The 72089-nt window shown below is 44.7% G+C and overlaps 2 protein-coding genes across 7 annotated transcripts in view; both read right to left on the bottom strand.

Moving 5' to 3' along the window:
• tnfsf11 (TNF superfamily member 11) overlaps positions 1-7900 on the bottom strand; it is a 50560-nt gene extending 42660 nt beyond the window's left edge. For 2 of the 3 annotated variants that reach the window (XR_014569967.1, XM_083776669.1), the window contains exons 1-3: positions 7483-7900; positions 4796-4831; positions 522-648 (exon numbers count right to left, since the gene is read on the bottom strand). Coding sequence is in view for 2 of the 3 variants with exons in the window: in XM_083776669.1 (XP_083632795.1) it covers positions 522-648; positions 4796-4831; positions 7483-7683 (364 nt within the window). In the remaining variant the exon portion in view is untranslated. The remainder of the gene's footprint in view (positions 1-521; positions 649-4795; positions 4832-7482) is intronic. The other variant, XM_083776670.1, reaches the window with a different exon arrangement.
• Positions 7901-20938: 13038 nt separating this feature from the next.
• akap11 (A kinase (PRKA) anchor protein 11) lies at positions 20939-46090 on the bottom strand. 4 transcript variants are annotated; one of them, XM_083777139.1, is made up of 12 exons: positions 45668-46090; positions 42452-42560; positions 40736-40846; positions 40596-40649; positions 40007-40138; positions 37825-38080; positions 31698-36126; positions 30016-30156; positions 26697-26780; positions 25674-25720; positions 24899-25101; positions 20939-24210 (listed from the first exon to the last, which is right to left on the bottom strand). In XM_083777139.1, the coding sequence occupies exons 2-12, from the start codon at positions 42512-42514 to the stop codon at positions 24037-24039; spliced, it is 5694 nt and encodes a 1897-aa protein (XP_083633265.1). In that variant the 5' UTR covers positions 42515-42560; positions 45668-46090; the 3' UTR covers positions 20939-24036. The 4 variants fall into 4 exon arrangements, with proteins under 4 accessions (XP_083633265.1, XP_083633263.1, XP_083633264.1 ...); XM_083777137.1 differs by having other exon boundaries at positions 26697-26783; XM_083777138.1 differs by having other exon boundaries at positions 26697-26783; positions 45601-45695.
• Between the last annotated feature and the right edge of the window lie 25999 nt (positions 46091-72089).

Raw genomic sequence — 72089 nt, forward strand, 5'->3', positions numbered from 1 at the left:
TGGTCTCGATACGATAGAGAACGTTCGGTTACTCGGTAACCTTTGTTCTCTGAGTGAAGAGACCATCTCTCCAGCTCGATGTCGCTCAGAAGCGGTGTCGATCAAGTAAACCAGTGTAATCACGCACACCTGGGCCTTGTATACCCGTGCGTGCCAGTACAACTGCTGGTGTGTCTTAAAGAGATATCCACGTCACGAGTGAGGTGGGGACATCCCCCCATACATATGAAATATGTCGGGTGGAGAGATAGTCTCTTCACTCAGAGAACAAAGGTTACAAAGTAACCAAACGTTCTGTAATATAGCATTTTCATTTTGTACTTACAACAGGCTACATGAATTCATAACCGCTTACTTACTGCTTATTGTTTACCAAAACTACTTTATTGGTACTATTATGGCTACTATTACTATTACATACTATTGTGGCCACATCAGAGACTTCTAAATTCATTTTGAAGGACATGTTGCATTATGCAGTCCAACAATCGGGGTCCATCGTGTTCCAACTCTGGACTTACTCTTGGCGTACTCCTGTTGCGATTTGATGGGTAGATGAGCGGAGGGCAGGACGTCTTTGGAAGTCTTACATCGTCGGTTTTTCCTCGTGTCCTTCAGGGCATCGAGCACTGGCTCTGTCTGCACCTCCTGCAAGAAAACAGGAAATGGTCATAATCGGTAAAAGGGTAAACGGTGCATTTATATAGCGCCTTTACATAGATGGTGCATTTACAATCAGCAAAGTGGCAGCTGACAAATGGAAATTCACATCATTGTGGAGAGAACACTATATAATGAGTGTGTCAGTCAGACCACACTCTGTGGACAGTTGCTCAATGTCAGACTTTGTATAGTGACATCTGAAATGCACTCCAAGCCACAAATAGCTTAGCTCAGAAACAATGCCATTTTGACATGCTACACCACAGCTTTATCTTGCTGTCTCCCTGAATAATTTGTGCATTTGCATGAGCGAGTGAAATGTATATTTGTGTTTAATGGTATTTAATGTGTGTGTGTGTGTGTGCGTGCGTGTGTGCGTGCACTGTACGTGCCCAAGCATTTGTATGGTTGTGCATGCATGTATAGCTGATAATAACTGTGATTTTTGTGGGTACGTTGGCCTCTATTGTGTGCAAATGCTGTATTGTGGTTCATGAAATCTCTTTCTCTTGGTCCAACGTGACCTTGCCTGTTACAGTAAAAATATCTTATCCCTTTACAACGGTAGTTGAACTTGGTGCCGGAGGCTCTGTCAGCGAGACTGTCAGCGAGTGTAACCTTTCAGATGGATTGCGCTTTTCACATACTTGGCGCCGCTTATCTGATTGAATTCAGCCCCCCGAGTGATGACTCTATATAAGTCTAAGCTACGGTGCTTCTTCCTCAGGCAGGACGGAGCGCATACACGGTAGAAGAAAAACATGGTTTTCAAGCAGGTAAATAGTTACTTCGGCAAAGGTTGCCAAGTCTCGTCAGCCTTTTGAGACGAGGAGAGCCTGGCATATGAGACTCATATTTTCCTGCTACATCTCTCCATAAAAATAAATGAATTCAGGTCAAAGTTCAAAGAAAGACAAGATACACTTGTCATTTGAATAGTTGCTTGCTGAGTTATAAATGAGTGAACATATTTCACTACCTTTAAATGTTTTAGCTAAAGTATATATTTGTCTGTGTATGTCAGCGTGCACAGCAAATTGCACAAATTAGTTTGTGCGACTGCATTAATGTTTTATGCACACACACAATCATACATGCATTAGATTACGTGAACGTTTTTCTCACAAATGTTGGTCCTAATGCTCAAGAGTATAAAGCATTGTCACGTTGAAAATGTTTCAACTTGTTTCAGAATTTATGGGTAATTTCCTCCGATTCAATAATCTCAGGTACGCCAATGTCATCCCGCCGTCGCCTTATGCCAGGAAATAAAATACCACAGTGAAAATGAAAAGTGTTGAAACGGGCAAGCCCCTTAAACAGGCCACCCTAACAAGAACAGCACACACAGACAGTGAGACACACACATTGCCCCTTAAATACAAACAACACTAAACAAGCCAAAGAAACCTAAATTACACGGTGACAATCACACCGAGACCACAAAACGCGGTTCCGTGCTTGTCAACATCGCACTGTGCTAATATTACAATGTAATATTTACTCAAAACCCGAACTTGGACAGATTTACACAGCTCTCAATCTAAGATTAGCACCAGTCTGTCCTCCAAAAACAATTTGCTGCACAAACATGTTTATAGAATGGTGGTACGGAATGAGACAAGGGGGTAAACAAGGACTTGCCAAGGCCACTAAGAAATCATCAACGTCTGTGCTCACCAACTGGCCTTACATTGTGTGGATGCTGTCCTTGATTTGTGGTTGCGCACTTGACCGCTTCATACCTTTTTCACCATGCAGGATGACACTGTATAAACAAGGGAGCAACAGCTTTGGCTGTTTCTGGGTGTACAAAGTGATGCTCAACGTCAACGTGACCTACGGTTGAGGCCGTAGCGTGGCGTGGGGAAAAAGCCACACACTTGTAGCAGAGGGTTTTTGAAGGTGCTTTCCACAGAACAGATCCTAGATAATGTTGTCTCCGGGTGAATAATGGCACACGCTGTCATCTCACTGTATGCCTCTGGGCTAGAGAATGCACAGCGCTGCAGGCTTTGGTTTTTTAGTCCTATGACTTTATACTAGATATCTCAACTTCTGTATTATCTTGTTGAGTGGTTTGAGAGATGCTGCCCTCAGAAACAAAAGTCTGTTCACTCACAACTTGGCCCACGAGAGCGGGGCAATCCTTGTATGTTTAAAAGTGCATCAATCAGGCAAATCTCTGAAAACTGTTAAAGTGTTCACATCGTGAGTCAGTGGTCCCAATTCACTGGCTTTTAACCAATCCTCACCACTCCCAATAGTTCAGACCACAGCCCCAGATCCAAGCGTAGGCCAGGCCTAACATCCTGTCTCTTCCATCAAAGGGCATGGAGCGTGTAGCTAAACAAGAGAGCTGACAGCTGTCCAGTGGGGCCCGCGCTCTCTAACAAAACCCTCTGGTCTGTCACGAGGAGAGTAGCGGTGGTCCAAGGGCAGACCCTAACACAACACAACGTGGGCCAAGTGGACCTGTCACCCTGACACCTCATAAAGCTCCCAGCGTGCCTCACTCTGCGCCATGGGAAATGGCGGATAAGTTGATGACACAATGAGCTCCTCAGTTCCAAAGACAGGCTGGGTGGTTTTTTGTCTTGAGGACTCCACCGGGGTTACCCGGGGCAAACACAAACACATCATTTCAAAAGGAGTTACTGCATAATGGGGGAAACCAAAACACAAGTGAAGCAAAGCAGCCCTTTTCTTTTCTGTGTTGTTTTACTTCCTGGAAGGTTTTTTGCTTGTGCACGGCAAAAACCCGTGCCAAGAAAATGGCGGCGCCTTCCAAAAAGGAATTAGAGAAAAACCCCTATCAGACCTCAACAATGGAGCATTCCAACCTGACCACTCCGTTATGCCACCCTTACTGATGATTGAAGGTTACCGAGGACACTTGGCAACCACAGATGGCAAACAATGACATCATGCAGAAGCACAAAAGAGTTGATTGGTTCTCTCGCTTGTCTTGGCTGTCAAATCCAAAACGTTTGGCAAAGTCACTAGCTGAAGTGTCAGCGGCACTCCCATTTAACAACAACACTTTCTACTGAGCCACATCACAGGCTAATATTGGTGGTGTCCTACGAGAAAAAAAAGAAAACACTTAAAATACAGCTTCATTCATAGGCTATGGGACACTGCTCTATATCAAACAAGGTGTATTTTCCGCCCTGTGGTCTACCATCACCAGCCTTCCTGACCGCCACTGGTGGAAGGCAGTATGCACCACGGCACTAAGCTAAATTACTAAGCACAGCATTTAAAGTGGTTAACTATGCTTTTGTTTGCCTTTAACTATTCTTTAATTATGTAATACAAATTCGAAGGCAAGACACATTATACCTCCAGTTTGGAACAAACATAAGAAAATAATGTAAACATTCTTAATAACATGTTAATAGCCTACAAGGCTTTTTATGTGGCATAAAAGCTTTCGTCTTGTTTAGACCATATAACTGTGGTAAGTGGTCGTTTTCAAATTCATTTTGTTTCTTGTGACAATCAAAACAAAACCAAATCTGATAAAAATGTTTCTTCCTAACCTTCATGAATAATTCATATTTATTATTCCCTTGGAGGACCAACATGTTCTGATGGAAATTTAAATTGTTGGTGTTCTCCTTTTCTCATTTGAACCAAAAAGTTTACACAGTAATTTCTGCGGTGAGTGAGGTTCATGAACCCTTGGGCACTTGGGAAGAAATAAAACCACACAGTGTAGTAATATAAAATGAGTGTATGTCCAAGGGAAAACACGCACTCTTCATCCGCCAACTTAGAACTGCAGATATTTTGTTGCTCTCTGACAACAGCAATAGAGGGTGTGCGCGTGCTTAAAGTGAATGGCACATTGAGTGGCAAAGCAACATGCAAGTGAGTTTGATATTGTTTAACGTTGTTTAATGCAATCAGATATGACTTTTCTGTTTGGATGTATGGGCTGTCAAAGCCAGGAAAGTAGTTTTTTGACACTCAGTAGGCGTTCCTGCATGCATAACTTCCTGGTTTGATGATGATGGTGCATCTACTCTGTCATATAACAGGAAGTAAAATGGTTATAATGGTGGAGGAAGAAAGTCCCTGATGTTGTTGTGTTGTTTTGCACGGGGTCATGCAGGAGACAACTCACCTCTATGGGTCGATGTGGAGCTGACGACAGGTCTACCTGGAGACAGATGTTAGAGGTCAGAGGTTAGAGGTCAACGTTTCAAAACAACAACAGCAACAACACCACAATGATAGCCGCCCGCGGCCCCCTAATGAGGACACAGACCTAGCAGGAAACATTTCCACAGCTCCATGACAGGTGTGAGTGGGAGGGATATTTCACAAAACTTTACAGGAAGACGAAAATAAGTGTGGGGGCTGGTTTGGATTGGAGCTCTTTTAACCGCATGTCACTTCCCTGGCAGATTTGCCGCCAGACTGCCTGGCTGTCACAGCATGGCCAAATTAAAAGTGGCTTTGAGAGTGAGTCACTCTGTGGCTCAATTGTCAGGGGTCAGCTTAACTCACTGTCAACTATGAACACAAACTAAACTGTAAACAAATACTCTGTCCTTTGCCTTTTTGTGTGTACTACACCACGTGCATACGCACGCACACACACACGCACGCACGCACGCACACACACACACACACACACACACACACACACACACACACACACACACACACACACACACACACACACACAGAATCTAAAGCAGCGTGTCAAAATGCCCTTACAACAGCACATTCCTGCGCAGGCACCAGGCACGGCACTGTGCAGATTCCTGCTCCCATGTCTCTGTCTCCAGTAAGTCGCACAGGTGTTTGGAGACCAGCGATGGTGCAGGCAGTGCCAAACAAACTGTGGTCCGTGCTAGGCTATGACTCAGCTTCAAAATGCTACCACATGGTGCCATCGGGGTCAGGGTTCAAGGACAGGCATTAGGCATAGAGTATTAATTCACAACCCAGCATGCCGTCTTCAGTGTAAATCGAACTCTGGCCAATCAGACTTGAGTCTCGTAGCAGAACTTGCGATTAACAAGGACGCTGATTACTCCCCACAGCTGCATACAGTACATCACAGAATCATATTTCCCCAATAGACAGAATTACAACTAACACAAAAGTATTGGCTTTCGCCCCTTAATTTCTTGGATTCTTCAATTCCACTCTGGGGGGCTTTCACTCGTCGACTTCACTCTCACTGACTCCCCGCCACCAACAACCCCCCCCCCCCCTCACTCTCACGCACGCACGCACGCACACACACAGTCTCACTGTCTGTACTTTTCTGTCTGTCTGTCTGTCTGTCTGTTTGTGATTATTTCCGTCTGGCTTGTGTCCAGGATAAGTTACCACCACGCACTGATGTGTTTATCCCAAAAACAAGCCAAACAGATCTGACACATAAACATACAGTGGAGTGGAGCGAGAGATAGAGAGAGAGAAGAGAGCAAGGGGGGCTGCGAGGGGGAGGGGGGGGTGGTCAGAGAGAGAGAGAGAGAGAACTTTTCAAGTAAAGCATCTTGACAGAAAGGAGATGCGGTCTCTTCTATTGGCTTGTCGAAACATTAATTCCAAAACCGCCATAAAGTATAACAAAAACAACCGGGGCCTATAATGTAAATGTTGCTTTTACAAGATCACAGATATGTACAACGGAGATAAGACTATCAAGATGAGTTAGCTACCACCTGACAAGCCGTGCACTAACTGTGCGTGGATGCATGTTTTTACCAGTTGTAATATATTCTGAGAATTTGCAGTGTCTACTTTATGTAAAGGATAACATGACGGCATAAATGTATACCCAGAGACTTTTGTCTTGATATTTTCCAGAGAGTTCAAATGCATTTCCAAAAGTGTTATTTTCAGTCCATGGCCTTGAAGAAACCTCTGTTTATTCTCAAAGGTCTTCACTTTTGACAGATAAATTACAAATATAGCCCAAAACAAATGGCATGTAAACATGTGCACGGAAAAACTGCAGGCAGAGGCATAAGTGAAAACATCTGCAGTTTGCAAACAAGACATCTTGCAGAATGACATTTGTATTTACAGTAGAGCCTGAATTAGCCCTACCAAGATTTATCACCCAAACGGAGCGATGCTTCAGATAAGGTTTTGCAGCCGCAGGAAAATATGATCTCGCTGAAATAGCTGTTCAAATGCAACGCCCTAATCTCCGTGGAAAATCTCAGCAGCAATGCGAGGTGATGCGTGTGAAAGAACAGCACGGCGCGCTGACAGCGGAGTAGGCCTATACAGTAACATACCTACGCAGTAGGCTACGCGGGCAATGTTCAAACTAAACACACTGAGGCGCAGCGCCTTAAAACAGAAACCAATTATGTTTCCTTGTAACAGGAGTAGAGGCTAGTCTCAAATCCTTATCTCAAAATTCTCGAAAAGCAATAAGCTTCAAATGTTCATTATCTTTCGCCTACTCTTGTAGATTATAGATCCGCTTTGTAAACGAACCCTGCGAGCATGTAACATACTTTAGTCTACCTTTAATGGTAGGACATTAAAAGATTGCGCTATGTTGACACAATTTAATTCTCATGCAGTGTCTGCCAGATAATTATATTGCGGGCCCACCTCCACAATATACACGTACACATTTCGAAGAAAGTTTGTTTTCAAAGACATTGAAAGTAGACCAGTTTAAGCAGCCAAATATTATGCTGTCAGACATGCACTGTAAAAAAAGAAAAGGAAAAAGGAAAGAAAAAAAGCGAGAAGTGAGAGGCAAAGTGTCGCATGCGTTGTTGCATTGAAGTGAAGTGTGTTTGAGCGTGCAATAGAAAAGCGTCGCCTTACCTCTTGGAGGTAACCTGTCAAGTGTAATAGGATCGCCACGCTCGACGCCACCTGAAGCAATCCCATAACGGCGAGCGTGCCGAAGAGCAGCGGCCGGTACGTGGGTTCCGAGCTCTGCGCGGGGTGGAAGCGGTGCTGCCCCGACTCAATGTCGACCGTGTTCCGAAGGTAGCCCCGGTAATCGTTATGGTTAGCTGCCATGGCTGAGCGCTGTGTGTCGGGTCCTCTCTCCTTTAGTGCAAGAAAGGCAATTGTGACCGAGGAGTTCTATAAGCGGTGGGTGGGCTGGGGGAGAGTTCGGCTCCTTTGTAAAGCAGGCAGCCAATCAGACAGATGGACGGCACGGAGAGGGCTCTCTGGTGCGCTGATCGCTCTCCAGCTGCAACGACGCAGTTTTACGTTACGGGACTGTCTCACACCGAGAGACAGACAGACTGACTGACAAGACAGAGAGACAGACGCGATCGCACTACAGGTAAAACGAGACGTGCGCCTTTATTTGCTCTGTGTGCTGCGGCGGCAGCGGCGCTACAAAAGGCCCTTCAGCAAAACGAGCTGACGTCACGTGAGCTTTTTTACCCCCTGTGTCACAATTCTTCATTTAGGCAACAGCAGTAGCGCCGCTTTGGGGCTTTGATTGCCACAAACTAAAAAACAATAGCCTATACCTGTATCAAAACAAGATGCAACTTAACTGTTATTATGTTATAACTAATACTTGTTTATTCATATTTATTATTAATAATTGAATAATGTCATTTGATTATGACACATGATCACACGTATTTTAGCAGCATGGTCATTAAATTAATATGGCACACACAATGTAACTAATGGAAGTTATGAATTGCCTATAGCCTACAGCCTATTACTGTAGCCACAGGTCTGAACCTGGCCTAGGGCATGGCCAGACCCTATGGGCCAGAGTCCAGACTAATATGATATTAGTCCGGACTCTGGCCCATATGGGGTCTGGCAATGCCATCACGCACATATAGTAAGGCTATATCGACAGTCGATCGATCTACAGCCATAAAGAGAGAATGAATAAATATAAATCCAGAATACATTTTTGTCCAAAGAAGCAAAATATGTATAGATAAATGCCAAATATGCACAGCTAAACATATTGTCTAATATTGAATTGGTTGTATAGATATAGTCACACTCACTGAATATTTTAAATGTATCATTATTCTTAAGCCACCACTTCACTTTTCAACCTATCTTCATATAGGTCCTCATTAATAATCATGATACAATGGCACGATTTATTTCTACTCAGTCTGTGTCTCATAGGACGGCTGTGGGCAGTTTAGAAACCGTTTTCCAGTGACATCATCATTAGGCAGATTATTTTTTTTACAAAAATGTTTAGATTTTCATTATCGTGAGAACGATGGCTTCCATTTTCACTTTGCAACTTTTCAGGACTAGAAAGCCTGCAATTTTTATTAGCTTGTATTCCCCATCGATGATGTCACTGGAAGACGGTTTCTGAACTGCCCACAGCCCTCCTATGAGACACAGACCGAGTAGAAAAAAATTGCGCCATTTTTTCATGATTATTAGTGAGGATCTATTATATGAAGATAAGTTGAAAAGTGGTGAAGTGGTCCTTTAACCCTGGATAAAACATACAATGATTAATCTAAAACTCAACTGCAATAAAGAAAATATATTTCAATAAATTGCACAATATTGTAGGCCTACTGTACATGACAAGGCATTGCTGTTTATTCTCAACAGCAATGAATCAATGATAGATTTGGTAGATTTGTGAAAAGGCCTCTTCTGATGAAGTATAATAGTTAAATTTTGTGGTTGCACTCTCTGCCTCTCTCTCTCACACGCACGCACGCACGCACGCACGCACACAAGAGAGAGAGAGAGAGAGAGAGAGAGGTATCCTTCTCGGATCTGGCCGGAGAGACTCATTCCTTGAGTAACTCTATGGCATTGTTTTGGTGTACCAGAAAATCCCGTCCATCCGACTTTATGAATAAATTCATGAGCAACTAGCACTTATTGGATTTACTGACACCCCCCACATCCCCCCCACACGCACATACACTTGTCTCAGACAGACACACACACATATATAGGCTATACTCGACTGTTCTTTCGGCCTGCACCTCATTAGCTGGCTGACAGAACCGGCGGTCACACAGAATCTAAATTAACCCGGCGGTTGTCTCCTGTCAGCCCAGCAGAGTGACCAACCTCGCCTGTTTTCATGGTGCCAGTGCATGCAAGCAAAAAAGAAACAACAGTGTAGTATTTGAAAAGCCAGCAGAAAATATAGCCTCCTTTTTTGGGACAAAGGTTATTTTAGGCAGAAGCAGTGACAATGGAAAGGGGGTGGGGGGGTGGGGGGTGGGGGTAGTAGTAGGTTTGGGTGAGTTTGCGAAACCCAAGCGAAAATCTCTGGGTGCCAGAGGAGTTCATGGGAGAAAGCAGGCTTTTTTAACGTCTCTCCACCCCCCTCCCCAAACCATCTAACCTCATGGCGCTAGAATCATTTAATACTCCATCATTATGGGCTCTCTGACTTCATAAAACCACACACATGATTTCGGTTATGTTGTAGTAGGACTCTATATTTCCCTTGCAATTGCTCCGGGTTATATTCTTTTTGTTTTTCACTGCACTTATGTTGATTCATTTTGCTTCTGAAATGTACAGCACGAGCATGGGGACATTAGCCCCTCGCACAGACAAAAACCATCTCTTTCACTTTGCTCTGTCAGGCGAGGCCCATATAATACCACCTCCTGCCATCCCCGCCGGTGACCTTTTGACCTCGTGGCAAGATTCCAAGTGACCTCTTGCACTTGGCCGGCCGGCCGTGACCGCATGCCTGTTTTTTGGGCAGATGGCCATGGACGTGGTACCATTAAGACCTATTCTCTTGGTCAGGGGGGCTGTTTAATACACCGTGAGAACCCATGTTTAGCTGTGGTTTTCCTGTGTCCTCAGCTATTTCCCCCTAAGCGCTCAGGAGCGGCAGCCTGCGGTCAAGAGGAGCGGAGGCAACGGTTTGGGTGGTATTCAGGTTAATGTGTGCATACACGCGTGCGCGCATGTATGTGCGTGTACAGATGTGTGTGTGTGTGTGCGTGTACGGATGTGTGCGTGTGTGTGTGTGTGTGTGTGTGTGTGTGTGTGTGTGTGTGTGACAGACTGTGAGCGAGTGACGTTTTGGATGGTATTAATGCCCAGTGTTTTGCCATGTGAGCCAATGCCGAAAAATGAAACTCAATGCTCCTTCAGACGATGACAGACAGCCAAAAGCCCTGCAGCTGATGAAAGGGAGATGAAGAGAGAAAGTTTAAGACACACACACACGCGCATACACACACACACACGCACACGCGCACACACACACACACACACACACACACACACACACACACGCACATACAGTACACACACGCGCACACACACACACAGACACACACACATTACCATACACCCATATATACATTCAGAGAGACAGACAGAGAACACGAGGAAGTGTGTTTACTTGGCTGCGACCCACACATGCCTTGTTATGTGCAACTGACTCTCTTTGGTTTTTAAGAGCATTCCTATTTGACCATGCCCTTGTCCTCACCCTAACCTTAAACTCAACAACCTTGCACTTGCCCATGAACTCTATAGCTATATACTATATAGCATCGATGAGCAGTCCTTCTTTCAGACAGAACTGGGTCAGTAGGGGTGAGGGTTCATGGGTCAGGTGGAGCCCACAGGCCATGGCCCCTGCGCACTACAGCCCCCAGACATGTGGAGTCACCGTGAGCAGGGTCCGGCCATTCTGGTCTGCTCCGGGCTATTTCCGTTTCAAAGCAACCAGCAAGATTCCACTGGATTCAGCCCGTTTGGAAAGCGGAGTGGGCCAGACATGCATGAATTAGAGAAGCCAATTATGAGGGAATGGTTGAGCTGCATGTTGGCATATACATTTAAACTGTTACATTTGGCATGTTTTAGTTTGTGATTAAATGTGCATCCTGGAGTGATACGGTTGCATGCCTTCTCAAAATTCCTGGGGAGCAAAAAAAGTCCATTGTGTTGTGCGCCATATTCTTCACCCCACTATTTGTTACCGGGTTCTTTTATCTGAATGAGAGAGGCACTATACTGTTGCTCCATGCAGTCTCACGGCATGCAGAGTGGTGCATTCCACTGTCACTCCCACATCCTCTGTGGTATAAGGGGCTCAAGTCTGACATGAAAGGCACACAGGCATCACACACGTGCACACTCGAATAGACGTGCATGGCTGCATGCACTGCACTGCACGCCGGCACATCTTCTCTTGTCTAATTACTTGAGAGTCCTCGCGTCAACCCATCACAGACACCCCCCCCCCCCCTTCCCTATAAGCCTGACACCCTCCTCCCTCCGCCCCATTTCCACCAAGTTATTACACGGCAACCTCTCTATAGCAACGCCAGTGTTTACACACCCCCTCTTCCTCCCATCCCCTCCCTTATCCATCACGTCTCCCGTCACTTCACACTGTCGTGCGGTTTTTTATCAAAACTACACATTTGAAAAGAACAGGGATATTCCGGGTCATTAGGCGCAATAGGCGGATACCGTTACAGTTGATTTGTGTGGGTTTGGGGGCGGCGGCGGCGGGGGGGGGGGGGGGGGGGACGGGGAGTCGGGTTGAACACTGAGCACACAATTAAGGCAAAGGCACTCCTGGTCTGTGTGGAGACGAAGTAAAAAGCAGAATGACAAGGGACACTGTTGCAGTTGGCTGCCGAATCACGCGCACCACCATGTAATTTGTATTATTAAGTCTTCATTTCGCATGCTATGCGGTATTAATGCCTTGCTCCTCGGGTTCCATATGGAGTCGTTTAAGTGGCAGCGAGCGGATGGATCCATGCATGCAACAGGAGGACTCTCATCGTCATGCCTTGCCAACTGGGGCAGGGAGATGTCCTGTGAGCAAACCCTGGCCGAGGAGAGCAGACCGCAGTGTTGATAGATGGATGCGGCCGGCTACGCATCAGGGAAATGTAGTAAGACACACACATACAATCAGATGCACACATACACACGCAACACAGAGATTCATACTGCTACTGTATAATGTTGATAGACACAAAGAGGCCCACACAGATACAAATACAGAATATAAATATAGAAATAAGAAGACACAGACACACAAATATATGACATACAAAACAAGTATGTGCATGTATGTGGGCACACACGGCTATGAAGGACGCAAACACACTCGCTGAGTGGGAACCGAGTGTTTCTTGTTTAAACAGCGTGTGAACGCACATCTCGCTCCCCCACTTTACACCCACCACACTCACCAACAAGTAAACACAAAGTCTGTCAGCACTCCCCCAGCACTCCTACTGTAGTGTACATCCTCTCACGGTCGTCACTAGATGGCCACCTTAGAAAGGACAGAAGTCTTGCATAGTGTTGGTGTTGCAAATGTAGTTAATTTTAGCCATGGGTTTGATTAATTAGTTACTTGCAATTAGGTACGTTCAATATGGGCGTAGGCATGGGTAAGTATCTGGTGGACTTCTGTTCTTTCTAGGGTGGCCATCTAGTAACATCCTCCTCACACCATCAGCTGCATCCTTTCGGCCAGGCCCTGCTTCCCTCTCCCCTCTCATCGCTGTCACTATTACGCTGATAGCATCCTGTATGCTAACAATAAGGGCAAAAAGGAAAATCACAATTTTCCTGACACTAGCAATTATGGTGAGATTTTCCACTGACGTTATTACAAAGTAGCATGGAGGCAAATCCGCGTTCTAGACATTCCAACTGGACGCTGGGTTCCATATATTGGTGAGACAGGCGCACATATGTTAGGCGTGTCACTCGCAAACACCATGAAGGCAGCTTGAGTTTGTCACTTGTTGTTCTTATATTAAACATCTGGGGAGGGAATGCTGCTCCGGGAGGCACACGCGAGCGAGTCGCGAGAACCGTGTCCCGTATAAGTTTGATGTCTTGGATGACCTCCCGGCGCATCGTTCATCACCAAACCACATCTCTCTTGTGAAACATTGAATTCCTACAATAGGATGTGCACTGCCAGGCCCTCGGCTGTCCAGCTGGGTGGGAAGGAGGAGGAGGTTCGGGGGGAGACTGAGAGGAAGAAGGGAGGGAGAAGGAAAAACACCGGGAAGGGCCCGCAGTGAATGACATCAGCACAAGATGTCTCTCCGCTTGAGTCGGTCATCTCCAAGATCCCCCGCCCCGCCCCCCACCACCTTCCTTCTCTGTGGTTTTCATCAAAGACACACACCACCCTGTCACAGGCTGGCTGGCTGGGTGGGAGGCTGTGCCTACTAAGGAAGGAAGTGACCTAAAATCTTACAGCGTGGGGATTTGTCAAGATGTTTCCTCACCCTGGCACGCTCACAGTGACACATACACCTACGTACACACACCTGATTCATTCACGTCAGGCCTGTGGGTTAGTAAGTTAGTGGGTGCAGGCAGATGAGAGATGAGACGAGACACATCTTTTAGAGGCGGATGTGCTTATCGTAATCGATCAGTTATGTGGATGAAGCGGGACTATATTTGGGCTCCGGTCTCACCGCACCGCAGTGGAAAACAACGGTGGGCCGCAGTGAATGGCGGGCCGTGGGATTGCGATGTTGTTTCTGTGACTCAGACAGAATCACTTGCCCCGTTCACAGATAATACATAATATTATTTGCAAGCGTCTCTAGGTCCCCGGCTGAGCTCCATCTGCTGTTTCCGATCACCCAGTCAAAACAGACTTTGTCGGAAATTGGGAAACACAGGCAGGAATCCTCTTGACTAAGATATTTCCCACTCCACCCAAGGTCCCCTTTCTCATCTCACCCCTGTCATTTATAGGATAAACAAACCGTTATTTAGACTGGATTCAGCTGTTCCTCCTGAACAGTGCTCTTATCTATAACCCTCTGGCCTGTCCTGTGCTTCCCTCGGTGCTTTCTGTCTCTCCCTCAACTCTGTCTCCCACGCTGATGGGTTTCGTTGTGCCAGGCTCGGGTCAGTGTGTGTCCATCAGCCGGACTGTGGGAGAGACAGAGTTATAGGCTATTATTCCATCCCCACTGTCTGAACACACACACACACACACACACACACACACACACACACACACACACACACACACACACACACACACACACACACACACACACATGCAAACACACGCACACACTCACACAATTATCACTTTGCGAGGATGTTAAAAGCCTATTTTATGCAAAAAAAAATGTATTTGTATCCTGAACCCAACCTTGAACCTAACCCCTAAATGCCTACTGTAATCCTAACCGGGACCCACTTCCGAAATCTTTTACCAATTGTAACGTTATCGCTGAATCTTATATAAATTACCCTTTCCTTCGAGTTCCCCCCCCCCCCCCCCACACACACACGTATACGCATCACATACACCCATACAACTCACCCAAAAAGCATGCACACACACGTGTAGAGTGCCCACCGCACACTGACACACACTGCATAGTGCCAACACATACAGTGCCCCGCGCGCAAGATGTTTGGAGATGAGAACTATGGTTACCACCAACCACTGTGTGGTTACAACAACAGCCTGCGGTCACTCCTGGAAACAAGAGGCTAATAGTGGTGACACGTCAAGTGTGGAGTGGAGATGAGTTCTCTCCTCGAGTTCTTGAAAGGTGTTTCCTCTAATGGGATCGCTCTGCTCCGCGTTGCCAATAAAATCAACAGGATTTAAGGATATGCTCCACGATTTGCTCTGACGACACCATGACATCAGCATAAAAAAAAAGAAAAGAAAAAGAAACATGTGTCTAATATGTATTGGAGTGAAGACATAACAGGAAAGGTGACGTGTTTATAGGTGGGGGAAACATAGATTAAGGGACTCACTGTCAACAAGGCCTCGCGTGCGGGATGTTAGGAAAACAGAAATCGTGTCCAGAAATAAGCGTGTAGGTGTTGTATTGACTGAAGAGTACAGTAGGCGTAAGCTTCTTTTTCCTTTGTTAAACCCCATGAGGGTAGAAAACACCACACTTTATTTCCGAGGTGCAAACGTATGCGTGTGATTAGATTTTCCACTTGATGAATTGTATTGTGACATTATTACATTATGTAATAGCCTGCCTTGTACAATTATATTACTTGAATTACTTGCTATTTAGGGACAACCTAACGTGTGACGCTAATTAACAGCTCTATTCTTGGTTGAAGTTTTTCGAATGAACATTTTTAATTGACTTGTTAGTTGTACTGCAAAGCAAATGCAAAACAATTTTATTTATATAGGCCTAATGTATACTATTATGTATTGTATCTTTGTACTGTCTGCAAAGCTTCAATACATGGTATCCTAGTCAAACAGGAGCAGGAAACTTCCTACAGTATATTACAGTAGATCCTATCTGAGGCATATGTTTTGGTCAAAGTTCAAGGGTCATTGAAGGTCAGAGAGAGAGGAAAAAACTAATTTGTATGTAAACAGCCTTTATTTAAATACAGGCTTCAAACTAGTTGTGCTAGAGCCATTATTGTTTAAGATAACATACATGGCATAAGATAAGATAAACCTTTATTGACCCTGTCGGGAAATTGAGCTGTTGTAACAGCAACAGCAGTAAAGTGTGAAACGCCTGTAGGCTGTAGAGATAAGAATAAAGAAAACAGTCAATTATCCAAGAACAGAACAAAACAGGGGTGTTTCTGGCAAAGGCAACCTATAGGCAGTTGGTGCATGAGGATCAGGATGGCCAGAAACGTCACTTAGTTGTGGAGTCTGATGGATACTGGCAGAAGGGACTGTTAGAGTTGCTCTGTGGTGTGCTGAAGGGATCAGTCTGTGGCTGACTGTGTGCTCCTCATCCCTGCTAGCACATCATAAAGGGAATGTGTGGGCTTCGCCCAGGACAGCATCCAGCTTCCTCCTCCACAACCACCTCCTTGTTCACGCCAACAACGGAACTTGGAGCTTGTTCCGTTTTTTTGGCATGCCTTGTGTTGGTGTTAGCTCCCCGACACACAGAGCCACGGCAAAGGAGGGGACACTGACTGCTACTGACAGCTACAACGTGTGCAACAGCCCGCTATGCGTATGTTGAAGGACCACCTGAGCCTCCTCAGGGAGAACAGATACGTCTCTGTCCCTTCCTGCAGAACAGTGCTTATGCCAAACCTTTTTCCCAAAAGAGGAATTTGACGTCTCCCCGGGACCCAAACTATAGTGAAAAAACTTGTAGATCTGCTATTTTCACTACTTCTTAAATGTATTATTTTGTGCCAACATTGGCACAGGGAAGGGCAATGGCACACTGGCATATACACTAAGTGTGAGAGGTTATTTTATTTTAAAATTAAATATAAAAAAAAAGGTTTAGTTCCGATAAATCAAGTACCCTCACATATATACAAATTACATCCTGCACATAATTCTACATTCATTCAAACTGATGAATCTGACTGGGGAGAGTCTGAGAGATAGGTGGGTTATAATATATATAAAAGTCAGAGGTTCTTTACTCTGGAATTCACACATACTTATTGCCAACTCTGCATCTTCACTCTTTAACTTTAAACATAGATTGAGGGCCAGCCTCTTGAAGTTACCCTCTCCAATTGATTCTAACGTAATGTAGCCTTATTGTGCATACTCAGACATACTCGGACTCAGACACGCGCACACGTGCGCACATACACGCGCACACACGCACGCACACACACACACACACACACACACACACACACACACACACACACACACACACACACACACACACACACACACACACACACACACACTTCACAAGTGTAAATAATGTATTTCTTGTTGTTTTTGTTATTTTCCATACCTATGTTTTATTACTTTGTCTTACTATTTGTATATTACTATTTGTTAAATTGTATATTATCTTTGGTGAGAACCACATATAAGCCCTCCCTGGGTTTCTTTTCTCACCTACTGTTTTTATTGTGCAAATAAACTAAACTAAACTAATAATGATCTTTTCATCTTGATGTGTAAGAAAATATTTCTAAAAGAAAACATAATAAGGTTATAGCTAGCTGTTGTAGCCTATACGGACAATCAAAATCAGTTGGAAATATTTCATGTTGATTTGGTGTCATATTTGATATATGGCCCAATAAAATGAAAACATGGCCGCACATACATGTCAAAACGGTTGCGTTATCAGGCCAGTGCAGTTTATTGTTTATGGTGTCCAACATATAATAATAATAATAATAATAACAACAATAATAATAATTTGGTTTGTGGAAGAGATAAATAGGCCTACTTGGGCCAAGTTGTATAGGAGAACACACCCTGTTTTAATTCAATTAAAACCAAAAGCAACTGCCATTGATAGAAACGTTGGTTGTGTAGTAGAAACTCTGTAGACTCTGTATTGTGAAGGCCTTTGTATCGCAGCGTACTACAGTGCATTGGTCATTCACTTTATCCCCAGATCTCTCTATGTTCTGAGATTAACCACCCACCCACGTAGGTCTATAAGGATAAAGCCCACGTGATTTAAACGTAACGATTAAAAAGCAAAAGGGTATTTTGATCGGGCGCGAGTAAACAAAAGCCGATGTACTGTAGAGATGATGTAGCTGGATTTCCCCTTTCTAGCACAAAGCCCTGTATGTCATGGATTCCATGGCCTTGACTCAACTCCCCCCCCCTCTGCTATCCAGTGGACTCTCCCAACAACCCAGTCGTTTGTTGCTGGGAGGGAGGGAAGTGATGTCATAGGGCTGTTGAATCACTGGTTGACCCTGGATGGGGGGTGGCGGTGGGGGGGGATTCCAAGCCAGTCAGCCAAGCTGGGTCTCAGCCTATCTGATGTCTGATGTCACACACACACAGAGAGAGAGAGAGAGAGAGAGAGAGAGAGAGAGAGAGAGAGAGAAGAGACTTCCCACTGTTGGTATTATGGTCAGCTCCTGCCTTGAAAATGCTGACCAGTGGATTTCTACACAATGATCTCTTTACATTAACTTATATAATTGAGACATGTGCGCAGTGCACATTGCACAACAACAATCATCAGAATTTGAGTAATCTGTGAGACGGTGTGACATTATAACGTGGGTTTAATTCGGTGTAATTCTACAGTACGTCAGACTCCTTGTTCTGGGGTTTCTGTGGTCATCATGTTTTAAGGTCAAAGTTGCATTTGGGATACTCACTCTGCTGCTGTGGCCATCCACCGCCAATGATGCCAGGCGGCAGGTGATTCACACTAATGTAAGGTCACTCAAATCAGTGTAACATCAGCAAGCAGTTAAGGCCCCAGTCTCTTTCACCACATGTAGGCTGGCTACCCCTGCTGGCCTGTGACCAAATCCTACCTTCAATATCTTCCTCTTGGCTTATAGTATACTAGTGTATATGTTGCAAAAAAAAAAAAAAGATCTGTTCGTCCTTTCCTCACTTTAAAAAAAACTAAAACCATATAGTGGCATGAAGCAGGGTGCTCTCAAGAAAACACAGCCGAGTGTACTTAAAAGGAAATAGTGTGAAGTGTTAAAGATCCTCTTTGAGCCTCCTGCACTTAACCAGCTAGGCACCATAATTCGCACTAATCTCTTTTCACACCCCCACATATCCTCTCATTTAATGCCTACTGGAAATGACTTCACTCCGTCGGAGTCCGGACACCCACAAGTTGAACATCTTCTCCTTGTATGGTTGGCCCGGCAACGTCTCGTTTATGTGTCTGTCAACACAGTCTTCGGCTCAGATCAGAGATCTGCTCGGGATCTGCTTCTCTGACACATTCCTCAGCTCCTGTATCACTACTACAGCCTGCAATTAGGCCTTCCTTCCCTCCTCCTCCTCCTCCCTCCATGGCTCTTTCTTCTTCTTCTTCCCCCTCCCTGCGCCGTGTCAGACAGACACCTCCATTCATTCACAACACACAGAGCCATACGCTGACAGGCACTGGCTATTGTACGGAACATATTACCTAATTATATACGTGTGTGCATGTGTGGAAAACCATCTAATCCACAGAAACAATGGAAGTGTTGTGCGGCGGCTGTAACGGGGCATAATATACGAACTGTAGCACTGTTGTTGAGACAAAGTAGGGTACCGGTATATGGCTGTGTAGTCTATTTTGTGTTTCCTTCCGCACCTGTGGGCCTGCAGAGCTAGATCTTGAGTAGGAGTATGTTTTACACTCTCAGTTAAATTAACACTGATTTTTAAGTACATGAAAGAGGAGAGTCTGTCTGTCACCATGCATGCACTGGTGGAGTGACAGCTTGTTTATGTTTTAGTAGGCTTGTGTATCTCTGCAGTAGTAAAACGCAGGCAATTAAAGTCATCCTTACAAACGTTTTTGGTGGAGAAATCCACCCTAAAACGGCACGAGAGAGCAGTTTTCCCCAAAGCAAGAAAACACAGATGAGTTTATAGAACCTTTAAGAACACTTCAGAACAATTCAACGGTTTGTGATTACAAGAATGTGACATTTCTATTTCCCTTTCGCATTTGTCATGGTTATCAACAGACATTTGGAGCTTTCATCAAGTCACAGTTTCCCAGTGAAATGTCTGGAGAAAATATAATTTCATACTCCAAAATGTAATGTTGCACAAACGTCATGCTTACCAATCTGATATTCTAGTGGAATATAATGTAATAATATACCTCTGCTGTCGGGAGGAAACCTCATAACTCCAAAATGTTCATTTTTCAGGAAATGAAAAATATATATTTTTTCAGGAAATTAAGAAAAATATCCATCACCCACAGCTATTATATATTATTATATAACAGCTATTATATATTATATAATAGCTGGGTGGGTGATGGATATTTTAAGCAGTTACATCTGGTGAATACACACCTTCTGTGCATTGTGAGAATAAACCAGCCATCGAGACAGAGCTCATTATATTCTTATTTTTTTACAGTGAAATGTTGTGTGGAAATAAGAGTAGGCCTACTTTGAACTAAGAACCATGACTGTTGTCCGTCAAGCCTGTTATACAGTAACATGACCATGCAAGTTCATAATAATCTCTTTAACCAATTACTTAGTTGACCAGGGTCCCCCCAAGGACTGTACTTGGCCCTGTCATTACTTTTCTGAAAATAACCTTATTGTAGATCGTCTATTTTCAATGAACATAAATCTGTTATGACATGCCCGGAATAGGGATACCAGGGTTTACATGGTTAACCCATTTTGGTGTTAGCATTATGTTATGCTTTAGCTATTTAAAAATAGCAGATCTACAAGCTCATAGCTACGAGCTTGTAGGTCTGCTATTTTTGAAAAATCGAAGAGCGACTGACATAGAAGACATTTTTAGAATCTGATCTCAGGTCAGAATGGAAAACTGTCAGGATGTAGAAGACATTTTTAGAATCTGATCTCAGGTCAGAATGGGTTAAAGGGAGGCGGAAACTCGAAGAACATGAAAAAGCTTTATTGTCTCACACACACACTGTAGCTTTAACATTGACAAATATAGTGCTTTCACTTCAAGCTTAGAATGTGTAAACTATTCAGCAATGCCGCTAGGGGAACAAGTAGTGTACAGTGTTATATATAACTTACATAAATTATTAAATATCTTATTTGGCAAAGGATTTTACGAGGAAGCAGGAAAAAAGAAAAGTACAGATTTGCCTGTCTAAGGTAGGAGAGAGGCTCAAAATGTAACGCTGGACCATCAGTAACATACTAGACTGATTGGTTGTTGCTAAATGGGCATTGATTCTCCGCAGGTACACGTTCATCTTTCACCAACACAAACGGAGCGCTTTAGGAATGTACGGTACACTAAAGATAAAGAAGGGTGCAGTGAAGAAAGAAAGCAGACGTGTTGGGAAAGGGGGGGCATGGAAATTCCATAACTTGGCTAAACATTCAGTACATTTGCGCCTACTTTTCTGTGCTCTCCCCATTTATCAAGTCCACTAATCCCAATATCGCATTCCTCATCTCCTTACATAAACCGAGATTGCACGCCACACATCGTGTCTCGCAGTTTACACATCTTCAGCACGCCCTCGATAATTTCCATTTCTTCCACAGTTTTTGAATACTGGTTATAACTTGGATATCTGAACAGTAAAATACAGGTTTGACTGGATGGTGATATAATTACAGTAAATTGTAAACAAGCAACAACCCCTAAGTTTCAGGACGCTTGGCAGCCTAGAGATAGAATATAGCGGACAAGGCACCAGCAGAGGCCTAGAGCAAAGTGTGGGGAGGTTGACAAAGAAGAACCCCTAATCAGTATTAGGCCTATACAATAATTATAACAGTAATCATATTCAACTGAAGAAGTCAATGAAGATTTAGCCATGCAAGTGAACAATAGTTAATCAATGACAATAAATCAAGGTATTTTACAGGGTTTCAAACTCAAGAAACACAGACTTCCTATCATTCTTGGACCAGAGAATGTTTAGTTTTCAGATGCTTCCCCCACAAAAACTGACACATATAGTTCCTGGTGATACTCATTTGGAGCTGGTGGTAACCCTCAGGGCACGGTGTGTATGGAGACTGACTGAATGCAGGCTCAGTCACCTAGACATGTCAGGTTATTGGGATGTTACTCAGTCAAGCAAGGGAGGGGAGGACTGAGGGAGCCAGAGTGGAAATGCCCGGCCTGTCCTTAGTCTGGTCAAAAAGTGGCTGATTGTGTGGTCCGTGTGGGGTGAAATTCAGGGGTTGATGAGTGTATATATGTCTACATATGTGTATGACGGGTGAGGGTGGGATGTATGGTGCAAAAAAGTGTGGTGGTCACATTCCTGCATCCCACACGGTGACGTGAGGAGCGTGGGTGACAGAATGTGTGACTCTGGGCTCGAGCTATAAGAAGGCTGCCAGTTGTGGCTTGGAGGTACAGGCTGGTGACCATGCCTTTAATTAGAGATAAGACTATATCTGCGTCACTGGATCTTCCCAGGAGTGGACAAGGAGACAGACACCACCCCGCCCACCACCCCCAAGCGCAAGCACGTTACAAACAGTGTACCTCCATGTTAGTCCCACTGAGTGTACTAGGGCTGGACTGTCTAGCCATGTTTTGGCTAAATTAAGTCTTCACCAAGGCCTCCTTCATTTCAATTTTCCGCACGTCATCTTCAAAAAATATATATACTACATATACGTTTACTCTGGCTCAAAGAGAGATCTTCCATTGTAGATACATGTATTTTTTACCGTGTTCTGTAAACAAGGAAATTGTTGCATGGTACTATAAGGACTGTTGGGGCATTGTATCCTGTTGCAAATAAATACGGCCATCTTAATACTGACAAGGCAGCTTTATTAAGTATCGTAAACCATTATCTTTTCAAATGAAGGGCCCATTTGACCATTCTGGCGCAATATATATTAGGGTATGAATTTATATAATACAGATATGAGTTTTACAACTTTAAAAGTAACAAACTGCAGGGTTCAAAGGCAAGATATATACTTAGTTGTGCTTGGTATTGCTCACCAAAAATAGATGATATACAAGCTCACAATGCGTGTAAACCTTTTGGGTTAAACATCTGTGTTGCACAACATATAGTATTAACCTTTTTCCACGTTAAATGTTTCTATTACCTCGGAATACTTGCTGGAAACAGTCTGAATAACAATAAGTGCTACAGACCAATACTTGACTGGGGCAAACAAAGAGGGTCCAAAGAATACAATGGAATTTAACATTGATCGACTCTTTTCTGTGGAATAATTGTCCTGTATTGGGCCGGGTGCGATAATGTGATTCCAATTATCTGGAATCCTTCTGGCACTGATAATGCGAGGGTGTGGTGTGGTGTGTCACTGGTCTCCTCGACATGTGGAAACATCACCACAGAGGTGAGCCGTGGGTTTGACATCATCAGATCCAGCCGCTACGGGGATCCCCTAACAGAAAACACATTCTCTTTCTCTTATTTCACTCATCGCTTCTCCTCGTCTTTCTCTGGTACAAATGGACTGGGCCTCTCTTTCCCTCTCTGTGTCTCTGTGTCTCTCTCTTGCACAAGGGCAGCGAGTGCTTCAATATAAAAAGGCATAGGTGGGTGTCGGTTCAGTAAATCAAAGCATGTGCTTATATGCTTAACGAGGAAAAAAAAGGAACTGGGGTGGAAAGAAAACGCAAAAAGGCCCTACAACATAAGTACTCGAGGCATGCAATTCCAAAAACAAAACAAAAACATGCACGCACGCACGCTCACAGCCATGAAAATAGATTACAACAGCTCATTGGTATGGTGCCCTCTAGGGGTGGCGGTGTATAAAGCCCTATAACGACACTACAGAAAAGGTTTCACTGTACAAGGCAACAGACAGGTCAGGAGTGGGGGTGGCATGTGAGCACACTGAGCAGTCACTGTGCCGCAGAGCTGCTGGCCATCTCCGTGTGGTGCAACACCGCTAGTGCTCACTAGAGGGCAGAGGTTCACAGATACACTGTAAGCAGCATGGGGTGTGGGGGGGTGGTGGAGGTGATGGGTTTAGGATGACAGATGAGGGGCAGATAGACACAGCCTAGGCGTGCTCCAGCAGCCACTGGAACAGGGGAGTCTGGTGGGCTTCTCCCCCGACGTAGGGTGGCTGGAGCTGGCCGTTGGACTGGGTCTCTTCACAGTAGCGCAGCAGGGCTTGCAGGAGTTCTCCCACCCGCCACTCCCTCTCTCGGAGCCGTCGGACCACCGTCGGGAGCTGGAAGGGGGCAGACGGAAAAATGCAGACGCGTGATGACAATGGCATAACATGATGTTATCTAAAAGGTCGCCGGAATGTAAATAGGTTATGATCTAGCACGGTGGTTCCCAAACTTTTCAGGCCGAGACCCAAAATTGAGCTTGTAGATCAGCTATTGTCAATTTGTCACTACTTCTTAATTATTATAATTTTTTATGTACGGAATTTCTTAGATTCGTTTGTTTTAAAATGTATTCAATTATTTTACATATATTTATTTAATATATATATTTTTTTCTAAATGTAGGAAAAGAAAATGGGTAAAAAAATCACACCCGTTTGAAGTGAGGGGTGCTCTTATCGTCTCTAGGGCTGGGCAGAGCCCGGGCAGAGGCCTTTTGTGGCGGTTCTGGACAACCGTGGGACCGACCGGCTCGACACCGGGCAATGCACTCCCTGTGAACGGGGTGGAACGTGCGTGTCGAATTTTACGTCAGTGGGGCGAACGGTTCTCGAGTTACGTAGATTACACACGTCCGTACAGAGACTTGGTGAATTGATAGATAGATAGATGATCTGCTCAGACACACGCATGACGTAAATTCTCCTCTCATTGTCAATGGCAAATGTGACAGGAGTTAGGACAAAGAGCTGTATATAGGATAGCTAGCGCCACCTCAAAAAAGGTAACGGGTGGAGTCGTCACCTGCTGAAGCTCCGTGCCGACGCTCAGTTGGACTTGCGGCAGGTCCACCATAGAGGCCGCCGCCCACTGCAGCATGCTCCTGAGCTGGGGGTCAAGGGTCATGGGCAGAGGGTCACGGCCGAGTTCCCTTACGTCAGAATTCACCACCACCAGCAGGGCCCTGGGAGCCTGCGCCTGGGTCCTAGTGTCCACACGCACCGTCCCTAAAGAGGGGAAGAGGGGAAACTCATAGTCATCGTTGTCACAGAAGCCTACCAACCTACTGTGGCAAACACGAACACAGCCACAAACAATCAATCACACAGACATGTGTTTCTCCCTTCCTCTGCCTCTCTGTACCTCACAGCTGCCCCTTGGGCATCAGTCTTGCACTCCTCCCTCCCCAGCCCCGTTTCATTCTGTCCTGGGTTCTCACACCCCCACACTGCACTAGAATTTACTTACGTCTAGCTTCAGCCCCACTGGGGGGCGTGCACGCACGCACTCACACGCACACACTGAGGTTGAATGTGGGGGTGGTAAAATCCCCGACTATAGCATAAGCAGGCAGACAGACGGAGGACACTTAAGTCCAACTGTTCTGAATCTACAAAGGAGGGGGAGGAACAAGACCTGCTACAATAATATCCTACATAAGTTTACTTTTTAAGTAACATAGCAGAGATCATTTTAGTGAATCTTATTCAAAATTGTGTTACGTTTGTAATTAAAATGGAATTTATTAAGGATAGCTGGAAGGTAAATAGTGTGGTGTAGATAGAAAAAACATCCTCACCACTAGACTCCTCTCTGACTTCAGTTTCCTTGTCTTCAGTACAATCACTGCAAGGCAAGAAATACCACACAGATTAGAGAAAGGGGTGGGTGGGCTACGGAGACTGGATGCAAGAGCACATAAAAGACAGGAACATAAGCACAAAAGTATTTATATACTATGCAGTCTCTTTAATGTAAACATAGTGGGGGTTATAAGCCAAAAAGCAATGCATTCAATGTAATCCTGGAGAAAAGGAATCTTAGACACTGCCTGAGGAAGTAATAGTGTTTTACAGACATCTTCCCATCCTACAGTAAATTGACATTCCTGCTTAATGCTTTTTGTCAAATACCAGCAGATCAAAAAACACAACGCCTTGCAGTGCTTGCCAACACTGGAAATACTTTCTTCAATTTCCAAACTGTACTCCACATCTTTATTTTGCAAATGTGCAAATATTTGCTGTGTGACATGCCAACAGGTAAACAGTCATTTGAAATGACTCATTTCTCCCACTTTTCAGGTTGTAAATCTGAGTCTTTGTTGACACAGCCCATGGCTACAGACTGCGCGACTCTGCTCGTTGTGATACGAGGATATCATTTTCTTTCCGGACGGAGGACGTCTAGAAGGCTTTCCGAATTCACTTTTTTTTTTTTTTTTTTTCGCAAAGCGTGACAGTGAAGACAAGTTGGCATAACTGTGAGGGGTGGGTGTGGGTGTGGGGTGGAGTGGTTTGGCTAGAAGCGCCAATGTGCTAAAGCCATGCAGAAAAGCAAGCACAGACGCCAGACACAAGAACTTTGGCACGGGGGCCTCAAGCGAACCTTAAGAGATGCCACACACACACACACACAGCATGCACACACTTCACCTGGAAATCTGTTATTTATGTCGACCAAGTGGACCCCGTTATGGGGTCCAGCTGGTTTAACATACACCGTTTTTACAGTTGTAAACTCTGAGAGTTTAAATGGAACACTGACGATTTTTACAGAGTACGGTGAAGTATATCAGGTGTTAATGTGCCGGTTGACCAACCTGTCAGAGGGGGAGAAGGACAGGTGCTCATCACACACATCCCCCTCCAGGCCCAGGCTGCTCCAGCTACTGCTGTTCCCATTGCTACTGGTGGAGAGAAGGAAGGTACACTGAAATCCCCCACGTGTTCATTTAGAGGGAAATTCAACCTAAATCCCATTGTTTCCGATTGTGAGGGCATCGATAATAATAATAGTGTGGTGGGGGAAAAACATTACCCTACGTCTGTGTATTTCTCCTCGAAATGACGACGAGCGCACGGAATGCACGCCCAATGATGTGAAATGACACGTCATCGTTTTTTACGACGTCAACATTTCACTGAGAAATACACATAGGGTAATTTTTTTCCCCACACTGGTTTGTTCCACTCACTCAATTGAGGGATTTAGGCTTAAAATCAGCTACGTTTTCCTTTAGCTCCGGGAGTATACAAATGGAAGCAAATAGACCCTCACAGGCCCATTTGTACACTCTGTTAGATTTACACTGAGCATTTCACTGTGTAACAACAAAGGACACAATCACTGTCAAAGTGTGTTCGTGTTTGTTGTGTTTCTGAGGCCATAAATCATAACCTCAAATGACACCCGTGTGATTTGTGATCCAATAATAACTTTACTGCAATGGAACAAACAGACAAGCACATTATCAAAAGTGATGAGCAGTTACACGAGAATTTCCAAATTATACTTATAAAGAGTCTATGAAAATAAAATAAAAAAAGTTAGGGGAATGACTAATGGCTTAACGTCACCTTACCAACAACAAAGGTGAGGCTGAAAACCAAAGAGGATTCTCCCTAAATGATGCACGTCTTTCCACCACTGATCCCAGTGATCCCTGTCTGATGTTGATATAGGCATGCTACTGTGGCGTTAGATCATTACATTCTTGTCTTCTCTTAATCTCGTTAATCCCGTGCATTCCAGTGGGAGGCCGAGCTGGCAACAGAAGTACACACTAATTAGTCAGTGATTAGCCCGCTGGCTGTAGCCTGCATGCCGTCATACTGTGGCGTAGAGCGCACAAGGGCAGGGTGGCGGTTATTTTTGACATCTAAAAATACCTCCCTCCGATATGCATTCCCTTGTTTCTCTCTGCGGTTTAGTGTGAGTGACACATGCTGACAGCTCGTTCATAAGTCCGTCAGCGTGCTCTGTGCCTGCATAAGGCCTCAAAAGGTGATTATTTTTATTTTTTCTCCCCTCCCCTCGGTCGTTTCATCCGCGGGGCGGAAATGGTTTGGAGGAGGCTTTTGAAGAGGAACTCAAATGAATTACACATGGTGGACTTTGTTCTCGTGGAAACTGCACCGGGGGCGACAAGAACGCTCACAAAGACACACCTTTAGAAAATATTATGATACCTTCACTTGGCCCGGGTTGTCCAAAAATAACTAGCTGCTCACGCATTCTGCTCCCAGTACCTCAGGACAGAATCTTTGCATGTTGACTAGCTTTGCTTCCATAGAGATAGCATAGCAAGGCAGCGCCAGAAAATATCAACAGCAGTTCCCACCCTATATGCCTTGAGCCTATGACCTGAGACTGGGTGAGACCGCGTTGCTGAGACAGCCGAAACTCAGATCTTCTCGTGTACTCTCGTGCCCCATGCTCACATCTCTCTCACACACACACACACACACACACACACACACACACACACACACACAGTACAATGTGCTGGTGTCCGTCCATCCCAGGGAGGGAAACCCCGACTTCCTTGAAACTTGAACTTCTAGTAAATCTGATGCGTTTACTCCAACGTTCCAATAAGAACTTGGCCGCGGAGGACCGCTAAATCAAAAATCTATAACAACATTACCATGAGAGAAAACACATCATGTGTAATGCAATATTTGCTCAAATCAGAGAAAATTGCTTCTTGGCAGCGGAGCACCGGCGAGGCTCTGCCATGACCTGGGGAGAACCTCACGTCCGGCCTCGGCCACGGGAGACTCCTTCCAGCCCGTGACTGACATGAACCGTGGAGGAACGTGTCTCGTACGGCACTCAACTCCCCAATTGCTAATAATAGGACTAATAGTAGTGGCAGTAATGACGCCAGGTTAACAGGACTGGAGAAACTTTACCCCGTGCTTTTAACGCGTGAGGATAGTTGTTAAATGGAAGCAAGCTGGGTTTTGGAAAACAACTTGCCAAACCCAGAGAACGTAATTTGAGTACCACACTTTCGTCGTGCCGCTTTGCTATAGAGCACAATCATCTCCCACTAACAAATTGTGTCAATTCAACATAATATAATAATGCATTATAATAAAATCATAATGGTATATGACACTCTCACACACACACACACACACACACACACACACACACACTTTTTGTTGTAAAGGACATGAGGAACCAGTGCGACGGCTTCAAGCCATACGTCCATCATATGGGATCTACATTAGCTACTAGTAGCATATAGCTCAATGGTAGCTGCTGTGCCATTTACAATTTAGGCTAGAAGCAGACGCTCTTACCTAGAGCGACTTACAAGCACAAGAGCGTAATACCGGTAAGCAGAGTAAGAAAGAACTCTAGTCAATAAACAAGGTAGAGAACAATGTAGTGCCTCAAAGAAACTAGGATACCAAAAACAAAGCATCTGTATCTAAACAACCTGCTATGTTACATTCTGCAATAACATGCTGTGCTGTAGTATCTTCTTCAAGAATGCAACTATATATATATATGGCATAGTAGTTGAAAATAAATGCATGTAAAACATACATGCGTGCTGCATACATTGCAACAAATCTCATTGACAAACCAAAATTGACATAGTGCTCAACATTAAACAGTTTGTCATTGGGGAGATGGCAACATCACGTTGCAGTTTGTTTAATGTTACAGTGTCAAGACAGTATTAGAGCATGCATCTATGGCAGAAAGACATATGTGCTCTGCTAAAAGGGGTGCATAGTCAAACTCACGAGGCGTCGCCAGCTTTTGCATACTTTTTGGAGGGAAAGAAATCGTACCAGCGTACTTTGATGTCAAAATGTGTGCCTGGTAACGAAAGATGCTTACAGGTTGGCAGGTCTGCACCCTGCATGTGGATGTCAATTACACAACCTCTGAAACTTGGCTTACACGTGATCATCAACAAAACCATGCCTGTAAGTCACATTCAAGGTTGTTGGTGCGTCACACACTGGCAAAGGCACACACAGAGAACTACTGGGTGTGCAGAAATTAGAAAATTAATACTCTGAAATCATCATACATACTGTACATACGTTACCTCTGTTGGAAACTGGATGTACCTGTCACTAGAGGAGGAGGAAAGTGGATTCAGAGTACGGTACCTGTCACTAAGGTGGAGGAAGCTGCTGTTATCATCTGGGGGCTCGTCCTCAAAGCTCAGGTTGGACCAGCTGCCCAGGCTGTCGTCTCCCACACTCAGCTGCTGGGACATGGTCGACTCAGTGGCCTCCCTCCCCGGAGAGCTGCCGACACAAGAGGATGGAGAGTGGGAAAGGGGACATGATTAAATTCAATTCCTTTATAAAATAAAACAATGTGCAAACTCCCGCTAAAGAAACGACTTTGAAAAGGCTAAGCAAGAAGAAATACAGATGGGGGCACGGTGGCACAGTTGGTTGTGCTGTCGCCTCACAGCTAGAAGGTCCTGGGTTCGATTCCCGCTCGGGGCGCTGTGGGTGCTGGCGGCGTGTTTCCTCCTCCGCGTCATCAGTGCCCATACCCGAAGGCGGGGTTGGCGAAAGGGCCTTTCTGTGTGGAGTTTGCATGTTCTGCATGTTCTGTCCCCTAGGGTAGGTACCCTCACAAAAACTTGCAGTAATCCTGGTCTCTAAACTGCCTCCCCCTGGGGCGCCTGATGGAGGGGAAAGGAACTGGTTGGAATAACGTGTTCCTTCCACGCGCTTAGGTGTAAAGGAGCAACTTGGACACTCAAGCATGAAGGAAGCATGAGTTAAGTCCGTTGCTCTCCGCAGGTTGGCGGAGGGTGTGTAGAGCCCAGGATCACATTAGATGATTGACACAGGGGTGAAAAATGGGTTACAAAATCGTGGGATAAAAAATATAATAAAAATAAAAAAGAAGAAATACAGACACTCAAAGAAGATAATGCACAACAGCACAACTAAGGTGAACATCGTGCAGTCAACCTATAACACTCAAAGAAGATAATGCACAACAGCACAACTAAGGTTAAATAAATAATAAAAATGGCATACAGTACATATTACTACAGTTCACAGAGCACAGGACTGTGTGCACTCACGCGAGATGGCTTTTCTCATTCAAACACCAGCTGAAAATTATGATTATGATGAAACGCGGAATGCGAAAGGCTCCTGTGGCGAGTATCCTACATTAGGCTACTCTAATCATGCTAGCCATTTATTATATTGATCCATGCACGCAGTATTTTGTCGTTATTTTTAATTCACATTTAATATGAAAGATATGATAAAGCAAACTAGTTTAAATACATATAGCCTTGTGCCCATGCCCTAAGCACCCTGCAGCGCAGTAGTTATCAGTATAATTTCTCAAATGATTTAAGCATGTACATTGTTCACATGTGTTTTTTGTGTTGAGAAAGACATTAAGCCATTTTTAGCACCATAGTGGCCGTTTTTTCTCCACACATACCAACCGACAGATTTTCCGACTTTCCGTTGGTGGAGAGCTACCTTTATGGTTTATGGTTAGCAAAACGTCAAGTCAAGCATGTCGTTTGTAGACACTCAGTATCAATGTCCATCCACATTGTACTTTCACTAGAAAAATAAATAAATAGTGAAAATAACTACAAATACCAAGAACTGTGAAAACCTTTACATTACTCAATGGAAGAGAGGTCAAAGAAAAACAAAACAACCAAAATCCCGTTACTGTCTCATTTCTCATCAACCAGACCAGAACTTTACAGCTAAGCCATAAAGAGTAGCACATGCTCAGGGCAGTAAGGGAACTGTAAAGGTGAGTGTGTGTGTGTGTGTGTGTGTGTGTAGTGTACCTGGCGTTGGCGGTCTGGCAGGCGTTGGACAGTGCCGAGGCCATTATCTCAGTGGTCAAGCTTTCGGCGTAGCTAGCCCCGTCGTGGCCGATTCCGCTGTCTGCGTTGAGGCTGGTGTTGCTCAGCTCGCGCTTGGCCGTCTCCATGGCTGTGGACACCATCTCCTCCGCGAAGGCCGCGCTGCAGTCCATGTGGATGTGGATCTTAGGGATCTCAAGCCCACAGAGTCGCTCTGGCCCAGAAGTGCACTCCGGAGCCCTCTTCCTCCACTGGCCCGCCTGGTGTTGGTGGTGTTGGCGGCTGGGTTTGCTGCAGTAGGGGCACTCCTGGGACTGACAGTAACGGCAGGTCCTGTCCCCCAGAGCGGGGCCCAGAGTTGCGCTCTCAGACAGCCTGTCGGTGTGGGAGCATCTGTCCGGGCCTTGCGCCCTCTGGTGCTCTCTGGCCGCGTGTCCAGCTGAGGTGAGGCTCATCTCCAGGGTGTCGTCCACTATCTTTCTGGCATAGTGCTCTATGACCTGCATCACCCCGCTGCTGTAGACTCCGTCGCACAGGCTGCCTGTACTGTGGTAGTGCCTGCCTTTAGCCTCCTTGGACAACAGGGGGCAAGAAAAGGAGTTCCTGATGAGATTCTCCGTCATGCCTTCCAATTTGGATTTCTTATAAAGGCATGAGTCCGTCAGAGACTTGGGCAAGCGCACAGAGGACGGGCGCAGCTTGCACGTGACGTCACAGGTGATGTTGTATGCCAAGGACTCCGCAAAGTTCAACAAGTTGCCGTACTCCCTCTGGCTCTGCTCTTCAGAGTCCCTGCAGCTACACTGGCCCTCCTGACCGGAATGAGAACTCATAGTCCCTATTCTGTCCCTGGGAATAGAACCCTCGTAGCCAGTCGCCTTCCATTCCTCCGGCAGGGACCTCGAGGAGTGAAACCGGCCAGTGGAGGGCCTCTGCTTTATCTTGCGAGCGGCGTGCGCCAAGCCAAGTTTGATGGAGCGGTAGGCCAACCGGCTGGCATACTGGTCGAGGACCAACTCCCTGCTGCCTCCCTCCTTCTTGAGAACCCTAATGAGGTAGCCGGCATATTCATCCGTCACGCTCTCGCAGCTGGGGTACTCGGAGGACAGGCCAGAGCTGGAGGCGGTGGTCGTGGTGGAAGACGAGGGGGAGGGAGGGTGGAGAACAGAGTTCAGCAGGGCACTGGACCACTGCTCGGCCAGCCTCCCCACTCTGGAGTCTCTACTGCTCTGCTCTGTACCGGGGAGGAGCTGGTGGTGGTAAGGAGGACATTCTAATCTGGAGTCCAGGCTCCTCCTCCTGGGAGCTCTGCGGTGGTGGGGACACTGTTGTCCAGAGCCCACCATCCTCTTCACGTCACTGATGACCTCTCCTGCGACCTCCCCGGCATAGACCCACAGCGTGTTCAGGGTCTGCTCCGAGAACTGGGCCGTCACGCTGTCTCTCCTCCCCCCCTCGTCTCCTCTCCCTGCCGTGTTGTTGTCCATCGCCGTCCCCAGGGTGTCCATCTCCGTCGCCATAGAGACAATGTGGTAGGCCAGCCTCTCGGCATAGTGGAGGGCTTCCTTGTTTGACATTCTACGACACGACGACAGGTTGAGCTCAGGTCGGCGAACCCCCGTCTCCCAACACCGGGCGGCGCCAACGACACCTCCATCTTCCTCCCCCTCCTCCTCCTCCTCCTCCCCTTCCTCGTTGCCCTCCGCCTCCTCAGACAGAGACCTCATGAGTTTGAGCATGAAGTCGGCCTTGTCTGCCTCGGGCGTGGAGTCCTTGGACCCCGGGTCAGGCTCGGGCTGATAGTGTGGCGTGGGAGGGGGAGTCGCGGGGGAGAACTCCTTCGCCAGCTTGCCTTTCAGCTTTTTGGAAAACTGCCTGATCTGCTTCTCCGTGGACAGCTCGTGTGGTTGCTGGGGGGTGGAAGGAGGCGTGCCGGGGGTCCCGCTAGACTTTAGACCGGAGCTGGGGGACGAGTCACCACCGGGCGGTGCCGGTGACTTCCGCCTCGCTCCCGCTTCCGAGCCCGGCACGTCCAGTGTGTCCTTAATCATCACGGGGTGCGTCTCGGCCACGGGTCTGGTCCTGGAACTAGGCTCGCAGGTGGCTCTGTCCTGACTCTGAGAGGGAGTAGTGTAAGAGTCAATGGTTAATTTCTGCACAGTCACCTCTCCCTTCCTCATAGACCCACAGTCTTTACTATCATATCTGAAGCTCTCCTGGCCAGCTCGATTTTTTGAGGGGGAATCTGGGACATCGTCGCTGACTGTATCAGTTCTGGAAGAGGAGTCTCTCCGGCTTCCGATGGTCTTCGTGAAGAACTCGGCACAGTCACCGAAACCCTTTTTCATTTTTGTGGCAGTTATTAGCTCACATGCCTCGTTCACGATCATGTCCACCATGTTGCCAGAGAAGTTCTGGAAGGGATTCTTTCCTTGGGAGCCGGGCTCTCCCTCTGCGGCCGGGTTCTCATTGTCATGGGAGGAGTCGGTCTGCGTGGCTGTGGTTGTGTCAGAGGAGGCTGCAGTCACCTCCTCAGTCACCAGGCTGCTCTTTGGGCTGGCCTGGGAGGTGTGACAGACCTCCTCAGCAGACTGGATATGGGAGAGGGCCTGTCCAGCCTGGGGGACAGGAACACAGCTGGCCATGCCCGACACGGTTAACAAGGCTTTTTTCACTGTACAGCCAGATTCTTCACCTGAGGGACCAGGGGCTGCTTCCGCCGGGCTGGCGTTGGCAGCACTGCAGGTATGAGTGGCGGTGTCCTCTGCACTGACATAGTAGAGGTTGTCTAGAGAGACGCTGATGGCTGCCTGACTCGTAAAGGCCACGTCAGCCTGGGAGAGTTCAATGAAGGCCTCCTGGAGAACCGACTCAGACAGATCCGAGGCGTAGGAGGACACCACCTCCTCTTCTTCCTCTTCGTCCAGCCCACAGCCAAAAGGCCAGTTGCTCGGGTTGAGAGGCGTGGACGGGTGGGAGAACTGACAGACCTCCATCATGCCCTCAAACACCAGCTCCTCTGCCAGGTCGGCGGCGAAGCTGGCCACGGTGCTGTGGAACATCCGCTTCTTCACGGCGAGGAATTCCTTCAGAGCGCCGGTCACAGCCTCTCCGACCAGGAAGCCGGCCAGGCCACTGACGGCCCGCTCTTTCAGCACGTAGGCGTGGCGCATGCCGATCTCATGGAACGCCATCTGGAACACCGAGGACGTGAGCCTGGCAGCCAGGTGGCAGAGGGTGGTGGTGCAGGTGGAGACGCCCTTCTGGAGGTCTCGCAGGGCACTGCCCAGGCTCATCTCCACCAGGTCCGTGGCGAACCTCTGTATGCCGTCCTTCAGAGACTGAGACTTCTGCTGCAGCTTGGCCACGGTCACGGTCTCCTGGATGTCCGACAGTTTCATCAGGTGACCCGACGGATTCTGGAACTCCTTGTGGCAGACACAGCTGAGGTTCTTGTTGTCACTGATGTCTGTGGGTGATGGGTAGCCACACACGGAACCCAAAATCTCTTTGGAGAGACTATTGGCAAAGTCAGAGTAAGTTTTATATAGTGAGCAAAGGTCCTGGGGTTTACGCAATTCGGAGCCGTCCCCTCCATTCCCGTCGGCCTTCCAGAAGTATTCCAGAGGCCCACTCCCAAGTCCCAAGGGACTGAAGGCCGATGAGCTGACGGGGCTGAAAAGTGGCCCGCCACTCTCTTCACAGGAGGTTCGCACGGGCCGGGGAGAATCGGGAACGTCAGAGTGGGGGGAGTAGGGAGAGCCGGGCTTCAGAGGAGTGGGTTTCTTCACATTAGCAGGGAGAGTGGGCTGGTCAAAGCGGTGAGGGTTCATGCCATTGGTGGAGCAGCCTCGGGACACGTACTTGGAGCCACTGACGCTCGTCTCAGAGGGCCTTCTCTTCTTCTTCTGGACAATGGCGGAATGAGTGGTGTCCAGGGGCAGAGTCAGAGTGCCACACTCTGAGCTCAACTCGTCCAGGTCGTCAAACTGGTCGAAGCTGTCGAAGAACTCGCTGACCTCCGAGTCGGAGTCTTCGACTCGCTCTCGGGGGGGTCCCCCCGGCACCTGGGGGATGTCCAGCTTGGCCAGCAGGCTCTTCTGGTAACCCACTTCGTCCAGGAAGATGATAGGGCTCGGGCTGGAGCCGTCGGAATCCTCCGAGTCGCTGAGATTGGTCGAGGACGAGGGTAGACAGATCCCAGGGTTACAGTGGGTCCACTGGGATTCCACACCCGTCGACCTCTGCACAGTGACAGACACCTCGGGCGCCGGCCTGTGTTTGGCTGACGACTTCTTGGAGGAGGAGCTTATGATCACACGGGAGCCCGATAGGTCCTTTCGTCTCTTATGGGCTGGGACCGTCTGGGATGCTACGTCCCGCTTTTTACCATGGTAGTAGGGTGATGCAGCTGGAGACGGAGATATGTGGAAGAGGAGAGAAATGTGTTAAAAACAAGCTCAAAGTAAAATGGGACAGCAAGAGAGAAACAAATTAAGGGAGTTCAGCAAAGGAAACTATAGAGCTGTCAGTCAGTGTTTATCCAATTCATTCAGTGCCACTTTGCCTTCTATTGCTCAACAGCTGTTTAGTTGTTTGCCTTCCATCACTCAACAGCCAGCAACTAAGACTTGATTGGTTAGCAAGATCCTTGATCACTGTGACATTATATGCAAATGAATGCCAGACACTGTCATTTTTAAACCAGAGTGGAGTAAAGAGAGAATGGAAGTTCAAAATATTTGATCGTCATGTGGCGTCAACCATGAATCAGTTCCCAGAGGTCCTCTGGTGGGCGATTTTAATGCATGATCACACTAGTAATCAATACATCCAGCCATGTACTATGCCGCTATGTACATATATATGTACATAGCGTATGCGTGTGTAATTAAATCAATGCATTAAGTTGGCTTCTATTTGAGTGTGAACAGCTAATGCCTGCTTGACACATTTTAAGACGTTAACTTGTTAACTTGGTTAACAACTATATTGCCGTTGCTTAGTGCTATAAAATCATTTTTAACCCATTAAATCCGGGAGAGCACCCGTTTCATTTTAGATTTTTGTGTTGGCTATGCAAAAGTAGCAGCGAGCTTGTACATCTGCTATTTTTAAACATTTTTTAAAAATCTTGAAAGTGTGAGAACTACCGATTTGATTTAGAAGGCATTTTGTAGAGTCAGCCTCAGGTCTTAAAAGGGTTAAAAGTGCACCACAAATGGTCTTATGTTCTGCTGCAACTCTACAGTGAATAAAAACACGAGGAAGCGCTGCGTGATTATTGCTGTGATTATCAGAAACTGAAAAACAGGTGCTCTTTGGAGAGGGTTCAATTGTAGGTTGACGCATTTAAGTTCCTTGTTCCTTGTAGTAGTAGGCTGACAACCAAGTGTTAAAAACACGTTGTTTTTTTTTGAGTGGTGCAACCACTCCAAGGAACAGCAATGTCCGTGTTCACCTATGTGACGTTAACCTACCTACCTATGTGACCATGAGCACCAGTATGAGACTATGAGTACCAGTAGGGGCGCTATTGTGCCAGAAACAGAGAGAGAGAGATAGCGCTGCACTGTTGCCTGCTAATGAGAGAGAGAGAAAGAGAGAGAGAGAGAGAGAGAGGAGGAGGAGGGGGGGGATAGAGAGGGGAGTTGCACTATTCAGCTCACACGGGTGTGATTTTTAACTTTGCCAAGCTAACAGCCATGATTAAATAAAGTAACTCAACTGAGCGGAGTTCCTTGGATCTTTAAGTTCACCTGTTTTTTTCCACACTTGGATGTCAGCCTACTACTACAAGCGAAGGAACATAATTGTATTAAAAAGGTGTGGAAATAATTATTTGCGCCACTCTGGTGTTTTAAACATTATGTTATAATTTAGCTATTGAAAAATAGCAGATCTACAAGCTAATAAATATTTTCAAAAATAGCAGACCTACAAGCTCATAGCGTGCCACCGAGTGGCGTGCTATGAGCTTGTAGGTCTGCTATTTTTGAAAATATTTATTTCAGAAAACTGGAGGATTTAGAAGATTTCTTTTAATTTCGAGGTCAGGCCTAAATGGGTTTAAAACCCCATCTACACAAGTTCTTATGCATCGTCCCACCCGTGTCCTCCTCCTCCAGGTGCTCTAGGGCCGTCACGAAGTCGTCCTCGATGGACGACACCGACTGGTTGGTGTCGTCCTCCTCCGGCTGGCAGGGCTCCGCCGTGCCCCTGTGGAGGGCCTGCAGCTCCAGGGCATAGCGGACGCCCGCCGCGTAGCGCCCCAACAGGCCCACCAGCGACGACACGCTGGCCTGGGTGCAGGAGCTCGGGCTGGGTCCGTTGTGTCTCAAAACACATATCGCCTTTAACCAGCACTGTGTGTGCAGAGACAGAGAAATAGAAGGAAAAAAATAGAGAAAGTATAGATTAGTATGATTTTTTGTGACACAAAATGATAATCCATGACAATTAGTGCTAATTAGTTGGGTCACTATGACCTTATGTGAGCCAGTGTGACCTTATTTGTGTTGAAGCACTTCTTTGATAATTGAGTGTTCAGCTCAGAGAGAGAGAGAGAGAGAGAGGCAGCAATTACATCCAGGTGTGTTCAATTGAGTTTGTTCTTTATAAGGAGATTTTTTAGTTTGTGAGTCAGTCAGTTTGCAGCTTTCACAGAGTGAGGACCTCTTCTCACTCTGACTAATAGACTAACTAATTGTCTATTACTACTAAGTAGTAATAGACAACGACAAATCTATTCTATGATTTAACATACTGTAATATGTAGTCCTTGCCATGAACAGGCATCTATCTCAAAATCACTGCTTGTTGACAAGTTAGCGTCGAGGCCACCCATAAGGGCCACACAGCTTCGACATCTAGTGCATGCAGCTTGTTTATCCGATGTATTCACATCTCGAGGCAGAGGTGGTTTCTTCTCATGAATCACAAAATGCAAGTTATCTTGCATACAATTCAGCACCAAAAATAGACTTGTCTGCCTATGTATTACAGTTGTTCTGAATCTGATACCAATACTAGTGTCATAAATTACTTCGATACAGCCTAGGATTCTGGATTGGGTCTCTGTGAGTTAAGTCTATGCACCGATCCGATATCGCATAATTTATCACAAGATAATAGCTCATTTAAGTTACACAGGAAAACAACACATACAGTGCTAGCGGAGAGTGTAACGTCAAGTCAGAGCTAGCAAACATGTCAGCAATCACCAGTAAAGTTTTTACCCAAGTGTATATATATATACAAGTAAGACGCGCAAACGCGGGAAGCGAACGCAGCTCGTGTGTGTGTGTGGTTGTTTGTGTGTGTGTGTGTGTGTGTGTGTGTGTGTGTGTGTGTGTGTGTGCTACAGCTGCGCCCTGTGTGTGTGTGTGTGCTACAGCTGCGCCCTCTGGTGGCGGGCGGGTGGTGTCACAGCGGGACAGACACACAGACACACAGACACACAGACACACAGACATGATCAGCAGGGTCTCATAGTTAGTGCTCATTGCGTTCGCAATAAAATTAAAAAAAAAACTGTGCCAGTTGTAAGTACATCCCTACTGCCAAGGAATAATCATCTCAGACATACAGATTAAAGAAAAAAAAATACAGCACTTGCAACCAACTGGTTGAGGAGAGTCTGCGTACCATCAATGGCTGTCACGCTACCGAGAGCCCCAGACACAAGACAAGCTAATCATCTGAGAGCCTTTGGCTTCACAAACTCGCTGGAATTCACATGGGACTTTTCTTTCTCCCAGCACTACAGACAGGCAGCTGGAAGTGCCTTGTTATGGCTGTGCTCTTGATTGCGGTTTGATTATTTGTTGCATATGCACAGAACACTTCACTTAGCCCTACCTCTGTCTGTGCCTGCGCTGTAGGGGCAGGCGGTCCCCACTGTCTGCAATACAAAACCCACAACAAAAGCCATACGGTGGGCCACAGGGTCTTAACCCTTGCACACACACACACACACACACACACACACACAGCTGCAAATTCCGAAGAAAACAAACTTCTTCTGTCCTGCCACCTGTGTTTTTGCCTGAGAGGGTGAGAGCCACATCTCACAGCTGTGCGTATACAACGAGGAACCGCACCTTTGGTCTGAAAAATGGAGAAGGGGTGAAAACGGGAAGGTTGTAAACAAAGAGGAAGTGAAGACCTTTTTTGCTCGTTCTCATGTCCCTTTTCTCCAGTGTTTTTAAGTGGTCTGCTCACTTGTGTATAATAATGTATTCTTATGAAGTTTTTCTCCTTTTGACACGGGTCTCGGTCATGGTCTCTACCTGGGTGCCGGTGTCCTTGCGTTCGGCCAGCCAGCGGGAGTCCTTTAGCATCAGCACCTCGTCGTTCTTCAGACTCTGGATGTGGACGGACTTTAGCAGCTCACACAGCTCCCCCGGCAGAGAGGAAAGAGCCTATAGGAAACAGGACCAATACGTCAGCCTTTGGCTCAAATAGTAAGACTGCTAGCTCAGATGAGAAGTGGTCTCAGCCAGTGTTGTTTTCGTCGACTAAAACTATGACAAAAAATGTTCGTCGACTACCTTTATTTCACTGGCGAAAACTGAATGGAAACTAAATTAAAACTAAGCTATGGTGACTAAAACTAAGACTAGATATACTGACAATTACGTCAACAAATAAAATTTCCATATAATTATATGAAGAAATAAACTGCTAAGCTACTGCTAAGCTACAAGCTCGTAGCCTATGAGCTTGTAATTCTGCTATTTTTGAAAAGTCATGAAAATACGGCACAAATCTTTGAAAATTGAACATATATTTTTAAGACTTTTATTTTTATTTCGACGTCAGGCCTAAATGGGTTCATATGAACATTTTAACCATCATACACCGTGCTGTAAAGTTTACCTGAATAGTGACATCTTCACCTTCACAGTGACCAGGCAGACACACAAAATGGATCTGAGGAAGCACAACCATGGTCAGTCTCAAAGTCTTTCTTACACGTGATTAGACGTTGTGTGCGTGCCGTGTGTGTGTAGACAAACCTCCGTTAACTTTGTTGTGTCCCTTGTCTGCAGCTCCAGATCGACACTACACAGCTCTTTTTTGTTCCTCAAAAGACTCTTCACACACTGTGGTCCGCCGTCACGAACAGTCTACAAACCCAGACATGTATAATGAAGTCCAATAAGCAGCGCTATCAAATGTTATTGAATACAACAGGTTTTGAGGACCATGTGGAAAACTTTAGGGCTAGTGATTTGGCCAAAATACTATTGACAGTTTCGTCACATGGCGTCACTCATTAGTGATTTCCCGGAGGTCCTCTGGTGGGCGATATATTTGATTGCATTAAACAGAGACAGAAGTAAGAACTTCTGTCCTTGGAATCTACATTTCCGAGGGGCACTAGAGCCCCTCCTATGCCCAGCTTCCCGGGATTGTGTGAAAACAAACATTTGTGTAGACGCAAATTTGCGTTTATTGACAATAAAGATAATTTAATGTTTGTTTTGTCTCATCATCATGTTGTAAGATGATAAGAGCGCCCCTCACTTCACACGGGTGTCATTTTTGAGGGGCACTAGCCCCTCCTATATGCAGCTTTAATGTTTGTCTTTCAACGATGCTCGTTTAAGAAAACACCATAGACAATAAAGAGAAATTTTATGTTTGTGTTGTTGAGGACTAAAACAAACATTAGCACCCGTTGTTTAACAAACATTATGTTGTAATTGATGTTGTAAGATGATAAGAGCGCCCCTCACTTCACACGGGTGTGATTTCTTGCATATATAGTATATAGGCTGAAAAGTGAAGACGGAAAAGTGAGGATGCAAATTGTGATTGGCCAGAATGAGATGATGTATGACAATGTATGATGAATGATAAGAGCGCCTCTGAATTCACACTTCAAACGGGTGTGATTTTATATATCACTCATTCTTGAGATAAGGGACAAAACATTTTTCAGATTTGAGTTTTTTTGGCATAACATCTTTCTAAAATGGGACATTTATGCACTTCATAACTGATTCAACTCCATCAGACACACTAAAATCCCTTTCATTTTAATTTGATAATTTCAACAATAATATAAAGTGACTCCTCAGTTAACCTATAATGACTTTCAGTAATCAAGTTAAGTAATATAATTAATTTAATATTTGTTTGTTCCAATATCACACTATTATGAAATATCCCATTTCTAAATTCCGTCATTTGCAACATTTACTTTCAATATTAGAACAAAAAAACAAACAATGTTAAAAAAGAAAGAAAACAAAATCACACGTGTGAAGTGAGAGGCGCTCTTATCATCGTACATCATCAATCAGAATGCCTGTTGCCTGTGATTGGTTAGCCGATTTGCTCGTTTACATTATGCCGTACATTTTTTGACGTTTAAGGTATTGATGTTTAATTTACGTCATATTTAGAGGACATTTGACCCAATTTCTCCGTTCATTGTCAATGGCAAATCTTGAGACGTGTGGGGACAAAAGCTGTTTATAGGGCATAAAGAATAAAGGGCATCAAATCAAATCATTGCTATGGGGTGATCAGCCAATCACAAGCCAATGTTACTTTACACAAACCCGGAAAGCTGGGCATAGGCGACCCCTCAACAAAAACAACACAGCAACGGAGCGATATATATCGCTAATGGATATCATTCATGATGACAAGGTTAAGTACACAACCTAAACCTCTAGAGGTTTTACGAAACAGTAAATCATAAACATGGGTGGGGGTTGCACCTCTTTCCGGATGGAGGCTCTGGTCCTGAGTGGGACTCCTCTGATACGGGCGCAGGCGTCCATAGCAACAGAGGGCTGGGCGTGGCTGGCTGATTGGCCCGCCACTCACCTGTTCAGAAAGGGAGCAGAGAGAAATAAGAGATGGTTGGTGGACCACTGGTCTGGTGGGAGTGAAGTATCACGTTCCATCCCCACTCCCATAATAATAATAATAATGATAATACATGTAATGTAATGTCTTTGCTTTTTGACCAAAATAAAACTGAACTGAACTGAGTATCACGTTCCATCCCCACTCCCATATAAAAGCCGAGAACTGTATCGCTTTCGTTTCATCAATCTACACCAGTTACAAGACCTGGAATTTCCATCAGTCTTTTCACACTACTACTGTAGTGTGAAGGCTCCCCACAACCCAATAAAGGTAGTGATGGCATCAGTGAGCTGTGAAAAGTGGAAGCAACATTACATTACGCCTCCATTCACCGTCATAGAGGAAGAGTACAATCTGGAGCGGTCAGGAGGAGTGTGATTAAGTCCCGAGTGTCAAATAAACAGAAATTAGGTCTTAGCCATCCGCTTTTTAACAAGACCAAAAGTTTTTTTTAAATGATGATTAGACAGGCTCAAGCATGCGACACAAATTACAAAGCATTTAACCTGACTCATGAGAAACACATTTTCGTGATTCGGGCTTGTGGGTCTTTTGTTTGTGCACAAGGACATAATCTCATAAGAACCTTGTGAAAAATATGAAACGGGTTGTTAGAAGTAGTTCAAGACTTATTATCCTGATGGTGAGGTTAGTATAATGTAGGCTCATTTTATCCCTTTGATATTCTTTAAACACTCGGGCCTGCATCAATGATCAAACAGTGCAGGCAAGAGAACAGGGGTGCGGGGTGTGTTCCGAACCAGAGGAGGGGAAACACACTCAGTAAGCATGACAGAGCTAAAAGGCGGCAAAATATTTACAGTGTACAAGGAGAGGAAAAGTTTCCCAAGAAATCCAAGCCTTTCCTTTGAGGTGCTGTCCAAAGCAGCCGGTCTAGAGTCTAGACACACGGGCAGGCGGTCCTACGGAACAGCCCCCATCCTGCACCCTGAGAATCGGGGAGGAAAAAGCGCATGCCACTGGCTTCCTCTGGCAACCCAGGCCCTGCTAGCTTCTCACGGGTGCATTAGTAGCGGGCCGTTCAAAAACAACAAAGCCAGCCACTAGCTGCCTAACCTCAACTATGCAGCACATCCCGGCTCGGTCATGAGAGAAGGAGAGTCACAATGATGGCCATTATGGCAGTGAATATGTATCTCTAGAACTGGCAGGGTTGGTATTAGCAAAAACCGCATGTTGTAGCCTGTGGTGTGCGTGTATCTCTGTGTGTAACTAACGGTAAAGTACAAATCTGAGATATTTAGATTGGCCAAAATGGCAGGAAAGATCCATTAGTATGTCTACACCTCCCATCACCCCGCCCCCCACTAGGTCTTCTTTGAGAAGGCCACAGAAATTGTGTTTGACCCCTCCCATGTACTATACCCTGAGTATATGTACAGTAGGTTAATGCCGTCAGGTAGGAGGTACAAGCATCCTTTGTGCCTCTATCAATTATACCCCTTAAGGGAGTAGTTGTAGAAAGTTTTGAGGTGTGCTAAGGTGCTGCTCTTTTTTAAATAGGTATGTTGGCTTGGGTACAAGTCACTGTGTAGTGTGTACCTTATTGATTTGTATTGTAATGTGTTTTGTATGCTGCGGGTCTGTGTGTCCAAACTCCAAGACAACTGTCTCCCCTGGGAGACAAAATAAAGTAACCTCGCTCGAACCTTGTTTTACATAGCCTCAATGGTTTCTTAACTTCCTCAGGGTAAAACCATGTCTCCAGAATCAAAATAGATCTTATTTAGCTAACCGAGCAGTTGAGTTAAGGTACAGTATACAAGTGTAATCTTGATGTCAATTATTAGCCGCAATTTGTAACATTTGTGTTTTTAATCTAGAGTTCCAATACCCTCCATTGACAGCCGATTCATCCAAATTGCTTTTGCGATCTGCTTGTGTTAAACAACGTTAAACTCACCAACATTGCAGCTGTTAAGGAAAACTCAACTTATCCCCTTTCTTTTTCTTTTTTTTTTAATATATTTTTTGCGGCTTATGCCTTTTATTGGGTTTTTTTTACAGTTTTTTTTACAGTTACAATTCATCTGGTAGAACGGCAGCACGTTTTTTGAGGGGTACTCCAGTACCCCTAAAAAAAAACCTACCCCGGGGTAGGGGTCTTTAATCACCTGTGATTGACTGTGTAGTCAGAGTGTGCATCTTAGCTGCAGGTATTTTCAGCATGGAAAGACAGCATTCTGTGAGACCAGAGAATACTTTGTGTACTAAACTTTAACTTATATGTTTGTTCTGTGGGGGAAAAGGCAATGACACTATGCTAAGTATGCTTGCATGATGATGATGATGACATGGAATAGCTATACTGACCTCTACACAGAAACAGAACAAGCATTAATAAGCTATAAGCACTCAGTCACTGAGTCATGAGGAACAATTCATGTGACGTCCACACGAAGTGTCACAACATCCATTTGACACATACCTGCAAAGGTGACCAGCTAATCCGGAAGATAACAGTCATCGCAAATATATAATTATTACGTATGATCATGGATGTTAATTTTCATGAGTAGCCTATGACACCCAATCACCCACTAACAAATTATTACACAAATTCAACGGTCGGTGACTGCTGTGTAAGGAAAACAACAACAACAACAACAACAGCGCAGCAGCAGGATAGTGGATACAGGAGACCACCACTGTATTCTCTTCACATTGGATGGAGATGTTTTCAGATGATTCAATTAATCGACGTTAATAAAACCATGCAGTGCCACGCTCACAAAATGTAGTAATAGACACATAGAAGAAATCCATACATCATGTCAAAGTGACAGAATTATATTAAATATCATATTATTGTTGATAGTCTGTCAGTCAATCAATAATATAGCCATAGCATTAATTTAAAGGCCCGATCGTTCAGCTCGGCCTGTGATGTCAGCTATCAGTAGCAGCAGGCTAACGTTAGCAGAGTCAGGACACGGCAATACATTACCGGCGTTAACTATCAAAAGAAACGTACATTTGTGGCGGTTTACTGGATGTCCAAATACGCACAAGTGTCTTTGTCGAATGGTAATGTCTCTCACCGTTCAGTGTAGGACTGTGGCAGGGTTGACGATATCCAAAGATTTCATGTGCGCCTTAAGGACGATTCGTTCATTTTTGCACCGCTTCTTTGCAGCAGGATGTAGCTAGCTTGAGAGTAGTGTGTTTTTGTAGCACTTCAGCTGGACTTGATGCACAGTCAAAGCATGATCGACCCGGACATGCACACTTAGTTACATATTATGTAATGAGTAATACGAAAAGATGTCGCGGCGTAGGGGGTAATCCTTTTCCAGGTGACACATTTGGATCTATTCAAATTTCAGTCAGACTAAGTTCAGAGCCCCCCTACTCTGAAAGCTCATACAAAAGTCTTACTAGAAGTCGATTAAATACAAAAGGTATTCTTGGTTATAGTTTCACCTACTCCCGAAATGAATAAAAATTCCCATCACCAAAAATGACAGTCCATGAAAACAAGGCTGATTCAGGCGAAGATAATCGCACTCAGACAACACAATGTTGCGCAGCAGCAGCGCTCTCAAATAAAGTCGAAGGCAGATGAGTCGATTGTATTCTGCACTCACGCCTCAATCGCCTCAAACTAAAGAATATTGATGCATTGTTAACATCTAATGAAACATGTTTTACTCTTAAGGTGATTTTTATGTAGATTGTATGTAGAAACAAAGGAAATAATACATCCAGAGAGCTTTTTAAATGGTGCAGAATAAAGTTACCCAGGGGCCCTCACCCTCACATGTGGTGATGTCTTCACTTGAAAAAAGGACTATAGTGGAGTTTTTATATATATTGTTTTTATTGTTTTGTTGTGTTTTGAATGTTCTTTGGTTGTCTTGATTTGGAGTTTGTGTTTTGTTGTAGTTTTTTGTATTTGTCACTGTTTTTATTTCTCAATTTACTTCTATATTTGTAAAAAACAAAAAAATTAATAAACAGAACATAAAAAAAAGGGTGAGTTGTCTTGTTACCTCACATCAAGTGTGATTTTTTGTGGTCACAGTTTAGATGACATGGAGACACACTGTTCACTGTTGAAGAAATACTATAGTAATATAATATAATATCTGAACTAAAAAACATTGCATGGATGCACCTGGGACGTATCCTCGTGTATGGGCCTATCCCAAGGTCATCAGGGTTTCGGGTCTCGCAACACCCCTCACTCAGATGACCCTTATACGTCCCACTCCCAGTATCTACCCACCATCAGTCCCATTAGGGAAAGACAGGGCCACACAGTCCGCCGCTCCCGAACTACTCTGCCGGGACTGGGAGGTCTGGCACGTGGAAGGACTAGGCTCTGTGGGTTGACTCCTGTCCGGGCCCCTCCTTCGTGACTTTGTATCTATAAAATATGAATATGAAGTATGATAAGGTACATTTTTTATTCATTCTAAGCAGTGTACAGTATCAACTGCTGTTCTCATTCAGCCCAGTTATTTCAAGTTCATGTCACTTCAGTGGATCACCGTATGGAGCGCCTGTGAGTAGTAGGCCTACCATTAATATGTCAGACTTTGGACAAATAACAAAGGTTGAATATTTGGGGAAGCGGGCATATTCTTGGCATCTGATGGCATAGATATGCAAGCTCGTGAATATCAGATGTACATTCATATTGTTATATGGTTTGAAGAGTGTACTGTGTCAGTGTGTGTGTGTGTGTGTGTGTGTGTGTGTGTGTGTGTGCGCGTGCTCGCGCGTGCATGCTTGTGTGTGTGTGTGTGTGTCTGTCTGTGTGAGCATAAGTACACATACATTATGTAGACCTACCTACTACAGTGGCGTGCACAGAGGCACCAACGTGCCAAAGGTCCACCACTGCTGCCTTCCTCTGCCCCTCCTGTGACAAAGTCTGCGGATCGCACGTCGGTCTGCACAGCCACCTGGCTATGCACAGACGACAGACACAACAATAATCACAAATCCTATTTGGAGCAACGTCATTGTCGACATCGACAGACTGCCATATGCAAGTGTGTGTGTGTGTGTGTGTGTGTGTGTGTGTGTGTGTGTGTGTGTGTGTGTGTGTGTGTGTGTGTGTGACGTGTACATGTATATATAGGCAAGGCAAGGCAATTTTATTTATATAGCACCTTTCATACACAAGGCAATTCAAAGTGCTTTACAGAATAAAAACAAATACAGAGTGCAACACTTAAAAAACTGAACAAAGATTACAATAGACACAATTAAATACTGTATAAGATAAAGGAGCATATGAATTCGAACAAATATATGTTTTTAAATTAGACTTAAAAACAGCTATGGTTGGGGATTTCCTAATGTAACCTGGAATACTATTCCAGGTTTGTGGTGCATAATAGTGAAATGTTGCTTCCCCATGTTTTGTTCTAGATGGTTCATATTATGAACAGACAGAAGTAAACAACATTAAAAAAAAAATCTCTGGACTGGTAGCCAATGTAAGGATTTTAGGAGCGGCAGTGGCTCAGGGGTACTAGAGTTGCCGGTTGGGAACCGAAATGGTTCCCAGTTCGATCACGGGCTCCCTCAGAGTCAGGGACGCCCCCCCCCCACAAACAAGCCAAATTGACTGACTTCTATGTAAACCAAGATTCATTAGCCCCCCCCTCTAAATAGCCAGTCCCTCCATAGAACCCCCAGTCACAATTTGCTGGAGCCGTCGCTGTGTCGAAGTGTCCTTGAGCAAGACTATGAACCCCTAATTGCTCCCAATGAGCAGGTTGGTGCCTTGCATGTTTTCATCTGCCATCAGTGTATGAATGTGTGTGTGTATGGGTGAATGTAATCTATGTAAAGCGCCTTGGATATAGGCGCTATATAAATGCACCATTTACCATTTATATAGCTACAGCAGAGCCATCTAATAGAAGAGTTACGATATTGGCGCTGTTCATGCAGCCTGAACTGAGACAAGCTGGAGTTGGAAATACATTGTTTTCAACGAGGGCGGTGCAAATAAGAGCTATTTTAAGCATGTGTGCAACATGACAACTGTTTTAAAGTATTGTACAGTGACAATTAAAGTCTCTTTAATGTTTATGTTGTACTATTACTACAAAACAATCTAAAAGAAATTAAGGGATTTAAGATCATTAAAGCTGGGCTGTTGCCTGAGTCCAATGCATTTCTGCGTACTTCCGGTCCAGGACTTGTCCCATTTGGTTGTCCCCATTCTCAATAGAAGTCTATGTAGAAGAGCCACCATTGGACTGGCCCCATGAAGTGAACGCAGTTTGCTATGCATAGACTCTGTATCTAAGGCTCTGGGCTACGGTACATAGGTGAAATTCGTCGTCTGCATTTTACCCATCCAGTTAACTTATTGATAATATTATTTAAAATAGACGTGAGTAGGGTTAAAGTGGTTAAAGTACTGGCTAAACACATTTTGCAGGAACTCCCCTGAACCACCTCAGATTTCCTATGGTCAAGTTCAAGACAGAGGCCTTGAACTTTGGTCTTCAACACAAAGTCGAAAGGTTAACTACTCTATTCAATCTATTCAATACACAACAACAGGGGGTGTTACTGTGTATTGAACAGATGAGTTTACTATCAATAGAGTGCTGTCATGTGGGCCACATTTACATAAATAATCCGGTATTCGGTTCATTATGTAAATCTGCAGTAACAGTGGCCGACATGACAGTAGCTACAGAAGTTACAGAACGGTTGCTAAATAGTAAATAACTAAAAAGTAGTTTTGGAAAAATGGAAACTTGTCAACTGCAGGATGTGGTTAGAGACGTCATTTCTCATATAGATCTGCTGTGTTTTCCTGTAAGTGAAGATGTCATCTTCTGATCTAGAATTAGTGTGTTGGCCTAAAAATAAAAATAAGATCCTACAGATAAAGGCCAATACACACCTCATAAGGTTGTTGACTGCAGGTGTGTACTGTGTAGGACAAAAGTGCATTTAGGGAATCTTTGAAAAGCAGAAAAGCACACTGTCGGAAAAAATGTTGCTCTTTACTACGTCCTGATGAAGGTCTGACGACCGAAACGTCGCTTAATAAGGAGCAACAAACAATGTGTCAAAAGTGGACCATCTATCCATAAATGCTTCAAATTAGACACACGCGTTCCTCCACTCCACCACGGGGAGTGCAGTGTCCGGCCTTGTACCGGTTCATTTTAATGTTGGAAATGAGAACATTGATATCGAGTATTATAATGTTGTTGGTTCTGATTCTGAATCTGGCCTCGAGTATGAAGTGATAGATGAACAAGTAGTTGTTGAATCTGACCCCATTGAAGAGACAGAAGACTCAGACTATGAAGAGATAGATCAACAAGTAGTTGTTGAAGCTGCTGGACCCAGTGAGGAGACAGAATACCACCAGTATGAAGAGATAGATCAACAAGGAGTTGTTGAAGCTGGACCCAGTGCTGAGACAGGAGTCCAGGCCCCATAGACACTTGAGACGCTCGGGTGGCACAGTAAAGTATAGCTGTGCCCACCATTGCGGAGTCTAGGGGGGTTCGAATCCACCTCATCTGGCTTTGTCGAGCATCTACACAAACACATTTGGCCCATGTTCGGGGTAGAGAAGCCGGGCGGGGAGGGTGATATATATATAGTCACTGCACATAATCCTAAGTAGTAGTAAGATGAAGGCTCTACATCCTCCCGGTATGATCTCCAGGTGAGCTTGTGACAATGTACAGAAATGTGTGTGGGGGGCAAAAAAAGGGGAAAAGATTGACAGGAACAGACAGACAGAAGAACAAGTAGCCTACTATACTTTAACTGTTGTTTGTGGTTGTAAATAGAAATTGGGGATTTTATTTAAAAATAAAAATAAATAAAGAAAAGAATGATTGACAGGAACAGACAGACAGAAGAACAAGTACTGTACTTTATCTGGTGTGTGTGGTTGTAAATAGAAATAATTCCTCCCAGTCCACACAGACCAAAGCTAAACGAGGACAGACAGAAGATGTGATTTTGAAACGGAAGCATTGTTGCGTTTTTATTTAGCTTGTTATGGGGCCATGGTTAAATCAATTTATTTAATGTCACGGTCAGTCATCCATGCTGGCGCTGTATAATACTACAAATATTAGCCGTCCCAAACGTCAGGCTCAACTGCCGCCTATGCAGGCAGTGACGCATCCAGTCAGGATGCTCTCTGTGGTTCCTCTGTAGAAGAACCATCCCCCGAGAATTAATATTCCAAGGAGGCAACAGCAACATGTAAATAGTTATTTAATAATTAAAATAGTCAACTTGATGAAGGGCTATAGTCAGTGGTTGCTTTTACATATTTTATGCGATTAGGGTATTAATATGAATAATCTTGCATTGTCATTCAAGCTAATGTGTAATCCCTCTATTTTTTGCTTTGTGTTTTGTTTATATATTTTTTTACAGAACAGTGTTTGTTATGAGCAGTAAGCCATAATGTAAATAGGAGGTTATTGTTCCTTTGCATAGGCTCAACTTGTGTAACTTAGATAGCATTTTATGTAGACATACAGTAGCACTCTAGATTGTATATGCATAGCTTCATATAGATATTCCACTCTTAGGTTGTTTGCTTACGTATGATTCATGATAAAAAATATGTATTTGATACATTACCATGTTTTTGTCTTTGTCTTTTTAATCACAGTTAAGCAACTTTACTTTGAATTTTATCCTTTCTTTGTGTTACTTATGAAGGCATGAAACCTATTCAAAGTCCATTGTTTTCAAAAGCGCATTGGAACTGAATGTGCCTTCATTACTGTAAAGTCGACAGTTGTGACTTAACTATTCATACAGTTTTAAACAGTTGAATTGATGATATAATGTAATGTTTGTTTCTTTGTACCTTGTGAAATAAAGACAAAAGTCCTGAAAATGAAGAATGTTCTCTCCACAATGTGTTGTGTGTAGTAGAGGAAGCTCCCATTGGTTACCATGAACACAAACGCATCCAACAGCAGCAGGAGACACACAGTGTTTTCAACATATCTAAACCGAAAGCTGCTACGGTAACTAAACTGACCTTTTAACATAGATAAAATACTTTATTGACAATAAAAATAAAAATAAAAGAGTGCCAACGTGGATTAATACACACACTAACCCTTTTCAAGAGAGTGAAAACATCACACCAGAGCAATTAAAGAACAATGAAGAATCATAAATAATCATAATACCTCTCCATCATCTTCAGGGGGGTTCCTGGCACTGAGGCCGGGGCCACTGGAAAATATATGCAAAACGTGTGTTCATTCTATCTGATAATAAATGCATTTTGTTCTCAGTCCCCCTGGCCAAATGAGATATAGTCTTCTGGACTATAGACAGGGCTATTTGTGTCTATGTTAGTAGCCTATGCATGCGTGGGTTATGTACAGTATGTTCTGGTTCTATTTTATGTAGAACATCAGCAGGGTCACCACTGTCTCTGCTAACACAATCTGAGAACCCATCGTCAAACAATAAAGGAAAAACAGCGCCCTCTCTGCCAGTCAACAGTCTGTTGAGAGACTACTGCTAGTGCTAACATAACATGACAGCTAAACTGATCATGAGCAAAACCTAGAAGTGTGTTACATGACCATCCCCTGGTGGACAAACTTGTAAACAGCATGACATGCAGTATATAATGCATAATGTACTGTGAACAGACAAAGCAACAAGAGACATCCTCACCTCATCCTTACATAAGTAATAGGAAGAATATGAACATGAGGCAGGCGCGATCTGGTATCACCAGAGTAATCTAGTAAGAGAATAATGACACTCTGTTGACTGTTGCTCATTCTATCTCAATGGGATAGTTCCAGCCATAGGAGCAATGTTTGGAACTATATAGCATAGGCACCCGGGCTTTGCGGCGAGATCAAAGCGTGTCGCAACTCTTAGGTTTCATTTGGCTTCATTTTACACTCTCAAGCGTAAAAGATCTTATAAGGGTCCATTTGGTTAAAGGGACATTTTGCTGCTGGAACAAGCTGCAGTCACTCAATGTCAATAATATGTTGTAGGGTATAACAGTAGCACAATTAGAAATTTGCCCCATATGGCCTGAAAAATAATGAACTCTGTGTTTGACTAGGGTTTGACTGGATTTCTGAATTCCTACAATGACCCCAAGGAGGCTGCATGAATGACTTGTATTCCAGGATGGACGTGAGACCACATTTTCATGATTTCTTTTATGGCACCATGACTAAAATATCTAAAAAACACTTATTGCAAACATAAAAAAACCCCAGGAACGTGTTTGTGCCGTAAACATTTAAATAAGATCTGGTTGCAAAAGGGGTGAAGTGGTCCTTTGACAATTCTCCATCATTTAGCTGGGGACCACCTGGAACCCCTTCAAACCCACTGATATACTGACCTACAAGGTCAACCCACCCTCAAGAATAGCAGCGCCAGCGGTGAAACTGCTATGCTGCGTTCTGCCCGTTTCACTTCGTGAAATGTTGTACACTGGTAATTGATAATATGTGACGTGTAGTCATAGACAGAATAGATATGATAACACTTATTCCACACTGCAGAACATTTAAACAAACATGTGACACACCTGTGTGAAATGAGGGTCGCTCTTATCATTCATCATCTCATTCCGGCCAATCACAATTACATCAGTGTCTGAGCAAATAGGCATAGTGTCTATTATACATCATGACGATGTAGAGAGCACCCCTCACTTCTTTTTTATACTATTTTAATAGGGCCTAAGTGGTATTTTTGTTTCACAATGTGTGAAGAAAAGTGGTCAGTGTGGTTACTTTTTTCTTCCTGGATATAATGTCTGGGTTTCCGAGGCTAGTGTGGCTGCAGAGTAAAGCCAACATGTGCTAAAGGTGTAATCACAGAGCTATCTGGTCGTAGGACAGTGTCTACAAGAAAACATAAGTGGGTTTCAGATGAGCCGATCTTAATTTGTTAACTGGACAGCGTGACAATTAATTGAAACATACAACTGGACAGTGGACAGCAGTGAGACAGCATTTGACAGCCCTCCTGGGAGTTGCACCCAAATCCCAACATATAGCTGGCATGTACTACCTACCAGGGCTTTGTTTGCTATGTCATCATCGCTACTTACCATCACTACTTGCATGTGACTAAATACATTTAAATAGGGAGGAGTAACCTGTGTTGCAGTGGTTGAAAACAAACCGTCCAAAGCCTCAACTCTAAATATGACACTAGTTAGTTGGTAGCCGCAATTTGCAACTCTAGATTTTTTTACAATCTGTTGAATCTAGAGTTGCAATACCCTCCATCCACTTCCTATTCATGATTTTCGGTTTCTGATCTGCTGGTCTTAAATGACGTTAAACTCACCAACATTGCAGCTGTAGTCCAAGCTTGAATTATCCTCTTTCAATCTGCCGAGCTTGTTTTTCATAAAAATCCCCCGTAGACATGTTATGAGTTACTTTCTGTCCAAAATATTCCAAGAGTGACATTTCCGAGCAGCCATTTGTATTTTTGCAACGTGCCGTAAAACAAGATGTGAGGGGGAGCGCTTGTTTAATAGAAGGCTGTGTGTGATGGGGCGTCGCACTGTGTCTGCCTCTTCTTTGGGTGTCTTACCTGCGCAGGTAAGATTATATTAAACAAGCGCTCCCCCTCACATCTTGTTTTACGGCACGTTGCAAAAATACAAATGGCGGCTCGGAAATGTCACTCATGGAATATTTTGGACAGAAAGTAACTCATAACATGTCTACGGGGGATTTTTATGAAAAACAAGCTCGGCAGATTGAAAGAGGATAATTCAAGCTTGGACTACAGCTGCAATGTTGGTGAGTTTAACGTCATTTAAGACCAGCAGATCAGAAACGGAAAATCATGAATAGGAAGTGGATGGAGGGTATTGCAACTCTAGATTCAACAGATTGTAAAAAAATCTAGAGTTGCAAATTGCGGCTAGTTAGTTGGCAACAGGCTGAACACACAGCATCCACAATCATGTACACTACACATAAAGGCACCTACACATGTCTCAAATAATATGAATACACACATTCAGTACACCCTAGAATGAACAGCAAACAAGAACATGGCATTTAATATTTAATAACATTTTCTCTCTCTGGGACCGCAATCTGGACTATATTAAAAAAAGATGCCTGGTTAGCCATCATCTTCAGGTGAATGGCCCATTGACTTGTGATTAATGGCTGAGTCAGACCCATTGAAATATTATAGAGAACATTGATTGGGGTCAGGGGACCCCCAGGGGTCCTTAAGGGAGTTCAAAGTGCCGTGTTAATATAGCATCAAAATCAACTAGCCACTATAAATTATATACATATGTGAAAATAGCTCACAGTGTTGTGTGAGCTATAGGGTGGTCCCCCAAAAAACATGTTATTATAGCATCAAAATCACCCATTTGAAAATAGCCAATCTACAAGCTTCTAGATTTGATGATTAGGCTAGCATGGACAAGCACATAATTTAAATAGTGCCTAATATAAAATCCCAGGGTGATCTAACAATCAATCCTTAGGCTAAAGGAAAGGTACTATGTTTACCCAGGGTAACTGGACTAAGCAGATACTTGTTTACAGCCAGGCCCTGCTATTATTAGGCTAGCATGGATGGACACATGATAGAACACAACTTAGTAACTATTATACAATCCCAGGTTGATCTAACAAATCAGTCCTGTGTGATCACCAACTCACCACAACTTGTCACATTAAAAACGTTTGAAAAGACATGTCAGACAATGGTGTATTGATGCCACGTACAGTGAGGCTCACTGTGTGAGCTGCGTTATCATCACGCTAACGTCGTTAGCATGGCCTCCCTTGGCTCAAAGAGGACCAAATAAAAAGCAGGCAACACAATGTTACATTAGTTTATAATGTTACATGTTCCAACAACAAGGCGCCGTACCTCTGTGGTGACGGTCTTCTGTGCTCGCTCCATTGCAACTGCCTACAGCCTGCACACAGGCTCGGGAGGGTGGTAGCCTGCTGAAACCACTCCCCCTGCTGGAAGGAGGGTGTGGGCGAAGTGTTGGGCGCGTTCGGAAATACGCATCGGAGTGCACTATTTATTAGTTTGCATTGCACAGTGCGCTCAGTGCGCTATTTCCGAACGCGCCCGTAGAAAGCCAAATGCATGCAACATTGCAAGTCAATGAGGGCGATTGCACGATTGCGGCCCTATTCTGCTATATTTGGTGATCTTAATTAAATGTTGACCTACAGACAGAATAGCCCTGGGGGGGAAAATACAAAAAAACAACTCACTCTTAAACAACACAGATGGTAGACTTAATCTACATCATGTTAAATTCGCTCGTCCATAACTTTCAAAGTGTTTTAGCGGTCGGCTACTCGGTTGCTAGGCTACAGTGCGCAGATCAACAGAGCCGGAATGGCCACGCACACAGCACCTGTGTTGAAGACAGTTTGGACCAATGAGCGGGACGCCTGTGCCAGCCCATGTGCCAGCCACGCACACGCTGATTCGCTCTGCGCGGCCACCTGTCAACCAATCACGAGCTTGGGTGCGGGAGGGGGAGGAGCACTAGTCAGGTTCCGAACGCAGTGTACCCAGAATTTCACAGAAGACGTCGCGCCACCACCCTGACCAGCAGCACTTGCAACACCTGTCCGCAACTGACTAGTTTCTTGAAACAGACTGTTGACTAGTCTGTCTCGGCGCTGTTTTTCCTTTATTTTTTGACGGCATGGGCTATCAAATTGGCAACTGATCGACGACACGCACCGTGACCGTCAACTTTAACTGGACGTTGAAAGAGCAATTAAGGAGCAGCCGCAACGGCTCGTTTCGCCAGCAGATGGCCCTCCTAGCTTGGCGACGTTCACCACTAGGGGACTATTTTGGATACGTTACATTTCGGTTTTTTGAAGTTGTTTTTATGTACTATGTACTAGTCTGTCTCGGCGCCGTTTTTCCTTTATTTTTTGACGATGGGCATGGGCTCTCAGATTGTCAACTGACCGACGACACGCACCGTGACCGTCAACTTTAACTGGACGGTGAAAGAGCAACGGCTCGTTTCGACAGTTTCGCCAGCTGGGGCCTCCAAGCTTGGCGACGTTCACCACTAGGGGACTATTTTGGATACGTTACATTTCGGTTTTTTGAAGTTGTTTTTATGTATGTACTATGTACTAGTCTGTCTCGGCGCCGTTTTTCCTTTGTTTTTTGACGATGGGCATGGGCTCTCAGATTGTCAACTGACCGACGACACGCACCGTGACCGTCAACTTTAACTGGACGGTGAAAGAGCAACGGCTCGTTTCGACAGTTTCGCCAGCAGGGGCCTCCAAGCTTGGCGACATTCACCAATCACCACTAGGCCCGGGGGACTCTCGGATACCGTTACATGCATGCAGGTAATGATTTATTTTAACAATTAGGCAGACTCATTACATTTCGTTTGTACTTGTTTCTCTGTGTGTGGTGGTGTCCGTGTTTGTGTGTTTAGGGTTAGTGCTGGTCAGAGACAATAGTATGTCAGATCAGATGTCTAGATATCTGGTGCTCTGGTGCTGGTTAAATTGCAAGAAATTTTGGCCTGGTTCTGGCTTTGTACGAGGCCACAAAGCACCATCGATTTTTCAGTCTGGGAAACTGTTTTGATCGTGTCAAAACACTACAGTTGCTACTAGCTGTTGTTAACAAGCTGTTGTTGCTAGCTGCTTAACAAGCTAGTAACAACTGTCATGTTGAATGCTATGTCATCTGATACTAACGTCCGAATTGATTTTTTTTTTCAAACACAGAGATTAGGCTATGTTAATGTCAGTTGTAATATGATAACGTAATGTAGCCTAATGCTAACGTAAAAGTACACAATGATTTTAAAACTTTAAAACGGTAACGTTATAATTAGGTGCGGAGTATTTTTGAACATGGGACTTGGCGCTTACGACCAATGAGAGTGACTCATTCCGCGATGACGTCACGGGCGGCCAATCACATCAGTCCTTTTCCGGGACTTTCCTTGCCTTGGGAGGACTTTCCAACTGTCTCTTCTGCCGCAGATAAGTAAGCCTGGGACCGAGGCTACTGTTCTGCTAGTCTCGCGTTGCCAGACTGTTGGTTGTTTGTCATGGTCTGCTGATTTACAAACACAATACGTTTGAGCTTGTAGATCGGTTATTTTCAAATATCCAATGCATGCACATAGTTTTAAAGTCATGATGTGGCCTTCTTCTTTCGGCAGTTTCTGACTTGTTTTCATATCCTGGTTGCTTATTTCTCCCGCAAAATCTGGCAACGCTCCTCGTACAGTGAATGTTAACGATTCAGGGACTACTCGTTTTACCAGTGGAGGGTGCTAAAGTTCTGTAAAAGTAATGCAAAATGAAACATTTAAGTTCATTATTTTTGTGTGTTATTTGTCCTGTTAGAAAGACGCTAATAACGGTAATGGTTGGTTGTCTGTTGGCATGGTTAAATACGTTGTGGTTGGTTAATCTTATTGAAGGTTGGTTGTACATAGTTAAGGTGTTGTTGAGGCTTGATTGATGAGTCATATTTCCCTTATTATGCATAATTTAACATTTCGGTTTTTGAAGTTGTCTTTTAATCTACATAATTAATGTTTTATGTTATTGTACTAGTGGCTCCAGATGATCCCTGTGCTTTAGACCCGCTGTTTACCTGTCTGTCTAGCATCAAATGTTGGATGAGTGAGAACTTTCTCAAGCTAAATGAGGATAAGACAGAAGTTCTCATAATCGGTTCTAGTGAGCAGAAAGAATCAATATTAAGCAGACTTGGCAACCTGACTGTAGAAAGTAACAGTACAGTAAAGAACCTGGGGGTTATTATTGATTCTGAATTGAATTTTAATTCACACATTAATCATGTTACCAAGATTGCTTTTTCACCTTTCAAAAATTGCACGAATCAGAGCCTATGTGTCCTTGGACGATGCAAAAACGCGAATCCACGCCTTTGTTTTTTCTCGGCTTGATTACGGCAATGCACTTTTTTCAGGACTGCCTAAGAAAACAACTGACAGATTACAACTTGTCCAAAATGCAGCAGCCAGAGTTTTAACTAGAACTAAGATGAGAGAACATATTACTCCAGTTTTGGCATCACTGCACTGGCTTCCGGTTGTTTTTAGGATTGATTTTAAAATTATTTTACTTGTCTATAAAGCTCTCAATGGTCTCGCACCTTCCTACCTACATGACTGCCTGCCTAAATATGTCCCAAACCGCCCGCTAAGGTCTTCCACTGCTGGCCTGCTCGCTTTGCCTAAAAAAATGGCAACTAAAAAATACGGGGAAGCAGTTTTTTGCTTCTACGGGCCGTCGGCACGGAACAAGCTCCCACTGTACCTTCGTCAGGCAGCCTCTGTAGACATTTTTAAAGCTCAGCTCAAGACCCACTTCTACAACATTGCTTTTAATTGATCTTTTATTTTTATTTTTTATTTTTTTGTTATTCATGTCCTCACTGTATTGCATTACTGCTTGTTTTTTTTAATGTCGTTGCCTTGCTTTGCTTTTATTCTCCATTGTTCTGTAAAGCACTTTGAGCTGCATTTCATGTCATGAAAGGTGCTATACAAATAAAGTTTTATTATTATTATAGTATTATATGCTGTTACTGTCATGTGTCGATTGTATTTGTATTAGGCTATATTAGGGTTGTCACTGGTGTTAGATGTGCAGATCAGGTTTTCAAAGTTGCATAGTTGCAGATTAAACCTTTCCATAGATTCCATAGACTTGTTTGACAATGACAACACTATTATTGTGTGCTGTTTCATTGTTTTCAGTAGCGTATTGTGTTTTGCACTTGCTGTTTGTAATGTGTGATCTTAATTATAATCATCTCGTGTGTCATTTTACAGGTAGAGGCTGAACTCATTACTACATACGCTTCATTTTCTGTGCACGGTAGGTACGAAGTGGGTAAGGTGTATAATCATGTGACAATGTCCACTTAACTGTATTGTTTTCAGTAGCATATTTGATTGTGTTTTCCCGGGCTCTTTGTAATGTCACTGCGTGATCTTGTAATCATCTCGTTGTGTGTGTGTAATTTTACAGGTAGAGGTGAACTCCAGAAAAGGGGAAGATGAATGATGGAAGGAACTGAGTGAAACGCTGATGTAAAGTCTGTGGACATGAAGGTGGACATGAAGCTGGGGAGAAGCCGAGGTATCAGTTCGGTCTGGAGGCATCGGGAACATTTCGCTCCATCAGTCAGAGGAGGTAAGGTGATGGAAGGACATTTTCCCAAGGCCAGCGTTAGACGAGCATTTTTGCCCTTCCCCCAGCTCGCCCACTGGTAATGTTGAGAGAAGAATGTTTCCTGTCATAACTACATACGCTTCATTTTCTGTGCACGGTAGGTACGAAGTGGGTAAGGTGAATAATCATGTGACAATGTCCACTTAACTGTATTGTTTTCAGTAGCATATTTGATTGTGTTTTCCCGGGCTCTTTGTAATGTCACTGCGTGATCTTGTAATCATCTCGTTGTGTGTGTGTAATTTTACAGGTAGAGGTGAACTCCAGAAAAGGGGAAGATGAATGATGGAAGGAACTGAGTGAAACGCTGATGTAAAGTCTGTGGACATGAAGGTGGACATGAAGCTGGGGAGAAGCCGAGGTATCAGTTCGGTCTGGAGGCATCGGGAACATTTCGCTCCATCAGTCAGAGGAGGTAAGGTGATGGAAGGACATTTTCCCAAGGCCAGCGTTAGACGAGCATTTTTGCCCTTCCCCCAGCTCGCCCACTGGTAATGTTGAGAGAAGAATGTTTCCTGTCATAACTACATACGCTTCATTTTCTGTGCACGGTAGGTACGAAGTGGGTAAGGTGAATAATCATGTGACAATGTCCACTTAACTGTATTGTTTTCAGTAGCATATTTGATTGTGTTTTCCCGGGCTCTTTGTAATGTCACTGCGTGATCTTGTAATCATCTCGTTGTGTGTGTGTAATTTTACAGGTAGAGGTGAACTCCAGAAAAGGGGAAGATGAATGATGGAAGGAACTGAGTGAAACGCTGATGTAAAGTCTGTGGACATGAAGGTGGACATGAAGCTGGGGAGAAGCCGAGGTATCAGTTCGGTCTGGAGGCATCGGGAACATTTCGCTCCATCAGTCAGAGGAGGTAAGGTGATGGAAGGACATTTTCCCAAGGCCAGCGTTAGACGAGCATTTTTGCCCTTCCCCCAGCTCGCCCACTGGTAATGTTGAGAGAAGAATGTTTCCTGTCATAACTACATACACTTCATTTTCTGTGCACGGTAGGTACGAAGTGGGTAAGGTGAATAATCATGTGACAATGTCCACTTAACTGTATTGTTTTCAGTAGCATATTTGATTGTGTTTTCCCGGGCTCTTTGTAATGTCACTGCGTGATCTTGTAATCATCTCGTTGTGTGTGTGTAATTTTACAGGTAGAGGTGAACTCCAGAAAAGGGGAAGATGAATGATGGAAGGAACTGAGTGAAACGCTGATGTAAAGTCTGTGGACATGAAGGTGGACATGAAGCTGGGGAGAAGCCGAGGTATCAGTTCGGTCTGGAGGCATCGGGAACATTTCGCTCCATCAGTCAGAGGAGGTAAGGTGATGGAAGGACATTTTCCCAAGGCCAGCGTTAGACGAGCATTTTTGCCCTTCCCCCAGCTCGCCCACTGGTAATGTTGAGAGAAGAATGTTTCCTGTCATAACTACATACGCTTCATTTTCTGTGCACGGTAGGTACGAAGTGGGTAAGGTGAATAATCATGTGACAATGTCCACTTAACTGTATTGTTTTCAGTAGCATATTTGATTGTGTTTTCCCGGGCTCTTTGTAATGTCACTGCGTGATCTTGTAATCATCTCGTTGTGTGTGTGTAATTTTACAGGTAGAGGTGAACTCCAGAAAAGGGGAAGATGAATGATGGAAGGAACTGAGTGAAACGCTGATGTAAAGTCTGTGGACATGAAGGTGGACATGAAGCTGGGGAGAAGCCGAGGTATCAGTTCGGTCTGGAGGCATCGGGAACATTTCGCTCCATCAGTCAGAGGAGGTAAGGTGATGGAAGGACATTTTCCCAAGGCCAGCGTTAGACGAGCATTTTTGCCCTTCCCCCAGCTCGCCCACTGGTAATGTTGAGAGAAGAATGTTTCCTGTCATAACTACATACGCTTCATTTTCTGTGCACGGTAGGTACGAAGTGGGTAAGGTGAATAATCATGTGACAATGTCCACTTAACTGTATTGTTTTCAGTAGCATATTTGATTGTGTTTTCCCGGGCTCTTTGTAATGTCACTGCGTGATCTTGTAATCATCTCGTTGTGTGTGTGTAATTTTACAGGTAGAGGTGAACTCCAGAAAAGGGGAAGATGAATGATGGAAGGAACTGAGTGAAACGCTGATGTAAAGTCTGTGGACATGAAGGTGGACATGAAGCTGGGGAGAAGCCGAGGTATCAGTTCGGTCTGGAGGCATCGGGAACATTTCGCTCCATCAGTCAGAGGAGGTAAGGTGATGGAAGGACATTTTCCCAAGGCCAGCGTTAGACGAGCATTTTTGCCCTTCCCCCAGCTCGCCCACTGGTAATGTTGAGAGAAGAATGTTTCCTGTCATAACTACATACGCTTCATTTTCTGTGCACGGTAGGTACGAAGTGGGTAAGGTGAATAATCATGTGACAATGTCCACTTAACTGTATTGTTTTCAGTAGCATATTTGATTGTGTTTTCCCGGGCTCTTTGTAATGTCACTGCGTGATCTTGTAATCATCTCGTTGTGTGTGTGTAATTTTACAGGTAGAGGTGAACTCCAGAAAAGGGGAAGATGAATGATGGAAGGAACTGAGTGAAACGCTGATGTAAAGTCTGTGGACATGAAGGTGGACATGAAGCTGGGGAGAAGCCGAGGTATCAGTTCGGTCTGGAGGCATCGGGAACATTTCGCTCCATCAGTCAGAGGAGGTAAGGTGATGGAAGGACATTTTCCCAAGGCCAGCGTTAGACGAGCATTTTTGCCCTTCCCCCAGCTCGCCCACTGGTAATGTTGAGAGAAGAATGTTTCCTGTCATAACTACATACGCTTCATTTTCTGTGCACGGTAGGTACGAAGTGGGTAAGGTGAATAATCATGTGACAATGTCCACTTAACTGTATTGTTTTCAGTAGCATATTTGATTGTGTTTTCCCGGGCTCTTTGTAATGTCACTGCGTGATCTTGTAATCATCTCGTTGTGTGTGTGTAATTTTACAGGTAGAGGTGAACTCCAGAAAAGGGGAAGATGAATGATGGAAGGAACTGAGTGAAACGCTGATGTAAAGTCTGTGGACATGAAGGTGGACATGAAGCTGGGGAGAAGCCGAGGTATCAGTTCGGTCTGGAGGCATCGGGAACATTTCGCTCCATCAGTCAGAGGAGGTAAGGTGATGGAAGGACATTTTCCCAAGGCCAGCGTTAGACGAGCATTTTTGCCCTTCCCCCAGCTCGCCCACTGGTAATGTTGAGAGAAGAATGTTTCCTGTCATAACTACATACGCTTCATTTTCTGTGCACGGTAGGTACGAAGTGGGTAAGGTGAATAATCATGTGACAATGTCCACTTAACTGTATTGTTTTCACTAGCATATTTGATTGTGTTTTCCCGGGCTCTTTGTAATGTCACTGCGTGATCTTGTAATCATCTCGTTGTGTGTGTGTAATTTTACAGGTAGAGGTGAACTCCAGAAAAGGGGAAGATGAATGATGGAAGGAACTGAGTGAAACGCTGATGTAAAGTCTGTGGACATGAAGGTGGACATGAAGCTGGGGAGAAGCCGAGGTATCAGTTCGGTCTGGAGGCATTGGGAACATTTCGCTCCATCAGTCAGAGGAGGTAAGGTGATGGAAGGACATTTTCCCAAGGCCAGCGTTAGACGAGCATTTTTGCCCTTCCCCCAGCTCGCCCACTGGTAATGTTGAGAGAAGAATGTTTCCTGTCATTACTACATACGCTTCATTTTCTGTGCACGGTAGGTATGAAGTGGGTAAGTTGTATAATCAAGTGACAATGTCTACTTAACTGTATTGTTTTCAGTAGCATATTTGATTGTGTTTTCCCGGGCTCTTTGTAATGTCACTCCGTGATCTTATAATCATCTCGTTGTGTGTGTGTCATTTTACAGGTAGAGGCTGAACTCCAGAAAAGGGGAAGATGAATGATGGAAGGAACTGAGTGAAATGCTGATGTAAAGTCTGTGGACATGAAGGTGGACATGAAGCTGGGGAGAAGCCGAGGTATCAGTTCGGTCTGGAGGCATCGGGAACATTTCGCTCCATCAGTCAGAGGAGGTAAGGTGATGGAAGGACATTTTCCCAAGGCCAGCGTTAGACGAGCATTTTTGCCCTTCCCCCAGCTCGCCCACTGGTAATGTTGAGAGAAGAATGTTTCCTGTCATAACTACATACGCTTCATTTTCTGTGCACGGTAGGTACGAAGTGGGTAAGGTGAATAATCATGTGACAATGTCCACTTAACTGTATTGTTTTTAGTAGCATATTTGATTGTGTTTTCCCGGGCTCTTTGTAATGTCACTGCGTGATCTTGTAATCATCTCGTTGTGTGTGTGTAATTTTACAGGTAGAGGTGAACTCCAGAAAAGGGGAAGATGAATGATGGAAGGAACTGAGTGAAACGCTGATGTAAAGTCTGTGGACATGAAGGTGGACATGAAGCTGGGGAGAAGCCGAGGTATCAGTTCGGTCTGGAGGCATCGGGAACATTTCGCTCCATCAGTCAGAGGAGGTAAGGTGATGGAAGGACATTTTCCCAAGGCCAGCGTTAGACGAGCATTTTTGCCCTTCCCCCAGCTCGCCCACTGGTAATGTTGAGAGAAGAATGTTTCCTGTCATAACTACATACGCTTCATTTTCTGTGCACGGTAGGTACGAAGTGGGTAAGGTGAATAATCATGTGACAATGTCCACTTAACTGTATTGTTTTCAGTAGCATATTTGATTGTGTTTTCCCGGGCTCTTTGTAATGTCACTGCGTGATCTTGTAATCATCTCGTTGTGTGTGTGTAATTTTACAGGTAGAGGTGAACTCCAGAAAAGGGGAAGATGAATGATGGAAGGAACTGAGTGAAACGCTGATGTAAAGTCTGTGGACATGAAGGTGGACATGAAGCTGGGGAGAAGCCGAGGTATCAGTTCGGTCTGGAGGCATCGGGAACATTTCGCTCCATCAGTCAGAGGAGGTAAGGTGATGGAAGGACATTTTCCCAAGGCCAGCGTTAGACGAGCATTTTTGCCCTTCCCCCAGCTCGCCCACTGGTAATGTTGAGAGAAGAATGTTTCCTGTCATAACTACATACGCTTCATTTTCTGTGCACGGTAGGTACGAAGTGGGTAAGGTGAATAATCATGTGACAATGTCCACTTAACTGTATTGTTTTCAGTAGCATATTTGATTGTGTTTTCCCGGGCTCTTTGTAATGTCACTGCGTGATCTTGTAATCATCTCGTTGTGTGTGTGTAATTTTACAGGTAGAGGTGAACTCCAGAAAAGGGGAAGATGAATGATGGAAGGAACTGAGTGAAACGCTGATGTAAAGTCTGTGGACATGAAGGTGGACATGAAGCTGGGGAGAAGCCGAGGTATCAGTTCGGTCTGGAGGCATCGGGAACATTTCGCTCCATCAGTCAGAGGAGGTAAGGTGATGGAAGGACATTTTCCCAAGGCCAGCGTTAGACGAGCATTTTTGCCCTTCCCCCAGCTCGCCCACTGGTAATGTTGAGAGAAGAATGTTTCCTGTCATAACTACATACGCTTCATTTTCTGTGCACGGTAGGTACGAAGTGGGTAAGGTGAATAATCATGTGACAATGTCCACTTAACTGTATTGTTTTCAGTAGCATATTTGATTGTGTTTTCCCGGGCTCTTTGTAATGTCACTGCGTGATCTTGTAATCATCTCGTTGTGTTTGTGTAATTTTACAGGTAGAGGTGAACTCCAGAAAAGGGGAAGATGAATGATGGAAGGAACTGAGTGAAACGCTGATGTAAAGTCTGTGGACATGAAGGTGGACATGAAGCTGGAGAGAAGTCGAGGTATCAGTTCGGTCTGGAGGCATCGGGAACATTTCGCTCCATCAGTCAGAGGAGGTAAGGTGATGGAAGGACATTTTCCCAAGGCCAGCGTTAGACGAGCATTTTTGCCCTTCCCCCAGCTCGCCCACTGGTAATGTTGAGAGAAGAATGTTTCCTGTCATAACTACATACGCTTCATTTTCTGTTCACGGTAGGTACGAAGTGGGTAAGGTGAATAATCATGTGACAATGTCCACTTAACTGTATTGTTTTCAGTAGCATATTTGATTGTGTTTTCCCGGGCTCTTTGTAATGTCACTGCGTGATCTTGTAATCATCTCGTTGTGTGTGTGTAATTTTACAGGTAGAGGTGAACTCCAGAAAAGGGGAAGATGAATGATGGAAGGAACTGAGTGAAACGCTGATGTAAAGTCTGTGGACATGAAGGTGGACATGAAGCTGGGGAGAAGCCGAGGTATCAGTTCAGTCTGGAGGCATCGGGAACATTTCGCTCCATCAGTCAGAGGAGGTAAGGTGATGGAAGGACATTTTCCCAAGGCCAGCGTTAGACGAGCATTTTTACCCTTCCCCCAGCTCGCCCACTGGTAATGTTGAGAGGAGAATGTTTCCTGTCATAACTACATACGCTTCATTTTCTGTGCACGGTAGATACGAAGTGGGTAAGGTGAATAATCATGTGACAATGTCCACTTAACTGTATTGTTTTCAGTAGCATATTTGATTGTGTTTTCCCGGGCTCTTTGTAATGTCACTGCGTGATCTTGTAATCATCTCGTTGTGTGTGTGTAATTTTACAGGTAGAGGTGAACTCCAGAAAAGGGGAAGATGAATGATGGAAGGAACTGAGTGAAACGCTGATGTAAAGTCTGTGGACATGAAGGTGGACATGAAGCTGGGGAGAAGCCGAGGTATCAGTTCGGTCTGGAGGCATTGGGAACATTTCGCTCCATCAGTCAGAGGAGGTAAGGTGATGGAAGGACATTTTCCCAAGGCCAGCGTTAGACGAGCATTTTTGCCCTTCCCCCAGCTCGCCCACTGGTAATGTTGAGAGAAGAATGTTTCCTGTCATTACTACATACGCTTCATTTTCTGTGCACGGTAGGTATGAAGTGGGTAAGTTGTATAATCAAGTGACAATGTCTACTTAACTGTATTGTTTTCAGTAGCATATTTGATTGTGTTTTCCCAGGCTCTTTGTAATGTCACTCCGTGATCTTATAATCATCTCGTTGTGTGTGTGTCATTTTACAGGTAGAGGCTGAACTCCAGAAAAGGGGAAGATGAATGATGGAAGGAACTGAGTGAAATGCTGATGTAAAGTCTGTGGACATGAAGGTGGACATGAAGCTGGGGAGAAGCCGAGGTATCAGTTCGGTCTGGAGGCATCGGGAACATTTCGCTCCATCAGTCAGAGGAGGTAAGGTGATGGAAGGACATTTTCCCAAGGCCAGCGTTAGACGAGCATTTTTGCCCTTCCCCCAGCTCGCCCACTGGTAATGTTGAGAGAAGAATGTTTCCTGTCATAACTACATACGCTTCATTTTCTGTGCACGGTAGGTACGAAGTGGGTAAGGTGAATAATCATGTGACAATGTCCACTTAACTGTATTGTTTTCAGTAGCATATTTGATTGTATTTTCCCGGGCTCTTTGTAATGTCACTGCGTGATCTTGTAATCATCTCGTTGTGTGTGTGTAATTTTACAGGTAGAGGTGAACTCCAGAAAAGGGGAAGATGAATGATGGAAGGAACTGAGTGAAACGCTGATGTAAAGTCTGTGGACATGAAGGTGGACATGAAGCTGGGGAGAAGCCGAGGTATCAGTTCGGTCTGGAGGCATCGGGAACATTTCGCTCCATCAGTCAGAGGAGGTAAGGTGATGGAAGGACATTTTCCCAAGGCCAGCGTTAGACGAGCATTTTTGCCCTTCCCCCAGCTCGCCCACTGGTAATGTTGAGAGAAGAATGTTTCCTGTCATAACTACATACGCTTCATTTTCTGTGCACGGTAGGTACGAAGTGGGTAAGGTGAATAATCATGTGACAATGTCCACTTAACTGTATTGTTTTCAGTAGCATATTTGATTGTGTTTTCCCGGGCTCTTTGTAATGTCACTGCGTGATCTTGTAATCATCTCGTTGTGTGTGTGTAATTTTACAGGTAGAGGTGAACTCCAGAAAAGGGGAAGATGAATGATGGAAGGAACTGAGTGAAACGCTGATGTAAAGTCTGTGGACATGAAGGTGGACATGAAGCTGGGGAGAAGCCGAGGTATCAGTTCGGTCTGGAGGCATTGGGAACATTTCGCTCCATCAGTCAGAGGAGGTAAGGTGATGGAAGGACATTTTCCCAAGGCCAGCGTTAGACGAGCATTTTTGCCCTTCCCCCAGCTCGCCCACTGGTAATGTTGAGAGAAGAATGTTTCCTGTCATAACTACATACGCTTCATTTTCTGTGCACGGTAGGTACGAAGTGGGTAAGGTGAATAATCATGTGACAATGTCCACTTAACTGTATTGTTTTCAGTAGCATATTTGATTGTGTTTTCCCGGGCTCTTTGTAATGTCACTGCGTGATCTTGTAATCATCTCGTTGTGTTTGTGTAATTTTACAGGTAGAGGTGAACTCCAGAAAAGGGGAAGATGAATGATGGAAGGAACTGAGTGAAACGCTGATGTAAAGTCTGTGGACATGAAGGTGGACATGAAGCTGGGGAGAAGCCGAGGTATCAGTTCGGTCTGGAGGCATCGGGAACATTTCGCTCCATCAGTCAGAGGAGGTAAGGTGATGGAAGGACATTTTCCCAAGGCCAGCGTTAGACGAGCATTTTTGCCCTTCCCCCAGCTCGCCCACTGGTAATGTTGAGAGAAGAATGTTTCCTGTCATAACTACATACGCTTCATTTTCTGTGCACGGTAGGTACGAAGTGGGTAAGGTGAATAATCATGTGACAATGTCCACTTAACTGTATTGTTTTCAGTAGCATATTTGATTGTGTTTTCCCGGGCTCTTTGTAATGTCACTGCGTGATCTTGTAATCATCTCGTTGTGTGTGTGTAATTTTACAGGTAGAGGTGAACTCCAGAAAAGGGGAAGATGAATGATGGAAGGAACTGAGTGAAACGCTGATGTAAAGTCTGTGGACATGAAGGTGGACATGAAGCTGGGGAGAAGCCGAGGTATCAGTTCGGTCTGGAGGCATCGGGAACATTTCGCTCCATCAGTCAGAGGAGGTAAGGTGATGGAAGGACATTTTCCCAAGGCCAGCGTTAGACGAGCATTTTTGCCCTTCCCCCAGCTCGCCCACTGGTAATGTTGAGAGAAGAATGTTTCCTGTCATAACTACATACGCTTCATTTTCTGTGCACGGTAGGTACGAAGTGGGTAAGGTGAATAATCATGTGACAATGTCCACTTAACTGTATTGTTTTCAGTAGCATATTTGATTGTGTTTTCCCGGGCTCTTTGTAATGTCACTGCGTGATCTTGTAATCATCTCGTTGTGTGTGTGTAATTTTACAGGTAGAGGTGAACTCCAGAAAAGGGGAAGATGAATGATGGAAGGAACTGTGTGAAACGCTGATGTAAAGTCTGTGGACATGAAGGTGGACATGAAGCTGGGGAGAAGCCGAGGTATCAGTTCGGTCTGGAGGCATCGGGAACATTTCGCTCCATCAGTCAGAGGAGGTAAGGTGATGGAAGGACATTTTTCCAAGGCCAGCGTTAGACGAGCATTTTTGCCCTTCCCCCAGCTCGCCCACTGGTAATGTTGAGAGAAGAATGTTTCCTGTCATAACTACATACGCTTCATTTTCTGTGCACGGTAGGTACGAAGTGGGTAAGGTGAATAATCATGTGACAATGTCCACTTAACTGTATTGTTTTCAGTAGCATATTTGATTGTGTTTTCCCGGGCTCTTTGTAATGTCACTGCGTGATCTTGTAATCATCTCGTTGTGTGTGTGTAATTTTACAGGTAGAGGTGAACTCCAGAAAAGGGGAAGATGAATGATGGAAGGAACTGAGTGAAACGCTGATGTAAAGTCTGTGGACATGAAGGTGGACATGAAGCTGGGGAGAAGCCGAGGTATCAGTTCGGTCTGGAGGCATTGGGAACATTTCGCTCCATCAGTCAGAGGAGGTAAGGTGATGGAAGGACATTTTCCCAAGGCCAGCGTTAGACGAGCATTTTTGCCCTTCCCCCAGCTCGCCCACTGGTAATGTTGAGAGAAGAATGTTTCCTGTCATTACTACATACGCTTCATTTTCTGTGCACGGTAGGTATGAAGTGGGTAAGTTGTATAATCAAGTGACAATGTCTACTTAACTGTATTGTTTTCAGTAGCATATTTGATTGTGTTTTCCCAGGCTCTTTGTAATGTCACTCCGTGATCTTATAATCATCTCGTTGTGTGTGTGTCATTTTACAGGTAGAGGCTGAACTCCAGAAAAGGGGAAGATGAATGATGGAAGGAACTGAGTGAAATGCTGATGTAAAGTCTGTGGACATGAAGGTGGACATGAAGCTGGGGAGAAGCCGAGGTATCAGTTCGGTCTGGAGGCATCGGGAACATTTCGCTCCATCAGTCAGAGGAGGTAAGGTGATGGAAGGACATTTTCCCAAGGCCAGCGTTAGACGAGCATTTTTGCCCTTCCCCCAGCTCGCCCACTGGTAATGTTGAGAGAAGAATGTTTCCTGTCATAACTACATACGCTTCATTTTCTGTGCACGGTAGGTACGAAGTGGGTAAGGTGAATAATCATGTGACAATGTCCACTTAACTGTATTGTTTTCAGTAGCATATTTGATTGTGTTTTCCCGGGCTCTTTGTAATGTCACTGCGTGATCTTGTAATCATCTCGTTGTGTGTGTGTAATTTTACAGGTAGAGGTGAACTCCAGAAAAGGGGAAGATGAATGATGGAAGGAACTGAGTGAAACGCTGATGTAAAGTCTGTGGACATGAAGGTGGACATGAAGCTGGGGAGAAGCCGAGGTATCAGTTCGGTCTGGAGGCATCGGGAACATTTCGCTCCATCAGTCAGAGGAGGTAAGGTGATGGAAGGACATTTTCCCAAGGCCAGCGTTAGACGAGCATTTTTGCCCTTCCCCCAGCTCGCCCACTGGTAATGTTGAGAGAAGAATGTTTCCTGTCATAACTACATACGCTTCATTTTCTGTGCACGGTAGGTACGAAGTGGGTAAGGTGAATAATCATGTGACAATGTCCACTTAACTGTATTGTTTTCAGTAGCATATTTGATTGTGTTTTCCCGGGCTCTTTGTAATGTCACTGCGTGATCTTGTAATCATCTCGTTGTGTGTGTGTGTAATTTTACAGGTAGAGGTGAACTCCAGAAAAGGGGAAGATGAATGATGGAAGGAACTGAGTGAAACGCTGATGTAAAGTCTGTGGACATGAAGGTGGACATGAAGCTGGGGAGAAGCCGAGGTATCAGTTCGGTCTGGAGGCATCGGGAACATTTCGCTCCATCAGTCAGAGGAGGTAAGGTGATGGAAGGACATTTTCCCAAGGCCAGCGTTAGACGAGCATTTTTGCCCTTCCCCCAGCTCGCCCACTGGTAATGTTGAGAGAAGAATGTTTCCTGTCATAACTACATACGCTTCATTTTCTGTGCATGGTAGGTACGAAGTGGGTAAGGTGAATAATCATGTGACAATGTCCACTTAACTGTATTGTTTTCAGTAGCATATTTGATTGTGTTTTCCCGGGCTCTTTGTAATGTCACTGCGTGATCTTGTAATCATCTCGTTGTGTGTGTGTAATTTTACAGGTAGAGGTGAACTCCAGAAAAGGGGAAGATGAATGATGGAAGGAACTGAGTGAAACGCTGATGTAAAGTCTGTGGACATGAAGGTGGACATGAAGCTGGGGAGAAGCCGAGGTATCAGTTCGGTCTGGAGGCATCGGGAACATTTCGCTCCATCAGTCAGAGGAGGTAAGGTGATGGAAGGACATTTTCCCAAGGCCAGCGTTAGACGAGCATTTTTGCCCTTCCCCCAGCTCGCCCACTGGTAATGTTGAGAGAAGAATGTTTCCTGTCATAACTACATACGCTTCATTTTCTGTGCACGGTAGGTACGAAGTGGGTAAGGTGAATAATCATGTGACAATGTCCACTTAACTGTATTGTTTTCAGTAGCATATTTGATTGTGTTTTCCCGGGCTCTTTGTAATGTCACTGCGTGATCTTGTAATCATCTCGTTGTGTGTGTGTAATTTTACAGGTAGAGGTGAACTCCAGAAAAGGGGAAGATGAATGATGGAAGGAACTGTGTGAAACGCTGATGTAAAGTCTGTGGACATGAAGGTGGACATGAAGCTGGGGAGAAGCCGAGGTATCAGTTCGGTCTGGAGGCATCGGGAACATTTCGCTCCATCAGTCAGAGGAGGT

The sequence above is a fragment of the Protomyctophum parallelum genome, assembly GCF_964188405.1.
Source record: "Protomyctophum parallelum genome assembly, chromosome: 11".
Taxonomy (NCBI): Eukaryota; Metazoa; Chordata; class Actinopteri; order Myctophiformes; family Myctophidae; genus Protomyctophum; species Protomyctophum parallelum.

Excerpts from the sequence above, each read along its gene's own strand:
- akap11 (XM_083777137.1), bottom strand. The coding sequence starts at position 42,514 with ATGGACGCCTGCGCCCGTATCAGAGGAGTCCCACTCAGGACCAGAGCC. Across the intron at positions 40,139-40,595 it reads GTGAAGATGTCACTATTCAG|GCTCTTTCCTCTCTGCCGGG; the intron begins GTAAACTTTACA and ends TGTTTCCTATAG. Across the intron at positions 26,784-30,015 it reads TTCCTCCACCTTAGTGACAG|TAGCAATGGGAACAGCAGTA; the intron begins GTACCGTACTCT and ends TCTCTCCACCAG.